The sequence below is a fragment of the Pinus tabuliformis genome, chromosome X, assembly GCF_031772625.1.
Source record: "Pinus tabuliformis cultivar Carrire ecotype Pingquan chromosome X, CPIR1, whole genome shotgun sequence".
In the NCBI taxonomy this organism is placed as follows: domain Eukaryota; kingdom Viridiplantae; phylum Streptophyta; class Pinopsida; order Pinales; family Pinaceae; genus Pinus; species Pinus tabuliformis.
Window position 1 is genome coordinate 1,345,419,687 of NC_142308.1, and position 72,089 is coordinate 1,345,491,775.

Sequence of the window (72,089 nt, forward strand, 5' to 3'; positions counted from 1 at the left end):
TTTGCCAAGGTGTTCTAGGGCATGCCAACACATGATAGGGGAGTGCTATGCTATGCTAGGGCATGCCAACATGTTCTTGGGCATCCTACTCATGGCAAGATGTTCTAGGTACAAAGATGTTCCAAGACATGCAAGGTTCCAAGGAATGTTAGTGTACTTTTCCAAATCATGTTAAGGTGTGCCATGAGTGTTGAGGAGTGCTAGGTCTCTCTCATTAATAGAATTGATAGAGCTTGATTATGTATTAAATAATATAGTTCCTACACACACTAGTGGAACTTTATTTAAAGCAAATTTGCTAGATAATAAACCTAATAGAGATGAATCATGTGTTGATTCATAGGAAAACTATATTCTTATGACTTGAGGGAAATGATACACACTAATTAATTCTTAACAAATTGACTGACTATTATAATCACTATGACCTTGGACACATAAAAAAAAATACTCTACAACAATGGTCTTAAATCGTTATCTTTTGACAAAAAAATATAGTAACAAGTACATAGCTTCATCAAAAGATCATTAGAGATCAATGATGATGAACATTTTTTGACCGTCACCAAAAGTAACCAAAAAGAGCATTGGTGAAGGTCAATAAAATATCGTCACTAGAAGTGTCACCAAAAAGAGAATTAGTGATGGGCCTTTAACGACCCTCACCAAAAGTGTCACCAAAGAGAAGATTAGTGACGGGCCTTTAACGACCCTCACCAAAAGTGTCATTGAAAATGGATTTGGTGAAAAACCTTAAAGGACCATCACTATATACACTTACAACAATGATTTTTAAATACTGTCACCATATGCAACATTGGTGATGGACCTTAAAGGTCCATTACAGGCATGAAGCATCATAAAAAAACTCATTGGAATGATCAATGATGACGAACATTTATTGACCGTCACCAAAAGTAACCAAAAAGATCATTGGTGACAGTCAATAAAATATCGTCACTAGAAGTGTCACCAAAGAGAGAATTAGTGATGGGCATTTAACGACCCTCACCAAAAGTGTCACCAAAGAGAGAATTAGTGACGATCCTTTAATGACCCTCACCAAAAGTGTCATTGAAAATGGCTTTGGTGACAAACCTTAAAGGACCATCACTATATACACTTACAACAATGCTTTTTTAAAGACCGTCACCATATGTCACATTGGTGACGGACCTTAAAGGTCCATCACATGCATGACCCTCACCAATGACCTTTTTTCTTGTAGTGCTTATAATATTCTATTGTACCTCTAACGACTAGGATTAAAACTTAATCAAGGGCCAAGATCATATCAAAGTCAATCTATGTGAGTTTCTAGATGATTCTCACCTTATCTCAATTAATAATGATTAATTAACCAAATTTCCTAAGTGTGGACTTAGGAAATATTAAAAAATAGGCTAATAATATAATTGAGACAATTCTAGGTGGAATTTCCATAAACAATTTTTGGGTTATGTAGAGCTCATGTGGTTTAGCCTCTCCACACAATTTTGAGACTAGAACACCTTCGATGCTATAAAAACTAACAAGGTGGTCGCAAGCCTTGTATGCCCTAGTTGAGTTGAAGAAGGAGTCATGTATTTGTCTTTCTCTGTGTTTTATTCTAGATGGGTCTAGGAAGTTTTTGGCCTAGGGTTAAAGGAGGAATTTTGGGCTTAAGGACAAGGGTTATTATCTATACAGGGCTGCAAATTGGTTTTATTTTTAGCAATGGGATGAAGATGTTTTTTTGGGAGGGTCGAGAGGCCTTGCAAGGAGTTGTACCTAGGCCACAATATCCTTGACATATAACACAATTATTGAATGGTTAAGAGGCTAAATTTATAGGCCTGTTATGGAATATACATATGCCCTAACCAAGGTTGAGTTACCTCAGGGAATAAACATAAAACCAAAGCATTAACAAGATTTCCTGAGGTCTGGAACAATAGTAAATCATGACCAAGTTACCTTAATGAAAAATGTTGAAGGAAGGGTCTTGTAGAAAAGGAACAACACAGGGTTTAAGGGTGTTTTGAGACCGAGTTGGGAGTTGTTGGGTGCCCTAAATAGGAGGATGGAACCCTCAGGTATATGCATGGGATGCAAGGTGTATCTTTGGGTTAAATCAAGTCATCCTTAAGGTATGTATATGCTTCTTTCATGTTGATGAATACTAGATGTTGTAAATCTAGTATGGAAATATTTAAATGGCATCCTATGTACAATTTGTAGGGTTGATTAAAGAGCCCTTAGTTCAATCCCTTGTGAAGGAAAATATGTGTCCTCAAAATTGTGATATATCAAAGAGACATGTGTTTGTGATTCCTATGTTATGTCAGAGATATATATGCAACTATCTTCAGTGATAAATGTGATTATGATTGTGTTGAATAGAATTGAGTTATGTAATTGTGATAGGGTTGAATGGCACTACCCTTTTTGCTTATGAAAATAAATTTTGTGATAGTAATATATGATGGCAATGATACTTGTGTTTATGAAAATGATGTATGATAGTGAGTAATACATGGTAGAGTGATCTATATGATAGAACCTTGGTGACAACGATCTATATGATAGTGAACTTGATGACAATGGTGTATATGACAATGACATCAATGGCAGTAACCTCTATTATAATGACCTCAATGGCAGTGCCTCTATGACAGTTGTGATAGTGCTTCTATGGCAGTGATGTGTGATAGTGCCTTTATGTCATATGTGACAACATATATGACAACGGTGTATGAAAATGATGTCTATGACCATGATGTATATGACAATGATGCTTATGAATGTGTTGACATTAATTATTGTGACAAGGATATGAGGGCTTGTGAATATCTCCTTGAGAGATATTTATGTTTTTATCTTATGAGGATCTCGTATGATCTAGGATTGGCCCTAGGTGGTCTAATGTGATTGACGATGAAAGATTTATGTCTCATGATATTTTTACATTGTATCTCAACTAAACATTTGATGAATATATAAGAAGAATTTGGTTGGGTTTGCCCCATTGTGGGGTTTTTCCTTGGTCTTTGACCTAAATCTTGGTGTCTCTATTGTGTATGTTTTTCTTCTATTTTTCCTTACTATTCCATTGTATTATTGACGTTATTATTCTTTCTACATAATTGATAATGATCATATGATGTTATTGGGTGAATGTAATATGAAAATGTTAAAAAAGTTTAAAATTTCAATTATCTACAATAAAGAACAATCTAGCCTTAAAATTTAACATGGTATCAGAGTTGGGATGAAGAAAAGTAATTGAGATCACCCCTGTGTATACACCTATGATAGATTTATTAGTCAAGCAAAGTGAAAGAGATGAATATGTTGGAGACACAAAATAATGATAGGGTTTGAAGCAAGCCCTAGGGAGTCCTTGTTCTTACAAATTATGGTTAGGTTTTGGAAGAAACCCTAGTAGTGGCCTTAGATATTGAAAATCACTAGGTTGTATAACATTGGAACCATAGTGAGATAAAACTAGTGAGAATCTATTAGGTTCCAGAGTGACCCTAGTTGGGCATTTATCCTACCCTATAGGAGATGACATGATTCAGATCTTGTGGTCATGTTATACATTGATAATTGGGTTTGGATTCTTAAGAAGGAGATAAAGGATAGGGGTGGTGTTCATCTCTTCTTTTGCATATGAAATTGACATATGGCTGATGAGAAATGGGATAGCATGGAGTTGGGTATGGAGGATATTGAGGAAAATATTGAGGATATTGTGGATTTTTCCCATAAGGTCATTGCAAACCTTATTTCCAAGATTGGTTTTGGGATTGATATGGCCAAGGTTACTAAGGAAAGGGTGTGTTCCAATTACTTTGAGATGGATGTCCATAACCTTGAATTTGTGAATTAGGTTCTTGCATCATACCAACTTGACTAGGTTGACAAGCTCCTCTTGGAGCTATGTAACATAGCTGCTTTGGTGATCGACTTGCTCCATATCTTCTTGGTAAAATTCCTTCAGCATTAGTAATGATAAACAATATTTAGTATTATGTGATTCTGCATGGATAATACAAATATCAAAATATTCTTTTTGCTCATTTTGCATTCTTAACATTTCTACTTGTTCACTTAGATTGCTAAGAATTTCTATTTTAAATTTATCAAACAAATTTTCAAGTTTAGTTTGACTTACTGATCTTGATATTGATTTACTTAATCTTTCCCTTCCTCTTGATATTTTCTTTCATGTTTCATAAATTTCTTCAAATGATAATTGGTATACATCACCTCTACCGATGAGATCAAGGAGATCAATCCACTCATCCCTAATTGTTCTAAGTAAGAGGGGTTTTAGTGTGTCAAATCCTAAATGATCTAATTTTTCCCTATTGACATTATAGATAAATATATCTATTAGATACTCAAGGATTTAATCTTCTTTTTGAGTCATTCTAAAGATTTCTTCTTTAAGATCATGATATTTATTTTTTTCTAGAAATATATTATTCACATCATTCCATGATATTATTGAACTAGTCCCTAAACTCATGAACCACTTAATAGCTCTATCCTTCAATGTTGTTGTAAACAATCTCATTTTTTGAGTGTTTAGTAAGTAACCATATGATCTACAAAGGATTTGAAATTCAAAGAGGAAGGTTTTTGGATCCTCTAACCTCATACCATGGAAGTTGGGAAGGAAACATGGAGGGATGCTCTTCATATGAACACTAATATCACTATCTTGAATGGGAAATCCAAGAGGAACTTCTTGATTGTCATCATCTCCATCCATTTCTTCTACCTTCTCTACCACCTCTTCTTCTTTTACCTACAAAAGTGGATGGTGATGTGGTTTTTACTGCACCACATGATCAAGTGGTGGGTTGTGGTATTGAAGAAAAAATTTGTTTTTATGATCTTTTTGAATGAAAATGCTAATGCAATGCAATTTTTTGTTTTTGAAATGAAAGATTCCTAATGCAATTTTTTGAGTTTGCATAAATGGATCAGTTAGGGAAGAAAATAATGCATACTTTGACACCTCACCGATAACAGCGCAAAAAAGTAATAAGCCCCGGTATTGCAACAAGAATGTTGCAACTCCCAAGGTTACCAACTTAAATTATCAACCTGAGGTTCATACAAACTTAAGAGATGGCAGAACCATATGTGCAACATGTAATGTGTCCTGATTTCATTGATTTGATGCAATTAAGTGAATGCCATGAAATCCGAGCCTAAACTGATTGCAAAAATGGATATGTTACTATATTTTTAGAAAGGAAACCTAATTACTTTTGCAGATAGGAAATCCTAGTTACTTTTGCAGAAAGGAAAGAATATTCTAATTTGAACGAATGTAAATGTTAATCCTATTTGCATAAATGTAAACATTAACATATTTACAGAGTGTAAATGATACATTAAAAGGAAGCCTAGTATATGCAATAGAAATAATAATGTTGGAAATGGAAACCATAGCTTAAGATGTATGAAACAAAATGAAATCATTCTTCAATCACTACATTCAAGATTTATTTTTCAACAAATTTCATAAGGTGATTCAAAAAGTAATCATGAAAATCATCGTTATGCTCTTCATGTCATGAATCTGTCCAATAACCATAATTGCAGAGGCAAATTGCAATGGATAATAGGCAAGGCTTAAGAAGTTTTTGGTATTAATTGATCATGGCTTTGGAACCTAGGGTTCATTATTCAAGACTAAGAGATAAAAACCAAGCTTTTGGAGCAAATCTGGTCAAGTTTACACGTGCTACAAGAGTGTTACAGGAGAGGATACATGAGTGAGATAACTTGCAGAATTCCCAAGTAAATCAAATGCAAATGACATGGGATTTTTTATTATTATTAATTAGGATGTATTAGTTCTCCATTCCAATTGGAATCACTTCAAAATACCCCTATTAACACGTGCTAAAAAATAGTAGAAAATTACTTACTCTAAAAACCAGAAATTCAAGAACTAGTGAGCTAGTTAACCTACCAATTGACTAGCCTAATCAAGTGAAAATGCTATGGGGTATTTTTTTTTATTAATTTGAATTTTTTTATGACACAATAAAAGTGGAATAAACTCAAATGAAGCTCACTAACATGTTCTAAAAAATAGCATAAATTACTACTATTTTTCTACAAGGGACTTCATGAGTTTCTAGATTTGTGAACTAGTAAACCAATCCAAGCAGATCAATGATGAATATGAATTTTCAAAGTTATTCTAAGGATGAATCATTCTTGTGACTTTGTAAATAACTTGAAAAAAACTTACTTCAATAATTTAACCAATATGATCTACAACAAAACAAGCATGAATAGTAAATGCATAAATAAGAGATGCAAGCAAAAAATACATTCAAAGGAAGTAAATAAATTGTAGAAGAGGGCTTTGAGGCTCCTTGGATGGCCAAGCGCAAGGAAAATCATATTTCTATGAAGGAAAACCATATTCATATGAAGGAAAACAAGATTTATAAGCTAAAAATGGCACCAAAATTCATTATTTGAATCAATCCAAATATATCCCTGCTAGAAATGAAAGTGGAACTGCTAAAAAAAAAGTTTTCTCCCCAAGAAGACTAAGAAATACATGCCCCTAGAGGAACATTCGACTTGGAACTTATAAAAATAGATGAGGAAACATTATCCTTGAAAAGAGGCAACTTTCCCCTCCAAAATCCCTCAAAAAGTGGATATGGTTCCCAACACTAGGAAATTTCATTAAATGACAGGGAACACATCCCTAGATTTTATTAATCACTGGAGCTTCAAAAATTGTCAAAAATTTCATGATATTTTGTTCATTTATTATCCAATATTGGTCCATACTATAGCAGGGGGCAAGTCCGTAAACTATCTCAACATCCAAATCTTCATCATCTGCCCAATATTCTCACAATATTCTACAAAAATAAATAATATTAAGCATAGAATATGAAGTTATCTTTAAAGCTTCCTAAGATCATATTAAAGCTAGAAAAAAATTATTAAGTGTAGAATGAGAGATTTAATATAGCCTTTATGTGCCTAGGAAAGGTTCGATGGGCCTTAATTGGTGTCTAATTTGAAAGCCCATCACCTGGACATGTATATTGGGATGTTGCAAAGTTGGTATTTAGATACTTAGATGATGCAGTCATTCATGGACTGAGATACATTGTCAGATAATTGAGACTTCACAGATACACTGATGTTTATTGGGATGAAAATGTTGTTGAGAGGAAGAACACATTTGAGTGATACTTTATCTTAGGGTCTTCCATGATTTCCTTGATGTGCCATAAACAAAAGTTTGTTGCTTTGAGTACAATAAAGGTAGAGAATATTATTGCTAGCATGGCCAGCTGTGAAGCAATTTGTTTGAGAAAGATCTTTGGAGAGTTGTTTGAGCATGTTATAGACAAAATTGTTATATATTACAATCATAGGGGGATCCATATCTTTCATGACAGGTCCAAGCATATTGAGATTAGGTATCACTATATTTTGGATATGGTGCATAGAGGAGCAACAAGTCTCCATCACATCTCGACTTATGAGTAGATACCTGACATTATTAATAAGCCTTTGCTGAAAGGGTAGTTCTTGGTCTTCAGAGAGAAACTTAGACTAGTGGATGCGACCTTTCCAGGAAGGGGTCATGGTTGATCATGAACATTGAGCGTAGGGAGCTCCTAGAGGCGTGGGGTACTCCTTGGAACTATAGGGTTTGTAGGATCATCATATTTTTGATAAGTTGATCTCTCCTAGTAAATTATGGGACTTGATGGAGTACATACCCCAACATGCATCCTACAAACAAGCCATGATTTTTATATTTCCAATAATTTGGCCAATGAGTGAGGATAATTAGGTTTGGAGGATATTTACCTATGGTGGACACGTCTAGTAAATTGATCTCCCTAAGTTCGAGATGCATGGTGTTCAACCACTTGATCAATGAGGATCATGCTAGATAAGACATAGGGTTTGGAGGATCTTTACCACTTGTGGTAAATCAATCTCCCCTATGGTCGATGAGGATCAGTTAGTGGACATAGGGTTTGGAGGATATTACGAAGGAGTGGTAAATCGATCTCCCCTATTTTCATTGATATAGGGTTTGGAGGATATTTACCCTAGTGGTAAATTGATCTCCCCTATGATGACTCTTATTCTTTATGTTGAGACATTCATGTTCATATGATATGAGACAATATGAGATGAGACGAGATGAGAAATGATTCAATGATGATGATACATGTACTTCCAAGGGGAGATAGATGGCATAACTAGAAATTCCTCCCAAGCTATAAGGGAGTGTTGAAAATTAGGGTAGTTGTTGTTACTTTGGAGACAACCTTTGGATGTAGGAGGTTAGTGCCCAGGACATTCACTAAAATTGATAAAAACTTTAAAATGCTTATTTCCCGAGACAGAATCACTAGTAGTGTGCAATGGAAACTTTGTGTTGGAGAGTAATGAAAACCCAACAAATTGGCCTTTTTCTTGATGATTACATAATTTTAAAAGACGAAGATGAAAAGATGAATAAAAAGATGAAAAATGTTTTCACTTGGGCATGATGGAATACAACATTCAAACCCTAAGAGAGAATAAGTGAATATAATAAAGTAAATGAAAGAAAAATCCCTAAAGAGTTTGTTCTCTTTAGTACTATTCTTTATCCATAAACTCAAAAATTATAACAAGCTTCAAATCAAAAGAAATGCTCTTCGTCTTGAGCTCATTTATAGACAAGGATTCTATTCTAATTGCACAACTTTTTTTTTTGTAAATAAGATAGATTCTATTGCTTAGAAATAGGATATTTACAATCTGAAATGGATGGAGCGAGTTGAGTGCCCTAGCACCATAGCCAATATTTCTTTTCACAGATTTTACAAAACGCGCCTCTCTTGCCTCTGTTGAAGTGATTTTTAAATTTGCAACAGTAAACAAAAAGACTTCTTCCCCTAAGCTGTGATGATGGATTTGATATGTTGGTGGAAGAAGGAGAGCTTCTGTGAGTACCAAAAACGTCCCTCGAGCTGATGATGCGAGAATTAAGAGACTTGCGAAACACCATATTTCCTAGGTTTAATTTGATATCATGCGAGCAGTTGAGGGTAGTAAAATTCCATATATCTGGAAAAAATAGCGTAAATGGCATACCAAAAAGAGATTTCATACCAAAGATCTTTAGGTTGTTACCTCCATGACGTCTTCTTCCAGAATTATAGGCTTTTCCTACATACTTCCTGCCTGTGCCTCAATTGTAGCTTGGTGGTTTGTGGAGGCTCCTGCGATTTCTTTTTAGCACTTGGAGAACCCCCTCCACTAGCCATGTGTTTCTTGAGCAAGGCATAATGATGGTGAGTCTTGAGTGAGAACATCAATCTTATTTTCCAGAGCCTTGTTGTTCTCAGAATATTCTTGAAGAGCAAGCCCAAGGATATTTTTCATCTACCACAATAATTCAATTGTGAAACTGTAAAGATTTTCCCTAGCCTTGGTAAGGCTCGGGTCAGGAATCCATTTGAATTCAACATCCACAGCTTTTGAGGTCACTATACACCTGATATTGCGCACTTGAGTTTCCAATTTATTGATTCTCTCCTAGGTCCCTAGGTTAACTGAGATGACATAATTGAGTGCATCACATCTTGTCAAGGCCTCAGCTCTCGTGTTTGGCGGCCTATTGGTATTTTCCCACCTGGAAGAATTATGGCCCCAAACATGACCGCACCGGGGAGTTAGGATGGAACCATGCTGAGAAGCTATGCTAAGGAGGGGGGAAAATTCAGGGAGGGGAAAATGGACAGGGGCAATGAAATCAAAGGAGAAGGGGAAATAGTAGTGGAGTGGAAGGGATTTGGGGAAGGGCTATTCATAGGGGCGAGCAATCAAGGAGGAGCGGGATGGTGTGGGGTGGCCATTGAATGCAACCAGAAGGAGGTACATCATTATAATGAGGGAGAGGGTATTGTAATTGGTTGAAAGGTTCGATAGACGACGCCATAGAGGGACGCAATGCACCATTTCAAGCTCACTTTGTGCCAGGAATTAGTGAAACTACTCATGGAGAAGCTCATAATGAGTTGTTGTGGTGGGTGTACCAGCTCTGATAAGGAGCATGACAGGTGTTATCATTAATGAGAGGACTCGATGTCCTGTTCTCCTAACCATTTATAGTATCGCATTCCCATTTGAGTGTACTTTGTTCCAGGTCCCTCCATGCGAGTGAATGTAATTTGAGGTTGCCAGTTGTGCCTTCATTCACCAGCTTGTCCATTAGGTTGTTTTATTTTCTTCTTACTTCCTGGAAGTGGTGCCCATTTTCCTCATTGACATGTCGTTTGATCCTGTGAAGGATTTTGTTGAGTTGCTAGTTATCTGAAACTCTAATGACCATTGTTCCCTACTATAAATTTCGGCAAGATTGAGTGGAAAGCATGAAATATCCTTCCACAATCAGCGACCAAAACCTTTGAGCTTTGGCAATTTCCAGACCATGCTCTAGAGCCTGTAGCTCGGTTGCATTGTTGGTGGAATTACCTAAATTGCCCGCATAAACCCATATTATCTTTCCCTGTGAGTTCCTGAATGCACCTTCGAAGCCAGCTGCCCCCAGGTTACTCTTGGCTGCTCCATCATAGTTTAGATTCAGGATTCCTTTTTCTAGAGGAGACCATTGGCTTCGAGCTTCTTGATTGATTGAATACATGGATATTATATTCTTAGTGGGGGAATTCATATCGAGGAGGATGAGGATACATTGATCCTCTTGACTATGTGTATCATTGGAAATTTGGAGATTGGAAATGGAGATTGTTTCTTTGATCTTCTACTTAATGAAGGCCAGTATATTTTCTTCTCACATATGTTTTCCCCTAGAAATTATGGCATTCCTTTCTTTCCATAGAGCCCAACAAATTATGTCTAGGATTAAATTCCAGGCTTTGTTCACCATTGGGTTGGAGGAGATAGAATTTCTCCAATTCTTGATTATGTTAAGGATAGAGGAAATGTCCTTGTCTGATTCTTTGAAAACCATTTTTTCCCAATCCCAGAGATTGTTAGAGTAAACACATTCATTTAGAAGGTGGTTTGTTGTCTCTTCACTTTTTTCACAAAGATTACATCTTGAGGGTCCGATGAAGCCTTTTTTCCTTAAATTGTCCCAGGTTAAGATTTTCTTCTGTAGTGTTAGCCATAGGAAGAGGGTGATTTTAGGCCACTGTTTTCTTCCCCATAGAGTTTTCCACTTTTTCTCCAGTTGAATTTGGTTGTGGTTTTCCATGTAACTATATGCTTCCTTGAGGTTGAAATGTCTTGCTGCGTTCTTCCCCCATCTGATCTTGTCTTCCCCTTTGTCAAATTGTATCTTTCTTTCTTGGATTTGTCTAGAAAATAATCTCTAGTCAAAATCATTGGGCAGAGGTTCCCAATATTTTTCATCCTGTCATTCCCTCCATTTATCCTTGCCATTGTGAGGCTCCAGTAATGAGCTACTCTATTTTTTCCTTTGTCTTTCATTTTGTTGTGTAGATGGTTGAACTTCTCCATGTTTAGGTTTGGCATTTTCTGCTATGTGTCCTCCCAAAAGAGAGCCTTTTCTCCATTTCCTATTTCCCAAAAGCTATGATTTTGGATGATGACCTTGTTTTCCCATGCTTGATTCCATATTGTCGAGCCTCTGATTTTCCCATTAAGCCTGATGAGGTTCTCAATTGAGTGATTTGGGACATATTTGTCTTTCCAGATTATACCCTAGGGAGAGTTTGGGTTTTCCAACCAACGCCACCAGGTTTTAGCCCCAAGGGTTTTCCCCAAGATTTACAAGTCCCTCAAGCCAAGACCTCTTGCATGTTTTGGTCTGCATAGCTTGTCCCCGACAACCAATGACCATTTTTTTCAGAACCTCTTTGGAGAAAGTTTCTTTGGATGTTCCTTATGATATTGGTGATCAATTTAGGAGCAGCAAGAGTTGAGAACATGTATTGGGGTATGGCTTGCAAAACAAATTTTACCAGGACCAACCGACCAGCCAAGTTGAGGGCATGGAAAGTCTAGTTAACCAATCTTTTTTCCATCTTGGTTATGAGGTCTTCCTAGATGGAGCGGACAAGGGGTTTATCAGTTAGAGGGACCCCTAGGTATTTGGAGGGGAGAAAAAATATTTGGAATCCCATCATTCTAGAAATGTTACTTTGAATAGCTAAGGGGGTATTAAAAAATAATAGTTTGGATTTCTCTAAATTAATGGAAGTGCCTGAAGCTTCTGAAAATTCTGATAGGATTTCTTTGAAGGAGATGGCTTCTCTTACAGTGGGAAGGCCCATTAACAAAGTTTCATTGACGAATTGCTGATGAATGGAGGGAGGGGAATTAACATGGATATTGAGTCCGGTTAGAGAGTTGCTTGAGGAGGCTGCCATGATAGATCTGCTTAGACCTTCTACCATGATTACAAAAAGGAAAGGTGATAGTGGATCACCTTGTATGATGCCTCTGGAAGGGTAGAAATGCTTAGATGGGATCCATTTAGGAGAATAGAAATAAATCCCCTAAGACCATTTGCATGATCCAATTTCACATATTCCCAGATTATTTTGTCAAAGGCTTTGGACATATCCAGCTACTTCATCATGCTCAATTTTTTTTGAGCTTTTAGAGAGTGTAGCAGTTCATAGGAGAGTATGACGTTGTTCAAGATTTGTCTGGCTTCCACATAACCTAATTGATTTTGGGAGATTAGGAGAGGCAGGATAATTTTGATCCTATTTCCTAGGACCTTTGAAAGGATTTTATAGATTACATTGCAGAGTGTGATTGGTCTAAAATTTTCCGGTGAATCAACCCCTTCCTCCTTGGGAATCAGAGTAAGAAAAATTACATTTAGGGATTTTAGGACCGATTTGTGGAATCTGGATTCCTCCACCAAAGTGTAAAAATATTCCTTAATTATGGCCCAACAAGATTTGAAGAAGTCAGTTGTGAAGCCGTCTGGTCCTGGAGATTTTCCATTTGGCATAGACATAATTGCTTCTTCTACCTCTTGCATAGTTACTTTCCTCAAGAGAATTTTGTTGTGGTCCTGGTTGAGGATGGTCAGAATGTTGTTTGTGATTTATCTTATGGCTTTGGCCATGTCCATTCTAGGTTCTTCAAGAAGATTGCTGAAGTAGAGATTTAATTCATTAGCAATGTCCTCATGATTATGGATCATGTTCCCCTTTGTGGTTTTTAGGCCCAAGATTCTGTTATGTCTTCTATGTTGTATCATTGAGCGGTGAAAGAAGGTTGAATTTCTTTCTCCACATTTAAGCCAATTGATACAGGATTTATGTTACCATAATTTTTCCTCTTGAGAAACTCTTTCTTCCCAGTTATTTTGGAGGCTTAGCTCTTCTTGCTTCATTTATTCAGTGATTCCATTGTTGATGATTTTCTGTTGGAGTGTTTCCATTCTTTGTTCTAGGTCTTTTTTGTCAATAAAAATGTTTCCAAAGGTCTCTTTGTTCCAGATTTTGATCTTGTTTTTTGAGTTTCAATATTTGTTAGAATTGATACATTTTGTTTCCTGATTGAGACATTGGGATTCTCCACCATTCTTTCATATTATCCATGAATTCTGGTTTCTCAAGCCAGAATGATTTGAATCTGAAAGGCCTGTTCTTCTGTCCTAAGGATATATGAATTTTCAAGGAGATAGGCCAGTGGTTTGAACCTGATTGGGGGAGGATCCAGACCTCTGTTTCCTAGGAAGTCATGTAGGTAGCTTCAGAGAGAAGGAAGTGGTCGAGTCTAGAAGTTATTTGACAGTCTCCTCCTCTTCTATTGTTCTAGGTAAAGATACCATTATTTGTGGGGATGTCTATTAGACTTAGCCCATCTATAGTTGATTGAAAGGCTTCAGAGTCTTTTTCCAATTTACAGATCCCACCTTTTTTTCCCCGAGGTTTAAAACCATATTGAAATCTCCTGCTATGATTTTGAAAGGTTGGGGAATGGATTCCAAGAGTTTGTTGATATTTTGAAGCATTTTGATTCTTTCTACAACCCTGTGGGGAGCGTAGATGTTCGTGACACATATAATTTCATTGGTTCCAATGATATTTAGAACCATTGTAATGGAGTGTCTGGTAGCTACTTAGGAAGATAGCTCGTACTATGAGCTTTTCCAAAGGGTCATGAGTCCTCTAGCCAAACCAATTGTAGAGTTTGCTATGTAACTGTAATTTTTGAAGCAGGTTTTTTGTAGGAGGTTGAGGTTCTCCATGTCAAGTTTAGTTTCTTTAATGAGTATCATATCACGTTTTTAAGTGATGAGTCTATTTTTTAAGACTCTCTTCTTCCCAGGACCATTGAGGCCTCTTATGTTCCATGAAATGTAATTCATTGATAATGAAGAGGGGTAAGGGTTAGATATTTTACCTTTCCTTCATTTAGGAGTCTTGCACCAAGTTCTTGAAGGAGTTGTCTTGTTGGTTTTCTACCTCTTTTCCTCTTAAGCCCTTTTGGGTTGTATCATTCTGTTGTCATATTCACCAATATACCCTTGTTTTCTTTTTCCTCGGGTGGTTTTTAGAGTATACTCTATTTTAGTTCTTCCTGTAGTAGATAAGCTCCTTCTATTTTTTGTATTTTCTCCTCTGGTATTGCTGCCAAACCATTTTTCAGCCATTCTTCATCTATGGATTTGAGGTCGACTCCCTCCAGGGCTTCCTCTATAGCATTATCTTTTGGGGTGTTTCCATCATTGCGGGTTCCATTTCAATATCTTCTTGTGTGTATTCCTCTTCTATTTGAATGTGCTCTGAGTGATGCTCCCCTTGTTCTTAGTTTTCTGCATTTTGGAGGTTTCCATTCGTTTCTTCTTCTTTCTTGCTATTTGAGAGAGGGTCTTCTTGCATTTTATGTAGTGCATCATATTTGTTTGGGCTTATTGCTTGATATTGGTCTTGTTTCACCTATGCCTTCTTGTTATGCTTGTTTCTTGGAACGACCTTTGTGAAGCCTTGCTCATATTTTTTCTTATGAGCTTTCTCATTTCTTTGAGGTGCTTTGTTTTCGGGACAGTCTCAAAATAGATGTCCATGTTCATGGCATTTCCTACGCTTGAATGGTATAATCTCGTAGTCAATGCTCTGGAGCTAGCTCTCATCTTTGAATTCCACCTTTATTTCCTCAAGTAGGGCTCTTGAGACATCTATTTATATGCATATTCTTTCATAGGAAACGTAGTGGCCATTTTTAGTACCTTCTGACATTTTTGTGTATTATCCTAGTTCATCTCCTTTGCCTTTGAGAACTGATGGTGCTTAGTAGTCCGTAGGCAGAGAATTTAGCTTAACACAGACCAGAACCCTTCTGAAGTCTTCTTTTTTTGGGTAAATTTTTCCTTCCATAATCTCATGTAGAGCCCTACCATGTTGAAGAAATACAGGCCTCTTTCGAAAAAATTGTCTCTATCTTCCAAGAGGTCGGAGATGACCGTGAAGAATCCTTTTGAGCCTGATTGTAGCCTGAGTTCTCCTTTTGGTTTCCATTTTGTTTGTATCCACCAGTTCAGGGCCTTTTCCATGGGCCAAATGCCCATGAACTTGCATATGACTGCATGCTCCTGCATGTAGTCTCTATATGCTGCTACATCAGGGTCTTGTATTTCCAGGATTAGAATTTTCTTTGCTTTTGGATTGCAGTTGTTTTTAGTTTTTTCTTTTTCCCTTTGTGGCTAGCCCGAGTGAGATTGTTCTGCCTCTATTTCTATTCTTTTCGTGAAGGCCGAAGCTTTTGCTTGGAAAAATTATTTTGCAGCTTGGTTCTCTGCTTATGTTCCTGTTCCTCGGCGTTTTTCTCTTGTTGATTGGCTTGTTCTTGAAGAATGGAAGGCATTATAGGTCGTTAGCTTTGTAAATAAGGATATCTCTGGTTCTTTGTTCTTACTAGTTACAATATCTCTAAAGGATGGGGAAACAACCCCCACCCCCCCGCCTCTACCATTAGTTGTAGTGTGCAGACAACGTGAAACCCTAGTGGCTAAACTCAGAGGTGCGCACTCCTGATACCGATCCTCCTAATCTTAAGGGAGAAACTTCATAATTGCACAATTGTTGATACTCAAGTGAAATTATTTTTCCTACAACACCATGGCAACTTAAGGGTGTTGGATCTTGTTCCATTTTCCCTTTAATTGCAAATATAAAAATAAATGCATACAAGGGATGATCATTTAGAATATGGGGAATATGTGCATATAATGACATGTGTTGGTTGTTATTGTATGACTCAATATAATATGTCATAGGTTCTATAAAAACATAAGAAAATATATTGTGATGATCAACCAGTAACAATTATTTTATAGCAACAAAGCTCAGTGACAGAGCATTAACTTCATCAACTGCAAAAATATCCTTTAGCTTTAAAGCTTTTTCCTAAAATAAACTTTTCCACTAGAATGATTTTCTCAATAAGATAGCCAAAATCATTTTGAATAAAGAGAACTATGACATTTTAGGTCCCCTTTTTTCACCTTTGGGCTTTAACTAGAAATACTTTTTAATAATGGCCTCAGAAAATGAAGCAAGTCGCTCCATATTCCTTTGTGAAATAGAATGCATACGGTCAAATTCAAATGGAGTGCTTATCTCTTACCCATGAGCAACATTCTCTCCTCTAATATAATGATTAATAACGCCTTTATCAACTTCTTATTCACACAAGATAGCCTTTTTTCTATGGTAAATGGCTTGAGAGACTATTATCCAAAAATGATTATTTATGGTTTTCTTCTTCAAGGTCTGTCAACAGAGGAACTTGAAGACCTGTATGCAACACTTCATTAGAATCCTATGAGTCATCGACAAAAGCACCCTCAAAATCTAAAAAATAAAACTTCATTATTTATTTCTATGTGTGTTAGAAAATTATATTATCATAATTGGACAACTAAGATCAATGAAAAACAATGTGACCTATTTATTTAATAAATATAAAGTTAAGTAATTATTATTTAGAATTTATATAATATAAAATAAATAATGTATTCTGCATATTAGACTAATATTATATAAATGATGAAAATTATAATTGGTGCTTCATCAATTATAACAACCCCTCTATAATAATTAATAAGACATTTTTTTAATAAAACCATTGATAAATAAGACCATTATATAAAAATTATAATTTGGTAGGTGGAATGAAAGAAACTAATAACTAGCCAAAAGTAAATTATATAATATACAAATGACTTGAATCTATTTATAAAGGATAGTTATAAATATAGTAATAATTTTTAATATAATATAATATATAAATTATTTTAATGAGAATATATAATAATCTCTATTTCAAAGGATTAAGACATAAGTATACTGTGGTATGTGAACTAAGTATTATTTAATTCTTATAGAAAAAATATTATTTATCCTTTAATATATTGTTATAATGATAATATTTAAATTATATTACTGTATATATCTATGATTATCCTATAATAAATTTCATATTTACCATTCTAATTTTTATTTTTCAAAAACAATTATATATGATAGAGGTAAAGCACGAACTTAAAAAGTCTAAAAGCAAAGAATTTTATTTTATTATTATGATTATTATTATTATTATTTTAAATTAATTTTTGTTGACTCAAGAAAGCATATTACATCAAATTACAAAAATTTCATCACATTTATGGTGTTATGCACCAAAATTGTTCATTGATTTTTTTTTTCCTTTCTACTGACATATACTCAACCAATATTTTTAACATTTACAATTGAGGAGTAGACCCTATCCTCGTTCTTTAGAGAGAGATCCATCACTTTTGTATCTGTTGAACATGGGGCGACTTTATCATTATCGGAATGGTTAGATTCATGGGTGTGTTTATGCTTGCTACTTACTGACACAATTACTGCTGATGTTGTTTTCATATTCTAAGCCTAAAAATTCTCCTTTGTTGAGGAATGGGGTGGTGCCATAGTTGACTTCTCTGGATCTTGAGAAGCAGATGAGGTATGGGTGTCATTTTCTTACCACTTGAAGCAATCTTTTGGTCACACCAACCTCTATTGTGTCTCCATTGCTCTTGGGAGTGGGATGACCCATTTGAGGAAGGAAAAGCCTTATGCAAGTGCCCTGTTTGGTGACAATTGTGATACCTGAAAGTTGTGTTTTCATAGTCCAACAAAGAAAATCTTTTAATCTTTATTCAAGATCAACTTAAGCATTTAGTTTCTAACTCTTCATGAATATTAAAAAGAGATAAATTTAAAAACACATTTATAAAATTCATATCATCACATGTGAAATTATTATTATTGTTGGAAGTAATGCTTCCATGTCATGTGTCATGTGATTTATAGGTTTTCATTGTGAGTTCTGGGGTGCCAATCTAGAAGTTGTTGATTCCTATGTTATGAGTTGGAGTCATGTCATGTCTTAGTCATAGATCCACTTTATTAGGATCTAGATTTGTTGAAGTGAGTAATGTTTATCCTATATATGTAACCATCATGATCAATAAAAATATGAGAGTGATTTGTGTTGTGTATTATTTTTCTCTCTATTTCTATTCTTCTAACATGGTATCTAAGTTGGTTCATCCCTGTCTCTCTCACGAGAGGGGCTAAGATCATGCAATTTTAGCCATGATACTCCTTTGTACATAGATTAGTTTTATAGAGTGTTTGATCTATTGTTTGTGTGAATATTTTATTTATATGTGGATTGTGGATAGTTGCATGCAAAGGAGAATTGTGAAGATCCAGTGTTGTTGTTGTTGTGTGAAGTTCCATTGTGGCCAAATCTTTGTAAAATAAGAGGAGATATACTTGTGAAGAAGTTGGATCAACATAGATTTTGTGTGATCTAGTGTGGATCTACAATTGAGAGTGATGTTTACATGTTTTAAATGGTGGTTCTCGATATTATCAGATGGTGCAAGATGTACAGCTTTAACATGCAATGGAATGTGTGGTGTTGTTTATCCAAAGATCGAGATCCAAACACTGTTGATCTAATGGAAAATACCAATTTGAAGTTATTGTTACTATATTTGATTTGATATGATCTGCACATATCAATAAAGAGAAGTCATTGATTTTGTCTCTGTGCATTTTCGTGGTTGATGTTCGTGTTTTTATTGGTTATAAAAAGGGTTGGTGGTTCTTAAATTGGAAGCCCCAGTGTTCGGAACATCAATTCTTGTAAGGTAAAGTTGTTTGACCAACTTTTGGACACATTCAGTACCTAGACCCCCATCCTAGCAATTGATAGTCGAAAGCGAAATATCTGACAAATGGTGGTTGGTCCATAGGATGGTTCATTACTAGACGACTCTTATCGCAGAAGCCTCAACGAGCCGAGGTGTCAATATTGTTGATCTTGCAATGTTCATCAACAATGGTCAGAGGCGGTTACATTTTAAATGGAGGTCAAGTGACAACTCGAAGACGTATTGGTGAAAGAGTAATGTTTGCAAGATTCTAGAGTGGATGTGAGCACTGATGAAGGCCAGTCAGATATATATTATCTTTGTTGTTGTAATATGTGTTCTCAATGTTTTCCATGTAAGCATTAAGGGAGGGTGTTGGAAGTAGTGCTTCCATGTCATTTTTCATGTGATTTATAGGTTTTCATTATGAGTTCTGGGTGTCAATCTAGAAGTTATTGATTCCTATGTTATGAGCTGGAATCGTGTCATGTCTCAGTCATAGATCCACTTTCTTGAGATCTAGATTTTTTGAAGTGAGTAATTTGTATCCTATATATATGTAACCTTTATGATTAATAAAAATATGAGAGTGATTTGTGTTATGTATTATTTTTCTCTCTCTTTCTATTTTTCTAACAATTATTAACTTCATTTATACCGCTTAAATAATAAAAATTATATTAAAAAATAATATAAAAATAAAAGCGATAAAGTTTTGCATCTGAAATGCATAATATATTTTGATTAGAATAATTCCAACCCTCCTATCCATTGGATGTGTATATTAAAATCAAAGTATCTTATGTTCTCAATCCAAATATGGACCATTAATTAAAACTATCATTTTAGACTTTATGGAGGGTTTTATTTTATTCAAAAATGACTACAAGTGAAATTTTGTTGGTAACTATATTATTTATTATATATAAAATATAATATATTATATATTATACTCCAATATTAAATTAACTTTGAATTTTATCAAATAAATTATGGGTTAATTACCAGACAAAATTATAACAATTTTTTTTTTTTATCTTATAGAACTAAAAAAAAAATATTAATAAAAAGATTGGATGTATTTATGGTTTGGTTGGATATATATGTGTGTTTTATAATAGTTAGTGTATGTATATATACAAATAAAATACATATTTTTTTTATTCTATTTGTATACTATTAGAATACACATATATATATTTGATGAGGGAGGATGATTAATGTCATATGAGGGATAGGGACTGGTCTTTCTCACACATTAATGCAAGGAAAAAGTGGTGATATGGTGGCATGTAATGTATAATCCATGGAATGTTTGAGAATTTGGGTGGCAAGTTTATATCCGAGATGGCGAGATTAGTGATGCTGTTAGCAAGATTTGTTATGGGCGGTTGTGAACATGGTGTAGGAAATGAGGAGTATGGATAAGCGGCCAACCTATGCACCCTCCTTTGACTTTGGGTCTTTGCGACGATGAATTTCAACTACAAGTAGAAATTACATAATGGGTCTTCTGGTTGCCAGATTCTCCAAGTTCGGGACCCTAGCTCACTTTGTAGCTAGTTTGGTTCTATAAGGGAGGGTCACATTTAGAATTTCACATCTATTGGAGCTCTTTCAAGTTGGCAGGATACAACTGATGTCCTGGTAAGCCTCCCTGGTGTTATCTTTGGCCCTCATAATGTAATGCTCCTAGGTTTTCAAGGTTTGGAGTCTTTTAGTTGTGTCTGTTTCTTGTTGAACTCATTTTTAGTAAAGGAAACCATGGGTTTCCATTGTGTTAATGCCAATGACAATCATAATGGGAATTGACATGTCGTGTTTGGTTTTAGGTTTTTGATTTAGTAACTTGGAAGGTTGGTCTAGATTACCTGTACTCTCGTACAGAGGAAGGAAATCGAGGTCGGTGTGGTAAAAACTGTGGGGTGGCTAGAGTTTTGTTTTGGGAGTTCTCTTTCTTTTGTAATTATGTTGTGAGCGAGATTTTTTGGCTCACGGTGCTTGGTAACGACTTACACTACTGGCCCATTAAAATTGGATTCCTTAGGTTGTTTGTAGAGATTCTAGAGTAATAGGCATACTCTTGAGAGTGTTGTGATAACCTAACTAGGGTTAAAGGCGTTGGGAGGAGGATTCAAACGTCATCCTGTGGTGGAAATTTACATTTGAAAGGCGACAATATTTGTTGGGAGTTTCCTCTTCATAGAATTTCCCTGATTCGACATTACGAGCTACTTGTCGTCAAACATAGAGGTTTGGGAGGTCTTTCATACTTAGGTATATTATTGGAGGAGAGGACTCGTTCCAGCAGGAAAATGATGCATTGAGAATATTTTGGCAATGCGGTAGATTGCGTAGAGGGTTGGGGCCCCGAGGGAAATGAATTGAACATAGGATTGGTGCAGTGGAGATGGATTGAGAAGGTGGGATGGATGTTGAGATAGAGGAGGAGGTGGTCCAGGTTCCAACCCACTCTCTTGGTCATGTGGTTCTTCCTCCCCGTTTCAATACATTGGACTCCTAACTTCGGTATGTCACCTATATCTTGGAACAAATAGGCCAAAATTTCCATGACGATTGTAATGAGGTTATAGGCTTTATGAACAATCTCCAACACAATCAGTGGAACATGTTGGAACACTTAGCTTCACTTCGTCAGGGCCAAAGGAGATTGTCTGAGAGAATGGCGCGAATGGAGGAGTGGTTGCCTCACCTTGAATTCCACATCCATGGTGATCCCATGCCTCTAGAGATACCAAGTATCAAGCTAGATTTTCCAACTCTAAAAAATCTTCTAGCTCATTGATGTTCTATTTTGGCCACTATACTCCCCATAATTTTTCAAAAAAATATGGGGCCCTCCATATGAACTTTTTTAATATCATACATTGAATTGCTTTAATTTTTCTTATTTTGAAAGATTTCACTTTGCTTGGATTTTTTCTTTAATGATTTCATTGCTTTCGTTTGTTTTCATTTTTCCAATGGTGTAAATTTCATCTTATTATGACTTACTATATAGAAGATATCCTCGGTCAAATTTCGCTGCCTAGACATTAAAATTATATTTTATAATGTTTTATAAATTGTAAATAAACTAATTTTAAAATGTAATTATACTTTTTTATTACATTATTTAATTAATTTAATTGATTTTTTAAATTAATTGCAAATAATTTTTTATTATTTATTGGTTTAATTAATTTAATTTTATTAATTAACTAATTTTTAATTGTAAATATATTTTTAATTAACTAATATTAAAAAACATTAAAGAACAACACAACTCAAGCACTTTTTATATATATTATAACTATAATATAAATAAACAATTAATAAAATAAAACATGACAAAGATAATATATAAAAAATAAAACGAAGAGGAATATCCCTCGGTACATTGACCCTGAAAGTTTTATATTGCACTCGTCTGACTTCTTTAGGGAAAGGATACCAGGGATGATTTGGAAATGGTTGGAACATGAAAGGTATGATGTAATAAGTGAAGATGATTTGGAAATGGTTGGAACATGAAAGGTATGATGTAATAAGTGAAAATTTAATTATATAATTATTAAGGAACTAGAAAAAAAGAAAAAGTATTATATTACTCTTACTTATAGTTATCAACCAAAAGCATACATAGAGACCAATATTTTTTAGAGAGCCAAAATTATTATTGTTTGGTTAAAGACTAATTTTCATCAACTCTGTTGTGAAACAAGGTGATGGAAAAGGCCAAAAGAAGTGTGGGAGGAAAGTGTAGGCATTTTTTGTTCTTCCGTAAAAGTAGAAACGTAAAAACATTTAATTTTAGAATGTGAGGCCTTCAAAGACAACAAGGAAAGTTATGCAAATATGGTGGTAGCTAGCTCTTGGGATAATCTATTTAGTGAGGGGTTTTTCGAGAAGATGGGAGCATTTATTGCGAAGCTTCATAAAAAAATGTTGAATACATCAAGCAGATGAAAAAGCAATCTGTGCCATAAGCTATAATTAACCTCATGAACATTAAAATAATTTCTTTCTTAACATATATTCTAAATTATTAAATGAAAAGTGATTCCACTATCCACATAACCCCTCTTCCATCCTTTCTTCTCTCAACTCTATGTATACTTCATCCTTATAATACGTAACACTCTCATATCTTAACCATTAATACATTGACTTTTAATGCCATTCCCTTTTTATATTTAATATTTTATTTATTGTTTTGTTATTATATTTAAATTATTTTATTTTATTTTTAATTATTTTTGATATATTAAAAATTAAACACTATAAAATTTGTTTTAATATTTTTATGGGACTAAAACGTAACAGTTAATAATAACCCTCCCGAAAAAAATTGTTTAGCACCATACATTTTGCAACAAACAATTAGTGTTGATGAGTCAATTTTGAGAGACTATACACTGAGTTTTTTATTCAGCTAAATAAGATAAATGACAGCTCGTTAGGAAGATACTCTTATGTAGAATAATTTAGAAGCATTAAATATAGAGATTTACTATTTCAAAAAATTATCAGAAGTGAAAGTTACGAATTTGCAACAAAAATAAAATTAATTAAAAAAATATTCGGTAGTAATCACATAGAAGAATTTTTGCTGACGTGTTTTGAACCATCTAGTGTGGTTCATCGTCAGGACAGGATGAAGATGCAGATCATGGCACCATCTTAAATAGAGAGCCATGTAGACATCGTTAGTTAAGTTAACGGCAATAATAAACGACTAGTTTATGAATAATATTTTTTAAAATATAACATCAATTATTAGGATCAAATTATATTAAATGAAATATAATAATAGGTTATGGTTCAATATGTATTTGAATAAATAGAATCAAAAGAATAAAAATTTCAAAGTCAAACCTAAAACCAGGACCGAAGTCCTAAAAATAATAAATGGAGTCAAGACCCTATTAATAAATTTTAATATTTTATTGAAAAACAATGACATGATTCCCAGAGTGTAAATAAAAACAAACTAAAAATAATATAAATAAAATCCAAACTAAAAATAATCAAAATAAGAAAGGCTTATGAATCAAGGTCAAACATAAAATAAGGGGCTAAGGCCTTACAAATAATTAAAAGAGCCATGAAAAATCAATAAAATAATCAAAGTCAAACGTAAAATAAGGCCTTATAAATAATTAATGTATCCAAGAATAATCGAATTGATAAAAAAACTTATTCGATGAAAAACCATTCAAAAAAATTAGCATAAACCTTTGAAAAACAAGTAAAAACAAAAGATATAAAGAAGATAAAATACCTACATAGATAAATAAAATAAGATAAATTGTAATAAAAATCTTAAAACAATATTCAATAAAAGAAAAATATAGATTTATGATTCATGAGCATGTCGTTGACATCAAGCATGGAAGGACCCGCTCCTCTGCTTTGGAAAAACATGTAGAAAAAAATAAGTATCACATCTGCATTGAAGAGGCCCAAGTCATTGCCAAGATTAGTCATTTCCATCATCCAAAATTCAAGGAAGCCCTAGAAATCGAAAGAAGGCCCAATAATTTGAATAGAAACGATGGTTGGAAAATTAGCAGATGTTGGGCCCTTGTCCTGTCTTCCTAATTTTATAATTGTCTTTTATTGAATATTTTTTTTAGATTTTTATTATAATTTATCATATTTTATTTATCTATGTAGGTATTTTTATCTTCTTTATATCTTTTATTTTTACTTGTTTTTCAAAGTTTTCTGCTAATTTTTTTGATTAGTTTTTCATCAAATAAGATTTTTTATGAATTTGATTATTCTTGCTTCCTTTAATTATTTGTGGGGCCTTAACCCCTTATTTTATGTTTGACCCTCATTCATAAGTCTTTCTTATTTTAATTATTTTTAGTTTGGATTTTATTTATATTTCTTTTAGTTTAGTTTTTTTTGTTTTTGTTTTTGTTTTGTGTTTTTTTTTTTTTTTTTACATTGTGGGAATATTTTTTTATTATGTCATTGTTTTTTCAGTAATATAGCATTATTTATTAATAGGGTCTTGACTCTATTTATTATTTTTGGGACTTGGCTTCTTGTTTTAGGTTTGACTTTGAAATTTTGATTCTTTTGATTCTATTTGTTCAACTATATATCGAACCATAACCTATTATTAGATTTTATTTAATATAATTTGATCCTAATAATTGATGTTATATTTTAAAAAATATTATTCATAAACTGGTTGTTTATTATAGTCATTAACTTAACTAAGGGTCTCTACATTGCTCTCTATTTAAGTTGGTGTCATGATTTGTCTCTTCATCTTTTCCTGATGATGAACTACACTGGATGGTTCGAAACGCGTCAATAAAAATCCTCCTATGTGATTACCACCAATTTTGTTTTCTTAATTATTCAATATGAATTAGAGAAGTCTGAATTCAAAAGAAAAAATAAAACTTTCTGAGTTTGATTTGGGGAAATCATATTTGTAGGAAGTTTTATTGTAACCAATTCATTTCGGACTACTCACTTTTTACCAGAGAAATATTCATAGGAAGTACGAGAAAGCAATGAAAAAATTGCATTTCATTTTTATTAATTTGTTGAATGAGTGTTTTTTGCAGATTTAGTTGGTTTTTAAATTATATTTTTGGGTAGAGATTTTTAGAGCTTGTGGAAGGATATCAAGCCCAAGGAATTTGGATCAATGAGATTAGAATAACATAGGGAGAAATAAAGATTTACAACTCCAACAAATAAGTGATTTAAAATTGTTCTTCAACAACTCTCGTCATTGGATATTCATTTGTAAATTATAAATAACAATCGGGAGAATGGTGAAATGGTTCCTCTTTGCTGCAAATAGCAGACTATTACCACTTTGTGAGGAGTATTTTTTGTTGTAGGTTGAGAGGAATACTTAGATATGATTTTTGGGGGTTTTCATTTCAACACTGAATCTCTGACTTTGAAGCAAATCTTTCACTATTGCAACTCTTTTTTCAAGTTGCACAGCTGAAAGTATTGTGAGGATTTGTTAAAGAGATCCATTGTAAAATAGAGCAAGAAATACAGGTTTAAGATCATATTTTCAGATAATTTTATTTGTTAATAAAATTTTATTCATTTAATGGTAAATATGTATCAATAATTCCATCTTTTGCACTTATATTTAATATGTTAATTCTTGTTTACTAAATCAGCTCCATGATCTAATAGCTATATTGATCTGTTATTTATTCTCAATTTGTTCTCATGTTTAAAAAAAAATGAGCAACTATTTACTCACAGTACAATGAAAAGGCCTTTTAGAAGAGGTTTTTGCAGAAGCCCCTATAAAAATAGCCCAAAAATATGTTTCTAATGGAGGTCACAAGTGGAGGTGGGCAGGTGAACTTTTTAGCGGATGCTTTTTTTATAGTGCGTCTACAATATACAAACGCACTGGTGCTTTACTATCCATATAAGCACCGGTACCTATTAGAACATGGTGCACCGTGGATTTTTTTTTTTTAATAAAAAACATAGTGCGCTAAATAACAAAATGCCCCAGTGCTTGAATAATTGATAGCACTGCAAAACTGTTAACTTTAAAAAAAAATTGGTGCTTTATATTCCTGCAGCACCAATGCCCTTCTTGTACTAAAACACCCCAGTGTATACCAAGAAGTAGCATCGCTATCATTTTTTAATTTCAAAAAAATGTGGTGTTATATTCCAATGAAGCATTGGTGTTGTTAATGTATTAAAATGCCATGGGGCATCTCATAAAGAGTGTTGTTAGAGGGTTTTTAATTAAAAACAAATGTGTTATAGCCCAACAAAGCACTTAGAGTGTGGTACCTGTATTATAATGACCTAGGGCATCTTAACAAAAGCACCACTATAAGTTCTTTAATTTAAAAAATAAAAGCAATTCTCTTGGATATCTTCCACACCGATGTGGTTATAATAACGCACTAGAGGAGGGTTAAATTAAAACAAAAAACCTCTTGGTCATAAATTTCATATTTACCATCTACAGTGTTGGAGGGTTTTGAAGCACTGGTGCCACTCTTGCCTCATGCAATTGCCCCGACATCGGTGCTTCTTTTGCTCACCATCATTTCATATCATGCTCAGTGCCTAGCTTTCTATTTTTTTCAAATGATGGTGAAATTTGTTTTTCTCAATTACTTGTCCATAATGCCTCCCCAATGAGAAAATGTCCAACTAACGTTTATGTTTATCTCTAATTTTATTTTTTATAGGATTAGAATTCTAAATTAGCTTAAAAAATCCACTTTTTAAAAAATAAAAAATACTGCATAGTGTGCTCGATATGTTCAGCTCGCACCAATAGTAGTGCACCCTACAAATTTATAGGGTGCATCGCAATTCGGTGCATGAACCTAATGCACTGTTATTGTTGTGGTGTGTTTCGTAAATGAAAATGCACCAAGAAAGCTATAAATTGTATATAGGTATGTACATTTTTAGGTTATTCTCGATCTGCATTTGTATTTACCAAACACACCGCAAAAATAATATTTAAAAATATAGCTCGATGCGTTCGATAACATGAATGTACCGTATAGTTAAAAAAAAGTTATACGTGCGCACCAATATATAAGTGAGATGCACTGTAATGAAAATTTAAATATGTGAACCAACAACAGCATTTCATATGTATCTATGCACTGATTTTGGTGAGATTGTGGTTGATAATGCACCAGAGCCGGTGCATTATTGTGTTTTCAGCGTACCGGGGTTTTTTTCTTTTAATTGAAAGTTACGTTTCCATATTTATAAATACATTTTTCCTTTTAAAAAACTTATTTGTATTTTATGTATGAGGCTGATTCATTTTGTATGTCAATCATGTAGCAAAGACATCAGTAAAGTGAGCAACAACAGGAGCAGGAGAAGACCAATACAATACGGTATAACCATGGGAGGCCAGAGATAGGGAGAGGGATTTATAACCTTGCCCTATTAGAAAAGAAACTCGAGCACTCTTAAGTAATGTAGGCCTCCTCAAGTACTATGAGGATGCTACATCCCTAAATGTGCACTATGTCTTGTTGGTGCATCTGATCCGCTGGTGGAGTGTCCAGGAGCAGGGTTTCCATGTTGGTCTTTTGGTGTGGTGTAGGCCCTTTTAGGAGGACATATAATTTATCACTGGATCATCTAGAAGAAGGGACGATTTTACCTAGTTCCTTGATGTTCCTCATGGGGTTGTAATAGAGAGTTAGCTTGCCTACTCTCAGAGATATGTTGGGCCTCATGCAGTCTGTCTAGAATATTTTCAGGTGTGTGGTGGATAACTACAGATTCCTTCTTTTGCTACAAAGTAGATTAGGTACCTATCGTTATTAGTCACCACCATTGCACACTTTGGTAGTGATGGGAAGCGCATTAGTTTCCATATTTTGTATTATGTCGATTCTTTGATTTAGGCGCCATGTTGTATTAAATGGTCTGCCATTTTTTTAAGGCAGTTTTGTATGGTTTTAGATAGATGTCATGCGATGATACACGGAAGGGTGAGCTTCCCTTTTACTTTAGATCTTTTTTGTTTATTTTTTTAAAGGTTTCCATAGACGGGGCCTAAATATGACCATTGCCCTCCCAGGTCAATGACTGAGGTCCAGATGCGCTTGTGGGGCCATATGATTCCCAAGAGGGGCTTGTTGAAGTATCTGACAAAGATTTCCACCCAGGCACTGACGCTACTGGCCAGTGAGTTTGACCATGTGTTTATCTTGTTGTCATTTCCATATGTGATGATTGATTGGAGACAGTGTCCCAACATCCTCTTCACACGGGCTAAGCCTCTAGATGAAAGAGGATATATTAGTGTTTTCTATAAATTAATCTAGTTTCTTTTTATTTTTTTAATTAATTAGAAGAAAATTTATTCTAACATGTTCTTTAACTTGTTTTATTAAATTGTTTATTGAAATTGTCTATTTATTGTTGTGTACTATATATTTTGCAAACATCAACACATTCCATGGTGACATGCCTCCTCCCCCACTAGATGGAGCAGATGAGGAGATGGGTGAGGCCCAAGAGGGTGAGGCACATCCTTAGGGGGGCATGGGTGTCCAGGCCCATAGGGCTGGTCTAAGATTTTAGATGAACCATTGTAACAGATTATTTAGAGTTTTATTTAAGGAGGGATTTCGCCCTACGAGGGCTCGAGACATCAACGCAGATCCTAAGTTCGTGGATCTCTACAGGGACTATCCACACGATATGATATCTCTTATGCATCATATCATTAGAGTTAGTAGGTTATTGGCAGCGATGAGGGATGTAGGGCATGCAACAACAGATACGTCAGATTAAGATGATGAGAGTGGTGATCATGATCATGATGATGAGGGTGGTGATCATGATTATTTTGGTAGTATTACCTCTTTGGATCATGATTAGGGTGTCGGTGATCCTTTTGGTAGTACACCTCCTCCTTAGTCATATGATGATCAAATGTCAAAGCTAGAGGATATGCCTTATGTTTCTTCTAATAGAGCAGACTAGCCACCTCCTCCTCCACCTCATATTTCGACAAATGTTGAGGCAATAGTTGACCTACTGCATACCAGCCACCTCCTCCTGATCCACCTTAGAGTTCAACAAACATTGAGGTAGTAGTTGAACATCCATCATCTTCTACTGCAAACCAGGATGTCACTACTACGTCTATTGTATCATATATTAAATTTACATTATTTGACTTGTTTATGTGTGTGTGTGTGTGTGTATGATGCATTTTTTTTGTTCATGTTTATGTAATTAATTTATATGGTGGTGTTGATGTGTATATTATTAGGTCATGTTAGATATGTTCATTTAATGTGCTTGAAGATAGATGTGTATGTGATAACAGTTATTTGACATGGAATGTATATTAATTTGAGGATGTGTGTGGTGATGATGCTAGATTACAATGTTTGTGTTTTTTTTCGATGTGATCACGATGATGATGCCCTGTTAGATTATTAGATTTGTTTGTTAGCTAATGATGTTTATATGTGCTAGAGGTGTATATAATTAGATGATGGTAGTGAATTTGAATGTGTAGCTTAGATGATGTTTATGTTTTTAAAATGGTTATCATCATGATGTTTATTTTTATGAAATAATGTTTATTATAGATTATGTATCAGTGAACTTATATCAAACTTTTATATATGAAATTGCATGCAAAATGACTTAAAAAAATTGAAAATATATTTTTGTAAATTGCAAAGTTTAGTATGGTTTAAGCTATGATTGTAAAATTACGATAAATATTTTCCTATTGCTTAGATAATTCATTAATATTCATTCTAAATTAATTAGTAAAATATTTCAATACTCACAAGCAAAAAATAATTAAAGGTAAAATAATATAGTTAGCTCTTAATAAGATGGAAATGTGTAACTCATTCAATTTTTAATATAAAATATTAATAATAATAAATTATTCAAAAATGAAATATAACCAATTCATTATTGGTTTATAAAATTCAATCTATTGTTAAATTTAAAAATCTTAAGTCATAGTTTTTTTTTTTGTAAGCTTAGTAGGACCACATTTTCATCATGTCCAACTTCTCACCCCATCGGGGGGATAGCACAAGATTTGAACCCATGACTTCTGGTTCAATGAGACTTCATTTCCACCGTCATTCCCAATTGAGCTATCCCAAGCGGTCTATAGTTTTTTATTATTACTTAGATTTAATATAACTTAAAAAATTATATTTTATAAAATTTAATTTATTCTAAAGTTATGAGATTTTCAAGCAATTTAAATTTAATATTTATAGCAACTCTTACCAATTTAAATTAGAATTTTCTCTCCCTAAAGATGAGGATTAATAAATCTAAAATAAGGCATATGAAGTAACTTATAGTTGGGGATTTGCTCTATTGGAAGTTCTACCTTAAGAACGCAAGTGAGTTTTTTTTCTAGCAATAAAGATATAACATTTTGGTGCTGTTTTGGTTCTTTATTTGCTATTGTATTGGTTTAAATTGAACTCTTTTTAACAATAAATATGATTTAAATAATACAAAAATGATATTATATTAGATTTGAACTTTTGACAAATAATATATTTTATTATTTCTTAATGAACTATTCAATTTTTTTTATTTTTTCTACATATTTTTCATGAGATAGTCACTAAAATTCATGTTTTCACATTTCTCCTAGCTAATATTACATCATGTTCACAATGATAAAGACATGTCTAATTTAAATAATTTACTTATAAATACATAAAAATAGATATTTATTTTACATAATCTAAATAGGAAAGAAAAATGCATCACCAAATCTATTTGAATGTCAAACAAATTCCTGTTAAGCACCATCACATTATTTATCATTTAATTCTTAGCCATAAAATATTTATTAATTCAACTATTATTTATATTTACCATTGAAAAGAAAAGTCAAAATCATTCCATTATCCATGAAGAAAAAATTAAACCCTCTCATGCATCCATGTAAGCCCATTTTTTTCTCTTATGGTCCATAAAAAGATGTAATCAACATTTTATACGTCCATAAGACCTCCTTTTAGTTTACATAATGTTGCAAGAACCATAATTTAAATATAGTAAACATGACTTTACCTCTCATGTCAAGAATTTAATCCTAGACATTAATACACAATTTTTTCATTGTTAAAGTCCTCATAAAGTTATCACTACATGATGATTTATAATGATTTTGAACTAAACAAGAAGAAAAAAAAACATTGTTAAAGTCCCCATAAAGTTATCACTACATGATGAATTATATTGATTTTGAACTAAACAAGAAGAAAAAACATATGAACTAATTAATAAACCAAGAAGTATCTAAATCGTGACTAAATCTTCAATGTTGTTTCTAAATTCACTATTTTCTTTTCATTTTCCTATTTGAGAAGGATTGTGACCTTGAATCCTTATTATCATAGATATTGTACACAATCCGAAATACTTAGTTTTAAGTGTAAAAATATTTCCACTATAAAGAAATGCATAAAATCATTTGCGAATCTTACTAATTATATAAAATGGAAACAATACGAATAAAAAAACAATGTAATTAACGAAATAAAGAAAACAAAAACATACAACAACAGTATAAATGATGAAATAACAAAAGTACATATCACTCTCCATTCTCATCACCCTAAATATCTTCCTTGCTTGGCATGATAACATTATTGTTCTCAAAAATATGTTTTGATGTAGGGTTGTGTCTTAATACGAACCACCAATGCTTATCCAACACATCTAGGTAAAAAAACACCTGGTTGTAGTGTTTTGGGGAAACATAAGGCTCCATAGATTCATGCCACATCTTTCTAGAGTTGATAGATATCAATGCACTATCGTGATCTTCCTTTAAATTATTCTGATCAAAGGTATCCCACTTCTTGCACCTAAAACTAACACATGGAAGGAAGAGAAGTCCACTTGAATGATCTCTTGTATCTTTCCTATGTAACCTAATGTCCCTTACATTAGGCTTTCATTGTGGTGGCTAGAACAACTAGATTGGTCGAACTCGATTTCCGCTCCACAATATTGAGTCATGCATCTATCATTGACATCCTTCGTGCAAAAATGATGTATATATGCCCACATAGAGGGGAAAAAATGCACCTATAAAAAGGTGAAAAAAATCACAGTTTCATGTCTCTAATAACCCAAACATAATTAAAAAATCCAAAATATATATAGATGTTACAATTCAAAGGTGTGGTATGAAATTAAAAATGTACAGAAAGAGATTATAATTACTGAGTTGTTGCACCCAATCCCTATGTTTAGCACATCCTCTTCAGCACGTGGGTAATGACTAGATGCATCATATTTCAGCAACCCAACTGTTAGGGCATGTCATTGGCATATTTTCTTTTAAATAATCAGGATAAGGCACACTTTTACCATTCAATCGTTTGAATTTTTTCCTGTCACTGGCCCATTTCCTCCTATTTTATTCATAAAATGCGACCCACGGTTGTGTCTCTTCCATATTATAAAGAACTAATTTGTTGATGGCTTCAATTTCTGAATTCGTTGATGAAGTCAAACCAACATATATACAGTATGTATGAGATAAAAATATGCATTAATATGAAGTTCAGTGTGAATAGTTACTGTGTAGAAATTTGACAAATGATAAGCCACTTACTCTGTATCACGCTCCTCTTTCCATTTGTTTTGAGAAGCTCTCCTTTCTCATTTTTCTTCATCCCTTTCGTCATCCCAAATTGCTGGACCTGGTGTGTTGTCAATTTTATTGATGTACGCACTGCATAATAGAAATACTCATATGATATATACCCCTCTGCCATAGAACCCTCTTGTTTTTCCCTTTGTCTAAAAAAACCTTTCGATTTCTTCATGTACCTCTCTAAGTAGAACATCCAACGACAAGAAACCACCCCACCCCAACTAGTTGAACCTCATCTACAAGATGAACTAGAATATAAACCTGCAAGTCCATGAAACTCGATGACAGTTCCTTCTCAAACATAAAAATAATCTCAATTATCTCTTGACATCATCGAGGAATGTTAGCCATATGAATTTCCTTTTATGTGATCCAACGCATAAATGAAGATAATTTAGATATGGCACATCATAGGTGTTGGGGGAAGGCATGGTTCACACACCCATGCACAAGTAGAGGATAATGATAATCCACAGTAAATAATACATTATACAAAAATTATTTATAAAATGTCTCATTGCATAAAAATAAGAAAAATAATAAAATCATGTTTTTGGCATACATACTCTTAGAAGGTTTAAATGGTCATACAATTTCAACCTCGACAAATATTCTTCCACAGTGAATCAATGTCATAGTGAAGAACCATATAAAGACGACACCCTCACACTCATTATAAATTCTTTTTCCAAAGAAATATCATATTTCTTTAAAATCTATGGGACATCACCTTCTTTGAAACACCTAGAGGGGTCGGCCTCTCCTCTAGTTTCTTATCTTAACCAATGTTTCTTTTTAGTTTTTGAAGGAATAATATCTCTCCCTACAACCAATGTGTCACTTTATTTCTATGATATGTTCCTCCATAAATAATATGAAACATTTTTAAATATATGCATGGGATCTAGTCAGTGGGAAATCTTAATATGCTCCCATTATGGGAGTTCATAAAAGATAGATTTCATTTTCATGCCAATGAGAAATTTCTCAGCCTAGGTGTCAAATAATTCTGGATCATCGAACATAGGCTTCCCATTTGAATTGAACATTTCTGCAAACTCTCTCTCCTTTTATCTCTCATATGCTCTAAGCCATTCATATGATGTCATTATTGCGGGTCTTTGGGTTCTCTCTAGTTTACTATTGAAAGTAGACATTTCTCATTTGTAAGGGTGTTCTTCTAGGTGGAATACCCTAAAGCACTCATGCACTAGCTTTCATAGGTGTTCAAACCAGCTAGAATTCAGAGAAGGTCCACAACATTTACATCCATTATACCCTTTTGTTACAGGACCTGCAAAATGATTGTATATAGGTTGCCACATTAGCGATCATGAAGATCAGAACAATTGTAGTGAATTAAATTAATATGCAAATACTATAGTTACGTATATGAACAAATCAATAAAAATGTAAGTTACCAGAGAAAACTCCTAACCCCAGGATAATCATGTATGGTGTATGCACATATGCCATACAATGTAAAAGTCCTATCTATTGTGATGGGTCATGATACATTGTACTTCCCATAATTCCTTCAATTCATCTACTAATGGTTGTAATTATACATCAATATTCTTCAATTGTCTTCTACCAAGGACTATGAGAGCCAACATAAGATGTTCATTCTTCACGGACAACCATGGGGGGATATTGTTATTGATCACTACTACAATCCAAACAAAATAGTTGGTGTTTTCGAGGGAATATGGGTTGATGCCATCCATGACTATGTTGATTTGTAGACTTGATACTTAATCCTTGAATTTTTTAGGCCATGTATCCTCTATATGCTTCATGGCTATTGAATCTATTAGGATTCACATAACTTCTGACTCACTTTTGTGTGAGGCATGCCATCCGTACAACATATCTAATTATTTGCAACCAAAGATTCTTTGAATCCTTGGGATTATACGCATGTGCCTCAATATCTTATGAGGAGGACCATGTGATTTACCCATTTTTTTTAATTACAGTAATTGTCATGACCACATTTCAAACATATCTCTTTGTCTACATATTCTCCTCTATATATAATACAATCATTTGAACATCCATGATACGATATGTTCTCAACACCCAAAATTTTCAACAATTGCTTTGCCTCTTCCCAGCTACCCGACAAAACATTATCACTCGAAAGAAACTTATCTTTGAAGAAATTATAGTTGGTTGAGAACTCATAATTGTACAATGTCAATATTTAACATTTGTAAAATCAACCTTTTTAATGTTGATTGCGTGACAATATTTCTCAAAATATAAGGGACTTGATTGATCATGCAGGTGAATTACTTTAATATTTCCGAGAAACATGCATTTGACATGTCAAAATTTTCTTTCAAGTTGTACAACAACATCATTCCCCCAGCTGAGTAGACTTTGACTTGCCGCTAGGCCCAAAGAGAGGGCTGGTGGAAGTAGATTTCAGGCTTTTGAATAAGGTACCAGTGATATGAGCATCATCCCCTAACTCATTGTTTTGGAATGCATCTAACAACATTGCTTCTATTTCCAACTTGTGATGGAAAGCTACTATTGTTGTAGTCATTCCTAATTGGTGAATCTGGACGCAGTGGGAATTTAATAGGTGTTTGATTTAACCATTCTTTATATGCTTCCTCTCTGAGTCTTTCTTTTAATGCAACCTTCTCTAGAGTTGACGTTGTAGTGGGTGCACTAGAAGATGGTAGGTGACTCGCTCATCATCACTAGTATCCTAATTTCAAAAAACATTGAACGTCATTAGTACAATATCAATGATATTAGTAAGCACATTAATGCAATTGGTTTGTTGAAATTACATTATACCAAAAAATTATTATCATCGTTGATCCAAGATTGTGACTGGAAGATGTCATGTTCCAATTGGTAGGGTGAAGAGGTTGCCTATTTTCATCTACCAACTGCGTGTGATATGTTGCTCCTGATAAAAGATTTTGATGTTTTTGAAATGGAGGAATATTTCCAGCATCTGAACATGATTCTGAATCAGGATCCTACAAATTTGGATACATTTTTATTCAAATTGATATGGATTAAATAAATAAAAAAATCAAACAGATAATCGAAATATAAATAAAATTTTAACTTATTGTAGATGGAAAGGGAGAACTTCGTGAAGGACTTTGATTAGCAATATGGAACAAGTTGGAATTTGAAGAATTAGCCATTTAATATTATTGAGATTTTGTCCATGCATTTGAGAAAAATCAGAAATAAGATTTTGTGTGCATATCTAAAAATAATTTCGAGAACCATATAAACAAAATCTGAATTTTAGTATAGTTTTCAAACCACTTTTCAAGAATAAGGTGACTTTAAGGAGAAAATGTATACTATGAACTACTATAATTCATGTGGATGCATCCTAAAAGATAATTTGACATTAATATGTCATTTTATGTGAAAATAAAATTTCAAATAGATTTTAAACCCTATTGATGCACTTATCAGAACAAATCACACATATGTGTTTAAATCATAATAGTACCAGAGCGTTCAAATAATACCCACATTGGTTTCCAGCATTCTGAAAAATATAAAATATGTTATCGTATCGATGTTCTTGTACAAGAACACACCGAGGCACTTAAATACAAAACAACACCGATATGCAACTGTTTCACTAATTTAGAAAATAAAAATGAATTCAACCATCTCGATGCTCTTATAACAATTACAGCACCGATGCATTTAAATACAAACCACACCGTTGCATTAAAAAAATTAATCGCACCATTTTGGGATTTCAAAAAAAAAAAATTGTATCATGTCGATGTGTGGAAAAAATTTGGTGCACTTTTCTTCTGCATCGGTGCTCTTTACTATCAAACGCATCGATGTTCAGATAAAATGAAAAAAAAAAGGTGATTTTTTTCTTCTTATTTTTTTAAATTAAAAAATGAGCGGCAAGTGATTTTTCAAAATCTAATTTCATAAAGTATTTTAAATAGTAAAAATTTATCACTATTTCATTATTTTCCCAAAAATTTCAAGGGAGTCATTTACAAGAGAGACATATCGGGAGCATTGTGCAGCAACAAAATACTTTGGAGCAATAAAACTATTTAGAAGATCAGAAGTTGAAAGATATGGTGATTCACTCAAAACACTGCATATTAAAAAAAATAAATTTTATTGTTTATTTTAATAATATTTTTTTTACAATTTATGTTGGGGTTTAATTAAAAGAGAGATCATTTACAAGAGTGACATATTGGGAGCACTGTGGAGCAGAAAAATATTATGGAACAACAGAAATATCAGAATTTGAAAGGTATGACGATTCACTCAAAACCCTAGATAGCAAAAATTTTAAATTTTACTGTTAAATTTTTTTACAATTTCTGTTAGATTTATTCACAATTCAGAAAATAAAAATGAAAATAAAAATCAAAAGAATAGTATATGTATATGTATATATATATATATATATATATATATATATATATATAGATATATATAGATATATATATAGAGATATATATATTAATTAAAACCGTGTATAATAAAAGATGTATTATTGATTTTACTAGTAAAATATTTTATGATATATATTAAAACCCTCTATAATAAAAGATGTACTATTGATTTTACTAGTAAAAATTTTTATGATCATTGTTCTTATTTAAATTTAATTAAAATTCAAGAAAAAAAAAACAAAATAAAACAAAAAACGAAAAACAAAAAAACCACCAATATTTAGCTAAAACCCTTGAATCTTCTTTCTTATGTGACTTCAAAATTTCACCCTAGGGTTTAAATCCATCTACCACTTCACAATTAGGATTTTTCATTTTAGGCATTTTAGATTTAATGGGTTTGTTTACTTACTATATATAGGGCATAGGGCATTTGACATGTAAAGTAGGGGGATCACTTATAGAATTAGATCCAAACCATGTTGGTACTGTCCATTTTAAACAAAAATGGATGCATGTTATGTGGTGCACTCTATGTAATATAACACATCGATACACCCTTTGTAATAAAATGCATCAAGATATTATAACGCTGTCAGTTCTATCCAGTTTTTTCATCGTTGCTCCTAGTGTAATATAATGCATAGGCGCGCCTCTACCAAATAGCATTGTTAAGTCATTGTGATGTGTTTATCATTACAAATCGCGCCATCATAATTTAAAATTGTTTTTAAAAATTAATTTTTGTTGACAGTTTCGAACAATTAAACAACCAGTGTGTTTAATGGAGTAAACACACCGGTCACTAGAGCTCTTTTTGGACGAAAATTATTTTATTTATGCATAAAATGTATTTAATGGATTCTGTATTGAATGGTACAGTTTGTATACTAATAAAAAAATGTAGGAGAAGGTGTCAAGTACAAAAATATTGATCGACACAATGTTAGCACATCGAAAAAAACAGAGAAGGCAAGTTCTTTGTAAATTGTTTATAAAATTAATATGTTTGAACTATATGTAAGTTTAACTAATATGTATTGGTTAGTGTATGTAAAGAAGAGCCACAAAATGAATAATGTCGATAAGATTATTTCTAATCTATGTGCAGAAGAGCGTAAAATACTCATAGAAAAAATGCAGAATGATGAATCAGGTGAATGGAAAAAGATTATTGAATATGGATTTTTTTTGTTTTAAATTTTCATTAATAATATACTTAAGAATATTAGATAACATGTTTCAAAAAATATATTAATTAATATATGTTTAATATTCTACATGGAGCAACAACGAATGAAAAGATCAATGTCACTCTAAAAAAATAAAAATTATAGAACATGTAAATGACGATGAATTGGTTCTTAACTCATATGGAGTGGTGTCTGAGGTTAATGAAAGGGGGGAATATTTTACAAAACTATGAGGGATCTAGTGGAATGAACATATAGACGTACTTTCCACTTAGAATACAAATATCAATCCAATGATTCTAAGAACCAAATTATATCTAAACTATAGGAAGTGTTTCCATCGCAATGTTCAATGAGACATGTGAGACTTGCAATAGAAAAAACATACAAAAACAAAAAGGAATCATTCAAAAGGTTATATTCCTAATTAAAATGATTTTCTATAATTATATGTATATAGTACTAGAAACCAGTCATTTATTAATATCAATTTTTTGTTTTATTTAGTTTTCATATATAAATATAAAAACATTTTATTACTTTTTCAGGAAGATCATGAAAATCCCAAAAGATCAATGAGCTGATATGTGAAACATGTCAGTAGGAATGTCTAGATCATTGTACAAGAATATGGTAAAAGAAATAGACATAATTGCATCACAGGAGGAGTCATATTAACAATAACGTGTTTAAAATGTATGTAATCATTATTGACTATTTACACATAAAGAAATAATTTAGTATTAAATATTATTTTTCAAGTATTTTCTTACAGAAAAGAAAACAAAAGGGAGCTTATTCAACACATAAAATAGGACGACATGGAAGAAAAGGGTTGATATCAAATTTTGTGAGCAATTGTTAATATTTCCTTATAACAACTCAAGATTTCATTTTTGTATATTTTAAGTTGTCGGTACAACAACCATCCTTGAATGTCTTCAAATAGGTGCTAACATACAATGAAGATCCATCGAAAGAATTGATTGATATTGGGTAAAATATGGATTATGAGTATATGTTGGCATATCAAAAATTAATTGTGGAATTTGTAAGTATTTAGGTAGTTTTACTTATTTGAGTTTATAATTAATAGAACAAAAAAATCCTTTATATTAAATCTATGATTTATAATGGGGTTTAAAACATGTAGGAAACAAAGTATGGAACTATGCCAGCAGAAGACTTGTTGCAACAAGGCATGAGACTTGGTTTTGAAACCATGTGCACAGTTTATGAGTCACTTCTTGTTATGGTACATTGTTATTCGATTGACATTTATGTATATTATTTATTTCAATTTTCATTATTCTCACCAATATAGATAAACTCATTACACTTTATTTTTATGTTTGCAGATGGGAAGAGATCAAGAAGATGAAAACAATTGATGAAATCAACAAAACATTCCTCTAAATAACCAAAGTCATGGAAGTATCTCGAGCACTGATGACAATTCCAGTGAATAATGGTGATCTTTTTGGATATTAATTTAACCAGTTGTATTTTTTGAAATAATTGTCTATGAAAAAAAACTTTCTGGTTAATGTAATGGACATAGTTTCCCAATTGAAAGATAAGTAGTTACAAATAACAATCCCATTTTGTATTACAAAGAGAATCTTATTGATATATAATAAAATACATTTAAGTTTATTCTATTGTGTTATCCAGTGTTGTTGTGAAATGTTACACCATTGATTAAATATATGGATGATTAAATATTTAATGAAGAGACACAAAATCTGCTAGTACAACAAATTAATCCAAACATTATATACAAATGCACTAATCAAATTATAATTTATATGAATATTTTTATAAGATATATGTCGGTCTTTCGATGAATAATGGATTTAAAAAATTACAATAATTGCACTGTCACATGTTGATGTTTTCAAAAAGGAGAAAATCTCATACAAAAAACCAGTGCATCCATAACATAAAAATGCACTGGTGCACTATGTTACATAAAGCACCATGATGACATTTTTTTCATGACTGATGCCTTTTCAAAAAATGATAGCACCAGGTAATTTAGTTCTTCAAGAACCAGTATTGTTTGTAAGTAATGCCATGTGGCATTGTAATTCTTAACACACCATTTCTTTCATAGAACTAACACCTTGGTCCTACAAAATATTATTTCTAGCCCTAGTGCATTATTAAAATTAACAACATCAATCTTTTTATATCCATACTGCACCAGTGCATTTATACAAACAATACGCATCGGCGTTGCGAGTTTAAACAAAACCATTGATACTACAATTAGTTTTTGTGTGCCCTGGTGTCGTTCTTTAAAAGAACGCCCTGGGGAATTTTTTGATATATAAGCACCGACTTACGGTATAAATTTTAGGCTCTAGTGTTCTTTTCGTTCAACATCTTGGTGCTTTTGGTTATGTATGTAGCCCAGTGCTTTTATATATGTAGTGCATCAGTGCTGCTTGTTCCATGAAGCACACCGCAAAAAAACTTTCACTAAAACCTCCGACTGCCCATATTTTTTCAATTGTGATGAAGTTTTGTTATAACCTTGCTAAAACATCCACTATCACAAACAGATGTTTTAGCGGATGCTTTTTTGACAATTTTTTCCAATTTTATAACACTAAAAACTTTTATTATAACCTCCGGTATAAGATATTTTCCTTGTAGTGTCAAAAAATTACTATCTCAAATCAATTTAATTGTCATTGAAATTGTGTGAACTATTTACAGGTTTTAATGGCTCACCTTTCATAATTTCGATTTCCGAAACAGAGCATGTTTTGTAATAAAATATTAATTGTTATAACTACTTCATTAGCTTGATATTCACTATAAAAGGCATGCTAAATCCCCATCGTATTTAAATCCTTGCACCTAGTATTTGGGAGCTATCTCTTGAGTATCAAGTTAGAGTAGTTTGCTTTGTTTTTCTACATTAGTAAGTAGGCTTGCATTTATATTTAGATTTATAATTATTTGCATTTTTTAGAAGTCTCCTTATGCAAGAGAAACCTAATTGGTGGCTTGGTTGAGCCTTTTTGTTAGCTTAAGGACTTATTTCTTACAAATGCACTGCATGAGGGTAAGTTTGATTTCCTCTTCTTGTTGATGGTAATTTGAAATATCACAAGTCAGTGGGAAGAGTGAGGGTAACTAGACCCATTTGAACCAGTCATAATCACCATCCCAAATGGATAATGGCTTAGTTGGGGCCCTAACCAGTTGATCTCCCCATTATTGATTTTGGTCTTTTTTTCCCATCAACAATTTTGGCACTAAAAGGAGGGCCAACGTAAAGTTTTCCTTTTAAGTTTTGTATTTTGAAGTTCTTGTTTATTTGCAATGGCTCCTTCTAATCCTTCTATTTGGAGTTTCATCTTTGGACGTGAACTTGCCAACACTCCAATAAAGGTAGTAAAACACATTTCAAAAACAAAGTTTAATGGTAAGGGAAATGTTTATGCCATTGATCATATAATTTAGTTTATTTTAAATAGTAATGATTATGTTATTGATGAAAGTGTGATTTCCAAGATTCTACTCTTACTCTGTTATGCCAAGTCAAATATTGTTGTCAATCATTGCCATTTGCCTTTGTAAATAGTTGGGATCAATTCCCAACAATGTTCCTTCATGCATTTCAAAGCTATGATTATGAGAAGGTGTGTCCTGAACTAGAAAATCTACGTCGATTTGGCAATGATTCTTTAGATTATTTTCAAATTAGATTCAAATTAAATTGCTTTAAAATTTGATACCAAGACTTGCCTTTCGAACTTGACTTAATAAAATAGTTTCAACAATATGTTACTCTTCCTTGTATCTCAAATAGCTATAATGAACTTGAAGATATCATTTTTCTTATTACATTTTCCATTATTGAATATACTCACGTTATTAATAACATGGTTGATTCTCTTCAAGAAAAAAATGCTAAAATTGTTAATCAACCTTCTCAAGAAAACATAAGTGCATCCAAAAAAATAGCATTGATCCTAAGAATCCTTTAAATCATGTTGTTATTGAAGAATCAACTACTAATAAATATGTTTTTTTATAATTCTATTGGAAATCAACAAGTAACTAAATTAGCAAGCAAAATTGAAAATTGAAAATTTCAACAATGTGCAATTTGCTGCAAATATTACTAAATTTTCACATGTTGAAATTCATGATCAACCTAAAAGTTTTGGGTAGCCAAGTATTAGTATTAAAGAAAGTATGGGCATCCAAATACATGATAAAAAACTGAAGTTTTCATTATGGAAAATAAGAAAGTATCTACATGCAGAGAAATTTTTAGCTTCATATCTTCAAATAGTCATTTCTCACTTTATCTTGATCTTTTTGTTGATAGTAATTCATTTTATTATCATTCTATGATTCTTCTTTACAGAAATGTTATTTTAGACAATAGAGGGGATTCCATAAAATTAACAAATAATGAATCGCTAATTAGTTTCAATTAAGGAAAATAGTCATTTAATGATCACCTTTTCAACAATGTTGAAATTCATTTTATTATTCTTCTTGTTCTAACATGCATTATGAAAAGGAAGAGAGTGGTAATAAAATTTATGAAGTCATTTATGATAATAACTTGGAAATTGAGAATTTTGAATTATTTTACCAATCATTAAATTATCATGTTCTCGATACTCAAATTCAATCCATATTCCAAGTTGAGAAATATTCTTGTATTGGTATCACTACAAATGATTCTCATCTTGAATTACCAAAGCGTCATTATGACTCCCATTTTCTTGAAAAGAAATCCATTTCAATGTTTTTATTCTGACATCATTCAAGTTCTCATTCTTTCTCATAGTCCTGAACCCCTATCACTTTCACAAGTTGAAGTCAGTACAAAGTATAATTGCATTATCCTGGTCGATACTTGTGATAAGGATAATTTTTCAAATAAATCCCAACTGTTGTGTAACATTATTTGTAACATTGGTGTATATGATAATGTGATTTTATTTTTCATTCTTTATTTATTATGGTTTGTTTCAATTTTTTATTTGCCTTTTATTTTTCAATTTTTGGATATCCTATGCTAGCATATTGAGAAATCAAATGCTGAACACTCATCAAGTGCATTAATGGACCATTGTGAAAATGAATTTCAAATCATAAATCATGACCATCAAAAACTTCTAATTTTTCAATTCCATTTGATGTTCATGTCATATCAACTCATTCTTTATTTTCAAATGAATTTTCCATGAGCTCTAACACTTGAGATTGCATCAATACAATCGGACCAGCCATTTAATTTATCTAAATATCTTCTAAAATACTTATTGGATTTCCATTCAACCTTTCATGATCCATTTCATTTTTTTTTTGGAAATTTCAAGTCCACAGAAGATTTCTATTACTCCTTTTATTGTACATACTACTAACTTGTTTCTACAGGGTGAAACTCACAACATCACTCTGCAAAGTGCTATTTGAACCGTGATTTCATTTCAACAGTTACATTGTGGTTGGAAAGTTCTTTTCTAGCAAGGTTTCTTGTAGATGATAGGTTTCTTTTATTGAACTTGTTAGATATTCATGTACATAAGTGGTTAAATTTTTCTTTTAATAGTTTAATAATATGTTCATTTCTATTACTAATTTTTTATGTACATATATGTGTAGGGCTTAAGCTAATGGAATGGATTCATTGAAAGTATGATTTTACTTAATTTCACTCTGCCTTGTTAGATTAGACTAGACTAGAAGTAGTTTAGTTAGAATGCTTTTGCTTTTTTTTTAATATTGTAGGTGTGAAATAGGCAATCAATGAACCTTTGATTTTCTTGGAAAACAATGATTCAAAGTTATTCCAATAAAATATGTTTGCGGGCAATTGAATATTTTAGCATCACTAAAAAACAATAATCACATAGATCAAGCCTTTGCTCACTGCATTATGATCTATCAGTTGCCAAGCATTATCCCTATCCATTTCCATGCCCCTATTCTTTTTAAAATTCCTCATTTTCTAAGGCCAATCCAAGTCAAAAAATTTCATAACAATGTTTGTCTTATCTCAGAGGTAATCATCCCATACCTTTACTTTTGGTTGCACTTTTTTTTATAAACCCCAAGAAAACTCAACAATTACTCGATAATCTAGTCTGCATGCCTTATACACATGGTCCCCTCTTTTGTTTACACTCTTTATGTTTTTATTGGGTATTTATTTCTTGCCTTCCACATGATCCCGGAGCCATGTCACCCCAACTATTCCTTAGATCATAAATCCATTTCATTTGTATCTTCCAGACTTAAGTTCTCAGGGTGATGTAAGCACAATGTGTGGGTCTGTCTCCATATGGCTTCCCCTCCTAATTTATCTCCCATATTTGACTTGGACCACATGCCACATCCCCTCACTTGCTTTTCCACAATGGAATCTTTCAAAGCCTTTTTCTATTTCACCATGATTTTGTCCTTCTAGGATGACGTGGATAGGTGGCCCACTTTTCTCCACACTATCCTCCTCACGTGCGTTACAAGTCTCCTTTCGCAGCTATCACCATTGTTTTACCTTGACAAATATTTCTAGAGCTTACTACCCCAGAATTCTTGACGCACACTCCCTCTATTTCTTCTAGGATCTCCCTTCCAAGCTAACGTAGGCATCCTTCAAAGCTTGTGGATCCACACCCTTCCACTAGTCACACTCTTCAATCACAAAAAGCACATTGCCTCGCTTACTCTCTACATCACCCTGGAACATCTAAACTGTGATAATTTATGAAGCATTTCCTTTTGTTTTTATCATGATGACAAGGAATGCAAGTTAGGAAATATAAAAATATTGGCATATGAATGAGCCAATTCACGGCAGATTAAGTGCGTGCTCGAAATAAAAAGGTGAAAAGTGAAATTTTTAGTCAATCTGATGAGTCCTTAGTCACTTCGCCCTGATTCGTTAGTATTCATGCAGAGGTAATGTTATTGTTGATTGATTTATTTTTATTTGGGAATTCATTTGAATTTTGATTGTATACTTTGCCTTATCTCGATGTCAAAATAGCCCATAATGCTATTTTCACTTCACTTAAAATCTCGAGTCCTCTGAATATTGAAAAAATTCGTTGCATATATTGGGACTTTGGCATCATTCAATTGGATTTAAAAGAAAGTTGTTGGGTTGAAATCTAGTTAACAACCTTTCATTATCGCTTGCATCATATGAGGAATATCCACAAATGAAACATAAAGAAATGCACATTTTGTTAGATTTTCATGTTTTCATTTTAGCACAAATATGAAATTATTTAATGATTCTTATTCATTGTTGTTAGCTTGAACATAAAACCATTTCTTTCCCAGTAAGTATTTTTCATAGGCTTAACACTTTCCTTATTTTATATTTAGTAAATTAGATGATAATAAGCTTGTGAAAGTTGATAGAGTTGCAACTTATTTATGTTATTTGATCTTAATCATAAAATGAAATTTCTTCTTGAAAAAATGAGTTTGGAGGAAATCATGAATTCTAAAGTAAATCTAAATAAACTCCTTCAAGGTAAGTTTCATACGCTTATTTTCATCCTTTATTATATTTCATTTTGATTTTATTTTTAGTATAGTTTTAATATTTTATAATTTAGCTCCGTTTTTATAAGTCTTAATTAGTTACACTAAAGGTTTGAATTTGTTGGCAAGATTGCATAAAAATCCTTTAGTTTACTTTCCATTCCTTCTAGTTTAGAGAAGTAGTTGTGATAATAATTTAATTTCAAACAAGTTACGTCATGGAGTCTCTTTATTTTACCTTGTTTTCATTTACTATCTTGTTCTTTGTTTGTCAAAGTTTATTTCAAAAACAAGATATTTGCAACAAAGTGACATGTTGATGCGGCTTATTTTTTATTTATAACTGCTCTCTAGTTTTAAAATATTTTTTTTTCAATAAAATCCTAACTAATTATAAATTTGAAAAACGACTTAACAAGATCTCAACCTAAGTAAAACACACATTCTTTCCTCATATTCGCTCTTTTGTTGAGACATATTTTCATAGGTGGTCTTGTTGGAGTTTTGTTTTAATCATGACTTTTCATTTAATTTTTCTTTTGGGTTTTCATTTTTTTCTTCGTTTGCAATCTTAGTGTGTTGATTTCCTTTTTTCTTTTGGGTTGAATTTTGTGATATTCACAAAATCAATATGAGAGAATATTTTGTACACAATACTAGTTGGCCTACATGGGAAAATATTTACTCTACTTCTTCAATAGGATTTCATTTATCTAAAGGTCATCCATATTAAGTTTTCACTTTATTGTACATCCACTATAATATGGGGAACATTGAGATACGAAACATGTGGTATAAGATCAGCTTTATAAAGGAACGAATTGTCTTCAATATTTTCTTTGAATCCCCCACATACCCCTCCACATTTAAAACCTCTACATTGGTAGATGAAAAGAATACTAGTGGGGTCAATTTAATTAGTGTCACATCTATTTCTTTAATTAGAAATCCTCTTTTACCACACTCTCTTCACCCAATTGTTACACACAATTTTCCAAATACGCTAATCAAAGGGGTGGCACACAAGGGGGTTGAAACCACATATGTGTGGAAAGTGTATGAAAACCCTACGAGGTACTGAATAGGCTCACTGACAGTCGATCAATGCATGCATGGTATCAAAACATCTTTGTTGGGGTATTGAATAGGGTTGCTAGCAACAAAGCAATGTCGAGAAACATGGTAATTTTATATTTAATATATGCACACTAATCCTTAAAAAAAAGGTCTACTAGCTATCTTTGTTATCCAATAGTAGAGAGAATTCAAAAATAATAAGTATTCCCTATATTTGGATTCACTGACTTAGAACTGGGCATTTAAGTACTTTTATCTTTAAGAGCTTATTTTCCTTTGATTTTATGTTATGTGGTACCTTTGGAAATGGCATAATGAGTGAATTTTTTTTTGTAAGTTTTAATTTCCACCTTTGATAAATTTAAGCCTATTATTATAAACTAGATATAATTGCTTCATCTAAATATGTCACCAATTGTTGTGGCCACAACATTGAAAAATTATGGGGCCCTCCATATGAAGTTTGTTAATATCATACCTTGAATTTCTTTAATTTTGTTTATGTTGCAATATTTTCACTTTGCTTGGATTTTCACTTTGATGATTTCATTGATTTCATTTTGTTACCAACTTTCCAATGATTCAAGTTTCCTCTCATTCTAACTTACGGTTTGTAAGAGATCTTCGGTTAAAACTTGGTGAAATTTCACTATTTTGGCATTAAAATATGTAAATTTATATTTTATAACGTTTTATAAACTACAAATAAATTAATTTAAATGATAGGATAGGATATCCAATTTTAAGGTCATAGCCAAGCCAAACACCAAATTGGTGTATGAGGTCCACTTGTATTGTGGGACAAAGGACCGACCTTTGCACAGTGATTTGATTGCTAAAATCTACGAAGGCATACATACACTACCCCCATTTGGTTTATGTAATTACATTTTTTATTACATTAGTTAATTAAAGTTAATTAATCTAATTAATTAAGTTAGTTTGTTTAATTAATTGTAAATATATTTTTATGTATGAGGCCCCCTTGTATTGTGGGACAAAGGACTCACCTTTGCACAATGATTTGATTGCTAAAATCTACGAAGGCATACATACTCTACCCCCTTTGGTTTATGTAATTACATTTTTTTACTACATTAGTTAATTAATCAAATTTAATTAATCTAATTAATTAATCCGTTTTTTTAATTAATTGTAAATAATTTTTTTAATTATTTAATTATTTTATCCATTTACTAATTAATTGTATATCATTTTTTAATTTATATATATATATATATATATATATATAGATATATTAAAAAATATTCCTAGAAGATTTTTGAATGGAACTTTGTATAGGGGCCAGACAATATTGAATGATAACATGGAAGTGCTAGTAAACCTTAAATAGAAAAGAAATTACCTAGCCGTCAGGGGAAGATAATAAATTTTCCAAAGGAGTCGTTAAGGTTCAAGTCAAGGGGAATAAAGATGATTTTTTTATTTAAATAATTAAGAATAGAAATTTTGAATTAAATAATTAAGTTAAATTCAAAAAAGTCATTAAAGGACCAAGTCAAAGCGATAAAGAAAATATATTGATTTAAAATTTAACAAAATAATAATAAAACTTTTGATTTAAATAATTAAAAATAAATTAAATTAAAAAAGAAAACTAATAAAATTCAAATTAATAATGAAAATAATATCAATTATTTAAATAAACAAAGAATTAAAGTGGTGGGGGGAAATCAAAGGAGAAAATAAATAACTATTAACAATAAAATTAATTAATTAAATTTAGACTAATAAATTTAAATAATAATAAAATAATAAAGAATCTTTTGCAATAGAATAAAAACATAAAATGGATTAGTCTAGATTAAATAAGGGAGAATACACCCGCTAAAATAAAATAGATAAACAAATAAGATCAAAAGAAAGAAAAGAAATTTGATATGAAAGGTGATGGATAACAGGGTTCGAGGATGGGCTTAATTTGAAATCGTCTTCTCTATTGAAATTATTGGGTTGCTTCTCGATTTCAAGAGCTTCCATGATTATGTGAGTGTTGTGAAAAGGAACAAGGGCTAATATTTTGGATTGATCAAAGAAAAAAAATATTTTTCAATTAAAAGAATACATAGCAATGAATAACTTAGATAAACGAAGATGATTGGTATCAACTATATGTTCCTTCAAGTGAGCTTTGAAGGGATGACCAATTTGACCAATATAAGCTTTCCTGTACAAGCAGAGAATTTGGTAAACCCCTTAACATAACATGTGGTGGGAATTATCTTTGGTTGACGGAAACATCTTTTGTAGATCTTTTTTAGGTTTAAAGGTGTTTTTGATATTCCTATTTGATAATATTTTAGAAATGAGGTCAGTGGTCCATTTAATATAGGGAAGAGACACCTAACCTTAGGGAGGAGAGGCGGAAAGAAACTAGGATTTGGGATTGAAAACATTGTGAAAGGATTTACAAATTTGAGAAGGGTTGTAGCCATTGCCTCTGAAAGCTTGGAAAAGGTGGGTTTTTTCTGAAGGAAGAAATTGAGGAATATAGATTTTAAGGGCTCAAGATGAGAGTTTTGAGAACAACTGATTTCTAGGATGGGTGATGATGAGAATGGACATGGAGATATCGATCATTGTGGGTGTTTTTTCTATAGAATTGATGGGTTAGAGAACCATCAGGCTGTCGAGAAACTAGGACATCAAGAAAGGGAAGGGATTTATTAGATTCAATTTCCATGGTAAATTAAATGTGAGGGGAAATGTTGTGAAGATGAAAGTGAGAGTTATTAAGTGTAGCCCTATCGTGCTGCCAAATGACAAAAGTGTCATCAACAAGCCATAACCAACACTTTAGTTTTTTTATGCTAAGAGTCGAGAGTTTTTCCCTCAAAGAATTCCTTAAAGATGTTAGTGGCAACCAGAGAAAGGGAAGACCCCATTGCCGTACCTTCGATTTTCTTATCAATGGTTCCTTTGAAAGAAAAGAACATAAATGAGAGGGAAAGTTTAACAAGATTGAGAGTTTCCGGATCAACAAGCTTAGAGATAATATCAATGGACTCAGGAACCCAGACTTTAATGAAAATATACACGATGTTGAAGTTAACCAAAATACCATTATCATCAAGGCAGATATATTTCGTTTTAAGAATAAAACCACTAGATTCAAGCACTATGTATATATATATATATATATATATATATATATGACAACTATAATATAAATAAACAATTAATAAAATAAAACATAATAAATATAACATATATGAAATAATATGAAGAGGAATATTCCCCAATTCCCTGACCCTCAAAGTTTTATGTTGTGCTCCTTCGAATTCTTCTAGGAAAGGAGACCTGGGATGACTTGGCAGTGGGAGGAACACTGTTATGACACCAGCTCACAAAAAGATAGAAAAGATAGATAAACGCCTTAGAAATAAGCCTCTTCGAGGGGGAAACCTCCTTTACATTACACAAATGAACAATTCTTGGATGATACAAATGACAAGACCTCCATTCTATATATAGGAGTCTAAGGGGTCATAATATAAACATAGCCGACATAACAATAATAATGTAAGGGCACAATAATAACAATAGTGGGCTTCTATGGGGCACAATAATAATGATATGGGGACTACATGGGCACAACAATATAATAAGGGGGTTGTACTAATAACAATAAGGGGTTACACTAGTAGTATAGGGACCTAACATGCTCGTCTCCTTCAAAAAGTGTTGTCCTCAACGCTTAATTAGTTCTTGATGCTTCTGTATAAAATTCTTATCCTCCCATGTGGAATCGTCAGTGCGTAAGTTCTTCCACTTGAGGAGTGTTGACACCTAATCTTCATGATTGGGGGAATTTGTGTAAATAAATAAATTAGGAATGTGAACAATCATTGGGAGATGAACTAAACAATCACTTCTATTATATATAACAATAAACTACCTACGGAATAATAGACGAATCAGTTTTACTGCCTTTGGGGAGTTACTACCTGGCTTGACATGGTATCAGAGCCAGCTTCTGTTCTTTGTAACTCCCTCCTGCATAGTCTGCTCATATTCTGCCCATGTTCTGCAGGCTGACATGTCTGTCATATCCCTGCGAAATCTCAGTCATTGTTCAATAATTTCGTTGTGTGTGAGTTCCATTTTGCTATGCGTTGTGAGTCTCAACCCAAGCCTGCGCCTGCCTGTTCTTCTGAATACAATAATCACTCTCTGGCTGTCCTGACAGAGAACTGAACAGTCAGACCATGTCATAAACGTTTCAAAAGGGCGTTATTCCTCCATTGCATGAATTGCTTCATGCTACGCCTCCATTGATTATACTCTGCGGATTCTCACATCTCACCTGCGCCTCCATTGATTATTCTGTGTGGATCTTGCAGGTTTGAGTCTTGGCCACTGTTTGAGCTCTTTTTGTATCTTCGTTACCCGTATGCCTTGGTCTTCTTCGTTGATCGAACTCGGCATTTTTTTCTCTCTCTGGATTTAGTCGTAGCAATAAATCTGTGCTACTTGCGCGAACTGGAGCTCGATTTTCTGAGTCGAATGGTTAATGGTGTCTCCGTCTGCGGAATGGTGTCTCGATTTTCTGAGTCGAATGGTTAATGGTGTCTCTGTCTGTGGAATGCATACACAGTAAAGTTATATTAAATGACTTCGCATTAACATTATTGTTCATCGTTGAAACTCTGTTCAGACGTATTAACATATGTCTGTGGGTCTGTAAATTTTTTTAACGGTCTTCAACGGTTGAATCTGGAACCTGATGTGCTGTTAGAGGATGCGAACCTGATGCGTTTTGTACCTGTGCCATCAGCACGAGAGTTGTTGCAGAATATATTTGAAACTCTGGATTGAATTTTTTAAAAGAAATGTGATGAATGAACCAGCGCCTATAGAATATTTGAGAATATTTGCTCGTTTGTCTATGAACCAGCACTCTGCCGTTTTATTTTTGTGAATGAGGCGTAGGTTCCCCAGAGAAGAGTCCACAACAACCGCACAGTCACAAGGAGTCCAACAAAGTGTTGAAGAAGATCAATGCGCAGTTTTTAAAAAAATCATTTAAATCATTTGAATGATAATGTTACCCTGCTGCGTTGAAGTGATATGTAATATATAAATATATTACATTTCAAAACATTTGATACATAATATTTCAATGTAATGCTGGATGCTTTTATCAAACATTGGAGGGATTTGAAGAAAATATAGTGCATAAAGTTGTAGCGTAAGGAAGAGATTTGAAATCTTTTGAGAATGCCTTTTTGAGTGCAATTTCACTGTATATCAGCAGAAGTTTTTTTTTATCAGCAGAAGTATTTTTTACAGAATGCATTCAATCATCTCTATGGAAGGAATAGTTATCACTGGCAAGGAGAACTATCCTAAATGGTCCCGGATGATAAAACACACCCTCATCTTCAATGAGTTGTGGAAAGGAGAGTGTGTCGGAGAAGCAGACAATGACCCAGTGCAGCCTACATCAGACAAAGAGCTCGTCATTTGGGAAAACAAGAACAGAAAATCCTATGCATTAATCGCAGCATCTATAAATGAAGAGGTGAGTCGCCATATTTCATCATATTCAACTTCCTTTGAAGCTTTACAAAAGCTGAAAGAACTCTATGACTCACATTCTGCACTTGAAGTTGTTCAACTCATGATTAAACTCTTCACTCTTGAACTGAAAAATAATGATCCTCTTGCTCTTGCATCTGAAGTAAAGTCTATAATGCATGATATCAAATCCACTAAGGTTGAGCTGGATATCCCTCTTATTGCTTTTCTCAAGGCACTCTATCCTACCTACTCCAGTTATCTTGAGTCTTTACAAGCAAATGGAAATCTTAAAGATATAACCTTTGACTCTCTTGTGAAAAAGTTTGCTGAAAGAGAGAAAGCCTTTGGAAAGAAGACAGCCCCTGAATCTTCTGAAGAGACTGTGTACCTTGCTCATAAAGAAAAGCATCCTGCTCAAGATTCTAAAAGAGGAAGAGGTGGACGAAGAGGACGAGGAAGATACTTCAGAGGCAGGGGGGGCAGACATTCTCAAGGAGAAAAGGCAGACTTACACTGCACTTGCTGCAAAAGAAATGGATCACATGATGCTTCTACATGCAAGCTACCATGGGACAAAATTGAACAGAAAAGAAACCAACAGGAAGGTAAAACTGATGATGCAGACAAAGGCAAAGCACCTGAATCCACTCACTATATTGAGGCACAATGTAACATTGGAGTAAATGAAGATTTGTTTAATGTTTCACTTGCTTCTTCGAAAAATGATTGGTTGATTGATTCAGGAGCAACCTGTCATATGACTCATAGAAAATATTTTTTTGAAGATTTCACTAATAATGTTGATGGAGCAGTATACTTTGCAGATCAGTCAAAAATCAAGCCATTAGGGCTTGGCACAATCAGGCTTAAACTACCTGGTCTTCCAGACTTCCTTCTGGATCATGTTCTATATCTCCCACAACTCAAAAGAAACTTGTTGTCCTTGGTTCACATCCGCCAGTAAGGTCACTCCATTCATATGTTTGATGGCAAGCTTGAGGTAAGAAAAGCATCTGACCACTCACTTGTCATGAGGGGAATAGAAGAAGAAAGGCTTCTCAAACTGCAAGGAACCTCTGCTCATGCACAACATTTCTCATATATTTCTCATCATGAAGAAGGTACACTTCCATCAAGTTTATTATGGCATGCTAGATTTGGACATTTAAACTATGACAGTCTCCGCTTATTGAAGAAAAATGGTGTTGATGGTTTGCCTACAATTCCTAGGAAACATAAGCAATGTGATGCTTTCATTCTAGGAAAGCATAGCAAACAATCTTTTCATGATTCACATTCAAGAGCACATAGGAAGCTTGAACTCATTCATTTAGATTTATGTGGTCCAATGCCTGTTCCTTCTGCAAATGGAAATAAATATATCATGACATTTATTGATGATTACACCAGAATGTGTTGGGTTTATTTATTGAAGAACAAATCTGATGCCTTCCAAACATTCAAGAATTTTCATAAATGGATTGAAAATGATGCACAATCTCATATTGGGTCTATTCGCACTGATAATGGAAAAGAATATACATCAAATGAATTTGAAAACTATCTTCGCCAACATGGGATCAAACATCAAACAACGGTGCCTTATAATCCCCAACAGAATAGTGTAGCTAAAAGAATGAATAGAACAATCTTGAATATGGTACGATCCATGCTTTTCTTCAAAAATGTAAAGATAATGTTTTGGGCTGATGTTGTTCTATGTGCTGCATATATAAAGAATAGATGTCCATCTAATGCTATAAGAAACAAGACTCCTTATGAATTGTGGTATGGACATGTTCCTTCAGTAAAACATCTCAGGATCTTTGGTTCCACCTGTTATGCTTTGATACCAAAGGTACATAGAAACAAACTTGGTGCTAGAAGTCGTAAGTGTATCTTCCTGGGGTATTCAAACACCTCCAAAGCATACTGCCTCTATGATGAAGTAAATAAAAAGTTTGTTGTATCTCGAGATGTAATTTTTCTTGAATCATCCAAATCTGACAATGTTGTTGAGCGGCAACTTGATCGCTTGGATAGATTTGCAAAAACTAAATCATTTCAAGAATTTGATAATCAAATTCCACATCTTGAAGGGGGATTCCTATACTAGATCAACATGTGGAATCTTCTTCTGAAGAACACTCTCCCCCGAATGAAACTCCAACAACGGATGATGCTTTAAGTGATGTAATTGATAGAATTGGGAGACTCAATCTTGATTCAGTCCCAACTCAATCAACAGAGCAGCCTGGACCATTCAGAAAGGTCCCCTAAAGTGGCTGCCAAAGACACTTGAAAGTGTTCATGCTGATGAAATTGGAAAAACGGGAACCGGAAATTCAAACCGACAAAATGGAGGTGATGTAGATGACTCTAATTCACCTGTTGATATGGATGTTACTTATGATTGTGAATTGAACTTGTCTACAGATTTTGAACCAACTTACTTCAAAGAAGTTGCTTCTCATGATGAATGGAAAGAAGTGATGCAAAAGGAGTATGATGCCCTCATAAAGAATGGCACTTGGAAGCTGGTTGATCCTCCATTTGGAACCAAACCAATAGGCTGTAAGTGGGTCTACAAGAACAAGTACAAAGCTGATGGCTCACTTGACAAGCACAAAGCTAGGCTTGTGGCAAAAGGTTTTGCACAGAAGGAAGGGGTTGATTATGAGGAAACTTTTGCCCCCATAGCAAAATGGGCCACCATCCAGACACTCTTTTCACTAGCAGCTCAGAACGGTTGGAAAGTCCATCAAATGGATATAGAAATTGCATTCTTGAATGGAGATCTAAAAGAGAATGTTTTTATGTCCCAGCCTGAAGGATTTGCTATGAAAGGACATGAACATAAAGTATGAAAACTTTTGAAGTCCTTGTATGGCCTCAAACAAGCACCGCGAGCCTGGTATGAAAAACTAACTGAGCATCTCCTGAAACTCAACTTCAATCATTTTGATCTTGATGATGCAACTTTATTTGTCAAGAAAGTTGGAAAAACAGTTGTGTATCTTGTGGTATATGTAGATGATCTTTTAATGACAGGGAACAATGAAAGCTACATTGCATCCATAAAGAAGGAATTGGGGAAAAGTTTTGAAATGACTGATTTGGGCTATGTTCATTACTATCTTGGCATTGAAGTAACCCAACATCCAAAATCCATATTTCTTTCTCAAAAGAAATACATTGGAGATTTGTTAAACAGATTTGGCATGACAGAGTGCAATCCTCTTTCTACTCCAATGGAACAAAACTTAAAGCTCACATCTATTGAAGGAAAGGAATTTGAGGATGCAACAAAGTATAGACAGCTTGTAGGAAGTCTCATCTACCTCACTACTACCAGACCAGACATTTCATTTGTTGTTTGAATCCTCTCTAGGTTTATGCAAAAGCCTTGTGAGGGACATTGGTCTGCTACAAAAAGAGTTCTAAGGTACTTGAAGGGAACTCAAGACCTTGGAATCAAGTATACACAGGTGGACGACTTCAGCTTGATTGGATACTCTGATTCAGACTACGATGGAGACAAAGAAACTGGGGTATCTACTTCAGGATATGCTATGAGTCTTGGATCAGGAGCTGTCTCCTGGAGATCATGCAAACAATCAGTTCCAGCAGATTCCACAATAGAAGCAGAATACGTGGCAGCAGCTGAAGCAACGAAAGAAATTGTGTGGCTCAGGAAAATTCTTGAAGATTTGCAAGTAAAACAAGTACAATCAACTCCACTCATGATTGATAACACCTCTGCAATAAAGTTGGCCAAGAACCCAAAGTTCCATGATCGAACAAAGCATATCAATACTAAATATCATCTGATTTGACATCATGTTGAGGCCAAAACAATCCATCTCCGTCATTGTTCCAAAAGTGAGAAAATTGTAGACATCTTCACCAAAGCACTTGGAAAGGAAAAGCTTGAACAATTCAGAATGATGCTTGGACTCACCAACATCCCTTCAAATTAAGGGGGGGAATGTTGACACCTAATCTTCATGATTGGGGGAATTTGTGTAAATAAATAAATTAGGAATGTGAACAGTCATCGGGAGATGAACTGAACAATCACTCTATTGTATATAACAATAACCTACCTATGGAATAATAGACGAATCAGTTTTACTTCCTTTGGAGAGTTACTGCTTGGCCTGACAAGGAGATACTCTGAAATTGATCGATTTCATAGCTGTTGGTTTCTTGTTTCTGTGACTATTCCAAGTCCCAATATGATTTTTCCTTCCGCGTCAAGTTCTGGCAATATTGTTTGAACTAGGATCTTCTGCAAATTTTGAATGAGTGGCCACACTTCTTCGTCCTTCTTCCATTCATCCCTTGTTTTGTTTATCCAATTTGGTTGGATAATAGAAATAACACAAAACAATGCTTCCACATCCTCATCCTTTCTTGAGAGTGCATCTGCAACAACATTTTGCTTCCCTTTTTTGTAGATGATTTCAAAGTCATAACCCAACATATTTGTGACCCATTTTTTCTATTCTTCTAAAGATAATATTTGTTCTAAAAGGTATTTAAGACTATCATGATCCATTTTTACCTTGAAGTGTCTTCCCATTAGGTAAGGTCGCCATTTCTTAAGTGCATGTAGTATTTCCAACATTTCCTTCTCATAAATAGCTTGCTTGAGATGTAGCCATAAAAATACCCAATCACCTACATCAAAACTTCTTTCACTACGATGTTGATATGCCTATTGTTTCATTCGATTTTTCACCAAAGTGGCGTTATCCTTTAAAAGTTGGAGAACTTGTTGTTCATGCTCGATGTGATCTTTCATTGCTTGAATATTTTTCTTCTTGACATGTCCTTCTATCTTGAGAGTTTGAGGAGTGGTAATTTCTTCCAATGCATTACAAGATATGGTTAGCTTCATTTCTTGATGCTTGATGTGATCTTTCACTTCTTGAACATTTTTCTTCTTGATATGTCCTTCTATCCTGATAGTTTGAGGAGTGGTAATTCAGGCCAATGCATTACAAGATATGGTTGGATTCATTTCTTCTTTCTCGATGTGATCTTTCACTTCTTGAACCTTTTTCTTCTTAATATGTCCTTCTATCTTGAAAGTTTGATGAGTGGTAATTCTTGCCAATGATTTACAAGATATGGTTGGATTCATTTCTTCTTTCTCTGGGGTTGGTTCCTGGTGTATATCCTCTTCTTTTGATGTTTCTTGATCATTTTCTTCCTCCTCTTCATAATCTATGTAAAATAATTTCTTCTCAGCACACTTATGACCTTTAGTGTATTTGTTATCACAATTGTAAGAAAGCTCTTTTTCTCATTTTTCTTCCAATTGTTGTGGTGTAAACCTTGTAGGTTGTGGAAGGCTAGGAGAAAAAACACTTCCATAATTATAGTCGTGAGTGGTGGGATTCCTTTTTTCCATAATTTCACTTTCAATTTTTCTTGCCAACGTGAATGTCTTCTCCAATGAATCAGTTTCTCAAAGACGAACCTCATGTTGAATGTTATCCTTTAAAGTGCCTATGAAGACATCAATCCTTTGCTTTTCTGGAATATCATTTACCCTTATATTCAATTTTTTAATGTCCTCAATGTGATCTTCCATTGAACCCTTTTGTTTGAGATTTACCAATTGGCTAAAGAAGATGTTACTCTTTGTATCCTCATAATGTGCTATCATTTCTTCCGTGAAAATTGACCAAGTGACAAGTGATTTACGAGATTAAAGCCCTTTATACCATAAAAATTGATTCGGTTCTAAATATAAAGATGCAATATGTACCTTTTGTAACAGTTGAACCTCATGTATATCAAAATATTTCTCCATCTGTAGTATCCAATTTACTGGATCCTTGCCATCAAACTTCCTCATATCTCCTTTCCTTGATTTTAGGAGCTCGCTCTTGAATATGATGTATCTCTAAAATTTCTGATCTCCAAGGTCTGCAATTGTGACCTGCGGTATCCCTCTGCGTCATATTTCCAATGCCATCAGTCTAATCAAAATTGGATTCTCCAAGAAAGAGTTATGACCTATCTCCCAAGATGACATAATTATATACTTTTTCAATAGAGCAAACTTGTATGAAGTGACACGTATCACTATTTCAACCTTCGGATCTGAAAAATATACACAGAAAACTACAGTCCGTCATATTTCTGTAACTTCTTACGAAACTTCAATCTAATGCTTCGAGAGACAGTTATGATGATTTTCCCCAAATCACTTGTTTGGGATGTAATTCGGGAGCCTGCAAAAACCCTAAATGTCTTGGACTGTATCTCCGAAAATATAGCAAAACAAGATCTAAAATTTGGGCCCAAGCTTCCCCACAATTTTGGCTCAAATGGGTTTTAATTTCAGAGTCTGAACCTTCGTAAAAACCAAATTATAGCGAAAATTCCATGATGACTTGTTTGAGATGAAATTCTGGAGCTTGCAAAAACCCTAACTTCCTCAGATCATATCTCTGAAAATATAGCAAGATAATATCTGAAATTCAGACCCGAGGTTTAGACCGATTTTTGAGAAGTTAAAGGATACAAATTTCTGAGAAGTTAAATTAGGAGAAGTTAAGGATATGAATTTGTAACCAAAAATGAATTAGCAATTTTGGTTTGGGGAAATCAGATTTGCTAGGAGGTTTTATTGTAACCAATTCATTTCATATTACTCATTTTTTACCAGAGAAATCTCTATAGGAAGCACAAGAAAGCAATGAAAAGTTTGTATTTTATTTTTATTAATTCATTGAAGGAGTTTTCTTTTGATTTATAAATTTGTTTTGACAAGTTTTTTAAATTTTTTTATGTGCAGATTTAGTTGGTTTTTAGGATTATATTTTTGGATGGATTTTTGCAGAGCTTGTGGGAGGAGATCAATCCCAAGGGATTTCGAGAGATGAGATTGGAACAACAAAGGGAAATAGAAAGATTTACAACTCCAAAAAATTAGAGATCTAAAACTGCTATTCAATAACTTTTTTTTATTGGCGATTCATTTGTAAATAATAAATAACAATTGGCGGAGTGGAGAAAGGTTTTATCTTTGCATCAAATAGGAGACTCTTAGCACTTTTCTAAGGAGGATTTTTGGTTTTAGGTTGAGAGGAATACTCAGATCTGAGTTTTGGGGGTTTTCTTTTCAAGACCCGATCTCTGTCTTTGAAGCAAATCTTTTACTATTGGAGTTCTTTTCTCAAGTGGCAGAGTTGGAATTCTTGGGAGGATTGCTAAAGAGATCCATTGTAAAAAAATAAAATAGCTTTATTATTGTATTTTCATATACTTTTATTTTTTAATAAAATCTTATTCATTTAATGGAAGATCTGTATCAATAATTCTATGTTTTGCACCATTGTTTAATATGTCAATTCTTGTTTACTAGATCAGTTATCAGATCTAATAGTTTTATTTACCTGCTATTTATTCTCAATTTTCTCTTGTATTTGAAAAAATTTCTAAGTAACTATTTACTCAAAAAAATTCCATCTTAAATAAATTTAATTTTCATTGAAATTGGATGAACTATTTGCAGGTTTTAATGGCCCATCATTCATCATTTTGATCTTCAAAACTTAGCATGTCCAACGATAAAAATACCAGTTGTTAGAACTACTACATCAACCTGATATTCATCATAAAAATTATATTAAATCCCATCATATTTAAATCCTTGCACTTGGTATTTAGGAGTTATCTCCTATGTATCGAGTTAGAGTAGTTTGCTTTGTTTTTCCACATTAGTAAGTAGGTTTGCATTTAGATTTAGATTTATCATTAGTGGATTTTTTTAGAAGTCTCCTTACGCGGTAGAAAACTCATTGGTGGCTTGGTTGATCCCTTGTGTCAACTTAAGTACTGATTTCTTGCAAGTGCACTGCAGGATGGTAAGCTTGATTGCCTTTTCTTGTTGATGTTAATTTGAAACATCACAAGTTAGCATGAAGAGTGAGGTAAATGGACACATTTGAACCAATAGGAATCACCATCACAACCGAATAAGGGCTTAGTTGGGACCCTAACCGGTTGATCTCCCCGTTGTTGATTTTGGTCATTTTTTGCTATCAACATGTTCGTGGGTTGTATTCTCATCTTAGGGGTGTTTTGGCTATTCTAGTCCTTTTGTTTTTGGATCCTTAGTAGATTTTGGCACTTTGTAATCACTTTTTGTGTTTCTCTTATGGCCAATAAATATAGGAGTGAGGCTGAAATTTCAATAATATATATAATGAACATATATTAATATAGTATAATAACATATATTAACATAACATAATGTATAATATTATTGCACTGAGAGGCGCATTCTACAACCAAGAATGGGGTGATGTGTAAGTATGTTTGTCCTCAAAAAATGAAAATGATTTTCTACAAACAAATTAATGTTGGCCTAAACAAAAATCATGTGTTTAAGAGATCCTTTATCATATACCATGAATTTGAATGGATCCTAAATTTACCTTCAACATAAATTAAAATTCCAAATCAGGTAAAATTTTAAACACCTTTACTCTTTAATAAATCCAATACCCTTTCATTAATCAATTTAAGGAAAAAGGTTAATTCAACACAAAGAATAAAAAATAATTTAATTTTGTATAAAATGATTCCAAAATCTTTTAATATTTCTTATATTAAATCTTTGTATGATGCATCTTTAAAAGGAAAAACCATCTCGTTATGGATATATTAAAACTTTTAAAGATATAAAATATTCTCAATTCAAAGTTGCAACAAAATTTTTAATACATCAAAATATTAATTTGATGTAATTTTTGTTTTCATGTCATGTAAAAATATCATTAAATATAATATTAATATTAAAAAAAATAACATTATTATGAAAACTGAATATTAAAAATTTAATAATTTTGTATTAATATAATATTAAAATTGTTATATTATAATATATATTAATATATTAGGATATATATTAACTCCGGATATATATGGGAGGGAAGAAAAAATACATAGAGTGATAGAGGTGAAGACATAGAGGGGGTGACAAGGGAGAGATGGAGATAAAGTGTGTGTGTGTGTGTGTGTGTGTGTGTGAGAGAGAGAGAGAGAGAGAGAGAGAGAGAGAGAGAGAGAGATGGGGGCAGAGAAAGGGAGGTAGGAGAGGAATAGAGAGTGAGGAAGGATGATAGAGAGGACTTGGGAGAGGGGAGGAGAGAGGGGGAGAGAGAGTGGAGGAGAGAGGGAGGGAGAGAGAGAGATGGAGTTGGAGGGAAGATAGGGAGGGAAGAAGAAATACATAGAGAGAGAAAGGTGGGGAGAGAGAGAGAGAGGGAGGGACGAGGGAGAGATGGAGAGAGAGTGTGTATGTTTGGGGGTGAGATAAAGAGACAAATAAGGATAGATGGAGAGACAGGGGAGAGAGAATAAGAGAATATGAGAGAAGGAGGGTGATAGTTGTTGGGAAAAATACTTGTTGGGGGGGGGGGGGGGGTGAATCAATATTTTCAAGCCATTAAAATTTTCAATTTCATATCCTGATTTTTGTACACGACATTACTGAAGGGAACACACGTGTGTATGCGATTGTTATTCATACAACTAGCATGTATCCTATAAAACATATTTTTCAGTTAATTCATCTTCAGTTTATCTTAAGCCAGTGCATCAATACTTCATTCAACATTATATAAATTGTAACCATGTGCAGTAAGAACAAACTAAATCATCCCACATAATCAAGACACATGGACACCAGGATTTAAGGTGGAAACCCAATGTGGGAAAAAACCATCGTTGTTGTCGTCTTTGTCTTATTTTTAATATAAAGAAAAACTTATTACAATCATGTACTAGCACAGACTCATACCAGCATGTAGGCACCCACCTGTAGAAGGCTACAACCTTCACTCATTCTCGAGTACCCATTGGAAGGGAGCACCAACCCCCTGATCTCATTTACCTACACCCACTGAAAGGGAGATCCAACCCCTTGGCCTGATTTACAAGCTACCACTGGAAGGAAGATAAAACTCCCTTATTAAAGGCTTCAATCCTCAACACCTTCGAGGACCACGTTTCATAAATTTTCATACTAGATCCACCTGCTGTAATACATCACAAATTGTATGTCACGTTTCATCAAATTTTCAGACTAGACCCACTACCAACATTTAAGCCCAAAACCAAACATCAAAACTGAAACTGATCACTGTAACAAACCACTTAGTCATCATCTGAAACCACTAATCTCTAAACCAACTAAATTAACCATCGACTGAAACCCAATCACTAAATCAATTGAATCAACCAAAACTCAACCAATCAACTGAAACCCAAGCTTAAACAACCAGAATAGTCAGATCATTGTAATCAGAATACCAATCAACACACTGAACATCACAGAAACTAGATTCTGTTATTGTAAACCCTAATCAACCATATGTCAAAATATGTATGCTACCTTACAGTAGAGAACCTGCATGTGTACGCGCTTTCCATGAAGCATACCCACGTCCAGATCTTAAACCACTAAATTTTGAAAACTGAATGACTGTCATTCTGAAATAAATACTAAATCATACTCAGATATACTACATCATTCTAAAACAACCACAAAACCTTCACTAACTTTCAATCACAAATAGAAAGTATCTTCAACATACTTCAATCAATTATTTCATAATCAAAAAATCATTGTTTAACCCATATCATCAAGAAGACTTCATTAACAGATAGTAGAAACACAACAAGACTAATTAAACTGATCAAACATCCTTTTCATCAAAACCCTAGTTTATGTACGCGCTTTCCTTAACGCATATCTGCGTGTATATGCACTTTTTAGGAAACAAACTCGTGTATATGTGACTTACCAGTATCACGCCTGTGTGTGTACATGCCTTTCAGGCTATAAAACCCACGTATAAATATGTAATTTCTTACTCAAACCTTTGGTGCAATTCGGAACTTCAGACATACCCAAATCTCAGAATACACAGAAAAATAGTGCATCAAGACACTATCAACACAGATCAAATTGCCTCATAATCAAGATTGTCATCTCAAATCTATTGGATCTGATCCATCATCAAATTCCCAGGTGCATACTTAGTTTTAGATCAAGAAAAACATCATTAGACCATTACATGCATATTTGCTTCATATCTAACTATTCATAATATATTCATCACTTGCGCACCTCTACCACTTTGATCTTCATCTCCTTATATAGCTTAACCTTTATTCAATACCACAGATCAAAACCATACTCCCGCTGATGGTTTTGTTAGACGGGATGAAAACATTTGTTGGTGGGCTCAATACCACAGGGAAATACCATGGTGCAGAAATTGTACGCACCTTTGCTTCTTCATACCCATGTGTGTATGTGGTTTTTCTTAACAGAACCCACGTATACTTCTTGAAATTTCAACTTTTTCATTCCTCTACCTCTGAACTTCTATTCCTTTGATCAAATTCTCTGTCACATGTAGACACATCCTGTTTACATCTTCATCAAGTATGTTTCCATCAAAGGACAACTCATCAAGTAGGTTTCCATCAAGGACAACACATAATTCATAATGCCAACAATAGTGATAGAGTTGGAGGATAAAGAGAGAGAGTATGTATGAGTGAAGAGGAGGAGAGATAGAGGGTGGTGGGAGAGAAAGGGAGAGAGAGGAAGGAAGAGAGATATGACTTGAAAGAGAGAAGGAGAGAGGGAGGGAGAGAGAGATGGATTTGGAGGGGGAGAGGGAGAGAGAAGGAGGTAAGAATAAAGGTGGAGAGAGAGAGGGAGTGATAAGGGATATGGAGAGAGAGAGAGAGAGAGGATAGCAGGAGGGAAGAGAGATATAAGGGAAGAGATGGGGAGAGAAGAGGAAGAGAGAGAGGGAGAGGAAGAGGGAGGGAGATATAGATAGATATGGAGAAAGAGTGTGTACGTTTTTGGGGTGATATAGAGAGATAAAGAAGGAGAAATAAAGGGACATAGAGATATATATGGAAGGGGGGGAGGGAAGAAGAGAGAGATTGAAAGGGAGAGGGAGGGATAGATACATAGATAGATATATATGGAGAGAGAGAATGTGTGTTTGGGGGGGGGGGGGGTGAGATATAAAGACAAATAAGGAGAGATGGAGGGAGATATAGATATATATGGAGGGGGGAGAGAGGGAAGAGTATTGTTTGCACTAGATGCATTGATTTCAATGTAGATGTTGATTTTCTAATCCTATTTTATGACTTCCGTTAGATGCATTTATTTCAGTGTAGATGTTGATTTCTAATTATATTTGATTGTTTGCACTAGATGCATTGATTTTAGTGTAGATGTTGATTTCTAATCCTATTTGATTACTTGCATCAAATGCATTGATTTGAGTGAAGATGTTAATTTCTAATCCTATTTGATTGCTTGTATTAGATGCATTGATTTTAATGTAGACGTTGATTCCTAATCATATTTGATTGCTTGCACTAGAAGTATTGATTTCAGTGTAGATGTTAATTTCTAATTATATTTGATTGCTAGCACTAGATGTATTGGTTTTAGTGTAGATGTTGATTTCTGATCTTATTTGATTGTGCCAATCAGATTATATGCATTGATTTCAATGAATAAATACATAGAGAGAAAAATGTGGATAGAGAGAGAGAGGGAGTGACAAGGGAGATTGAGAGAGAGGGAGATAAGGGGGAGAGAGAGAGATGGAGAAAAGGGGAAGAGTGAGGGAGAGGGAGGGAGACATAAATATATATGGAGAAAGAGTGTGTATGTTTGCGGGGTGATATAGAGAGACAAAGAAGGATAAACAGAGGGAGATATAGATATAGATGGAAGGGGGAGAGAGGGAAGAAAAGAGAGAGAGGGAGGGAGAGATAGATAGATATGGAGAGAGAGAGTGTGTATGTTTGGGGGGTGAGGTATAGAGAAAAAGAAAGAGATATCGAGGGATATATAAATATATATGGAGGGGGAAGAGAAAGTGATTCAGATTGATTTTACTAGATGTATTGATTTCAGTGTATATGTTGATTTATAATCTTATTTGATTGTTTGCACTAGATGCATTGATTTCAGTGTAGATGTTGATTTCTAATTATATTTGCTTGCTTGCACTAGATGCATTTATTTTAGTGTAGATGCTAATTTCTAATACTATTTGATTGCTTGCACTAGATGCATTGATTTCACTAAAGATGTTAATTTCTAATCCTATTTGATTACTTTTATAAGATGCATTGATTTCAATGTAGATGTTGATTTCTAATCCTATTTGATTTCTTGAATCATATGCATTCATTTCAAATTACATGTTGATTTCTAATTTGATGTAACTAGATGTATGGTATGCATTAATTTCAAGGTAATTAGATTAATAGTGCACATTGATTCCAGTGTAAGCAAAAAAAAAATTGTTGATGTGCATTGATTTCTATGTTACAATGATTCAACCATAAATAAAATACTTGAATTTTCATCTTAAATAAAATGTTTGCTTATTGAAACTATAAACTACTTGTAATTGACTACATTCTTATTATTCCCATTTTCCATCATTCAACATTGTTAGTCACTTTTCATTCAAGTGAGGTAATAGAAAACACTACCATTGAAACTTACTCGGGTTTAACACTCCATAAATTGCAATGATTAACTTTGGAGAAAGATACTATTAATATTAGAGAGCAAGGGAGACAAGGTATGACATTTACTACAATAGTGTGAGTTAATGATTTGAATGGTATACAAATCCAACCTCCCTTTTCATATGGCCGATATGAAAATTTGGCAAAATTAACAAGTGCGATAATAAGAATAATAGAAGAAAATAGTTTGAGATTGATCACAATTAATACTATTTGTAATTGATTACATTCTTATTATTCACATTCTTTATCATTCAACATTATTACATTGTCACTTTGTATTCAAAATTTTTATTTCATTGATATTCATCATTCAAGTAACTAATAGTCTCTATCATCTCAACGAACTGAGGTAATTGGGAAAATTTAAAATTAAAATGACCAGATTAATCTTAGACATATTTAACATATTTAAAATGATCATAAGAATTAGATGTTCCACATATTTTCTATGGCCACACATGATTGAAACCAACTTAGATCTTTCTTAACAGCGGATCTATCAAGCGCCAAGAGGGATTAAATCTCTCAAGGTGCAAACATTTCCTCAAGTTTTGCACTCAAAAAGGGGTTTTCACTTCAAGAGATTTGATCCCTCTCAACATTTGAAATATCTGAGGTTAAGATGGATCTAAGTTGGTATTAATAAAATATATTAATATATATTATATTCAAATGATATAAGAGTTGAAGCATCGAAAGTGTGGGCACATTATTAAAATAGTTAAGATTAAATGGGAAAAATCATAAATATTTATAATTTAAAACTTAAAGGATCATGTTTTCTAAACCCCGAGTGTTTTTTACCAAATGGTTACATAACAAGAAAAAACTAACTTTCTAGAAATACAAAAAGAAGAGCAAAAGATGAAGAAGGAAGTTGACTTTTAATACAAGAGAGGAGACCTTGTGCTCAAGGAAGTCAAAGGGTTGAACTTCTAACATCAAATCTAAATTCTACTTATACATTGTGGATTTATTCCATATTCCTATGTTTTTTTAATCTTTGTCTTATTAATACAAAATGTTTTCTTTTTTACACTTGTTAAACCTTTGTACCATTTGTTTCGACTTTTAAATATATATTGCAGATACATTCTCTTTATTTATTGTTGTAATAAATATTTTTTTCCATTTGATATTTTAATAAATTTTATTTCATAGCCCTAAATATACTTCAATTTATAATAGTGGAATACACAATATTTTATGGGTTATATTAAATTACTATTTTAGGGTTTGATTAATATTTTTTTCAAAAGCTTTGTTATGGGCATGATACGTATATTATCACCTATCTACTATGATGAATACATTTGTCAAAAAGGTTAATGTGTAAGATTTGATGTTTTCATGTATGCAATCAAAATATTTCGTGTTGGCTTGATACACCTTCTTAACTATCAAGAGGCTTAAGGGTTGCCACCTTTTAAATAACTCTCAATTTTGTGCTTATTTATGCAAAGGAATACAAATGATATTACTAGTAGCATTCCTTTCTTCCTAACCTTCTACTTCAATAGTTTAAAATATCCATACTGTGGGATAACAATGCCCATCAGAGAGGTTTTGATCTGAAGATATATTTTTAGGTGTATTATTATCTTCGGACTATTTAATTCTCAGAATTTCTATTTTATAACCAATATTTAACCTATCCATATAAGGGTTTAAAAGAATCACTTTATTTTAAAATAGAATGATTATCATTCGTGACAATATGAGGGTTACCCCTCTGGGCCAAGGGCCAGCTTGGGACCTAAAGTGAAGATGTTTCTCTAACATCTGTAGGATGCCTTACAATTTATCCTTAACCAAATTAGATTAAGGGACAAGAGGAAGCAATGTTCACGAGCCTCTTCAAGGGGGGAAACTATGAATGAGTAGAGCTCCAATGGAATGAAATATTTGACAAATATTAAATATTTCCTACCTCTAGAATTAGTTTCCACTACCCAAGCATAACCATAATGTTCCCATCATTAATGAATTGCAACCACATAGTGGGCCTTATATTCATAAACTATGACCCTTTTATGTTGAATAGCCACATAAAAACCACCAAGTTGCCTTATTAAAAAAATATGACCTCATATGTTAATCAATTGACTCCTAAGAACCCCTATGTAGGGAGGATAGGGAAGGACCATTTCAAAATATATTTTTCTTCAAAAATAGATGTGTCGAGTCTATTCTAAAATCTTTTTGGTTCCCAAGGCATCTTTAAATTGTTATCATTTCATCATAATATAAAGAATTCTTTGATAATATACCAAAATAGTTGACACTTTTTTTGTCTAGTGATACCTCTAGTTGTAACCAAATAGAACCTTATGCATTAAGCTTTGGAAGGTCAATTTGAAAATGACAATTCATCCCCACCACTTTCTTCAATCAAGACATGTGAAAAACTAAGTTGACCTTGGAAGGGACCAAGAGAGTCAGTGTATAGAAACCTTGTCTTTAATTTACTCAAATATTTGACGATGGCCATAAAACATGGGTGTAAGCTTCCAGTAGCTCTTGTCATTTATATATTTCTATTTTATAGGAATGGAGATGAATAAATACCCAATCCCTTTTTTCAAATAATTTCTCTGAGTGACATTAATCTACATATTGCTTCATTATAGTTTTTTTCCAGAACCCTTCCCTTAATTGTATGGAGAATGATAAGTCAGTGTTAAGTGATATCTACTTCTTCAACCTTATATGCACACATTAAGTATGAGAAATAAATGGAGGTTTTTGTCCATAAATACCCTTAAAGGGGGATGTGTTGGTAGTGAAATAATGACATGTATTGTACCAACATTTAGAAAAGGGATGCCATTGGACCTACTAATACTTTAAGTTTGATGCAAAACATCGCAAATAAGTTCCCAAGAAATTATTCACCAGTTTTTGTTAACTATATATCTAGGGATGATAAGTAGTGCTCATGTTTAGTTGGGTGCCCTAAAATTTAAATAACTCTTGCAAAAAATTGTTGGTGAATACCCAATCACAATTGTAAAATGGAGTTAGACATTCCATTTAATTTAAAATCTAATCCGAGAATTTATGCAACTATGGAACATTTTTAAAAAAATTGTAATGCATACAAAGTAAGCATTTTGATGGTAACCACAACCAAAGTCTGCGGGAGCTCGAGGATGGACCTGGTTAGGGTTTCAAAGCCAGGAAACAGGTCGGAACCCCGCAAGGGCCATGGGTAGATAGAGCAGGTCAGTGGGTCTAACGAACAGCTGCCGGCACGGGTTCTTAGTTGACTGGCAGATGGAGGTAAAAGCTGGTGTCGGGCCAGGTCTTTTTGTCTTTTCATGATTTATCTCAACACCGTTTTTTACAGTCTGTTTATTCGCATTTTTACGTTACCCTCCACAAGATCCGTGAAGGCTACCTCCATTGACCACCGACTGTTGCTTTTACTGGGAACGGGTAGTAACTATGGTTAACCCCGCAGAATTAGTAGATCTGGACCCAGCATTAGAGGACATCCTGTCCATGTGGGGGAAGGATACCAATGCCCAGAATGTGGAGCATTACTTCGGGGCTTACGAACTGTCTAGGTTGGAAGAAATAAATCAGTTTGATACTCCATTGTTCCGTTTAGTTGACAAAGATGCAAGCAATGCGGCCCATAATACTGGCATAGTGGCCATTTCCAAGCAGGTTGGCAACGATTTTGTTCCCAGAGGAGCAGAAGAGGAAGGGTTGCCCATAGACCCAAAGGGTATAGAAGCATCACCGCGTTTTCCGCCTTCCAAGGGGTTTGAAGATCTATCTAAATTAGGGCTTTCCGCAGGTAACAGTCTGACAAGGGCCTCTGGGGGTCTTCCATCGATTTCTAGGGTTTCTCTGCCAAGGGAATCCCTCTCCTCAAAAGGGCTTTCTGCAATCGGCTCCGGAGAACTTCCTGTTGGGGAGCGAGCAGGCTCTGATGGACTGGCAAAGGGCTTTTCTCCCTCAGGGAACTATGAAGCAGGATTGGCAAGTCAGAACCTGTCGCAGCCGGAGATAGAAACTATTGGGGGCATCTCGCAGGCAAATACAGAAAGAAATGATGGTCGAAGGGGTTATGGTTCTCCGGTGGAAGATTTAAGCTACAAAGGGGCGAAGAGGAAACCACAAAGACCCATTGGATCTCAGGAGATTGAAGGCAATTTGGTCCTCGGGATGGAGGTGTCTATTGAAGAAACCCTAGCCATCGCAGAATGCACCCTGGTCGGCAGAGCTCGAGGTAAGAAATACTCTTCTGAATTTCTGCAAGAATGGGGTGAGTCTTGTTTCGTGACGGACAGACCGATACAGTTTGAAGCCCAAGTTCTAGGGAAGGGTTGGTTTAAGCTCAGTTTTGTAGATAAAGATTCGGCAGAATGGGTTTTTCAGCGCAATTGGCATATTGGGAACATTCCTATCCTGTTAAAGAAATGGACTCCCATGTTTGATGCTTTCAAGGAGAGAACGGATGAGTTCCCTGTGTGGGTACGAGTCCCGGGCTTACCTTCCTTCCTGTGGACTGAAGAAGTGTTTAAAACCATTGGTAATAGGCTGGGGGTGTATTTGGAGGCAGATATGACTTTTTTGAAAACAAAGGATAGAACGATGGCGCGTATCCTGGCTCTCCTTAACCCGAGCAGAGGCTTGGCGCAAAAAATAAATCTCCAGTATAAGGATTACGTTTTTGAGCAGATATTAGACTATGAATATCTGCCGTTCAGATGCCATCTCTGTCATGAGTATGGGCACCTGGCAAAAGACTGCCCTCAGCTGAGAAGAAGGCGACATTTCCGGCGGTCTTCAGCGAACAGAGGAAATGTACAAACCCCTGTTCAGATGCCCATGGAAAATGAAACTCCGGAGATGCAAGGAGCAGAGGATATGGAGGCAGAGGAGATGGTTAAGGTCTCTGCGGGCGAAGCTGTTCCGAATCATGAGGAAGGCCCGGAAAGCGTTAACTGCCCGGCGGTTGCTGTGGAGGAACTTGACAAAGAAGTGGAGGCTACGGAGGAGCTAGTCAAGGCAGATCCGGTAAATCAAGATCATCGCGAAGACGAAGAAAAGGGTATGTCAGGGTTTCCTTTCTCCTCTCAAGTTTTTCCCGAACATGTTTCTGTTCCTTCACATGTTACGTTACCAAATTGTCTTGTACCAGAATATAATGTTGATGAAATTACTGGTCATATTTCCATATCCCCAAATGTAGACACTATTGCTGATGCATTACCAGCTCTGGATTTAAACTGTGAAGATCATTGGCCTCCCCTCTCACATACAGCTCCTCGAACATCCTGCCCATATAACCTGAGATCTAT